The 60948-nt window shown below is 37.5% G+C and overlaps 2 long non-coding RNA genes across 2 annotated transcripts; both read left to right on the forward strand.

Moving 5' to 3' along the window:
* Positions 1 to 37642: 37642 nt before the first annotated feature.
* Positions 37643 to 39773, forward strand: LOC133821649 (uncharacterized). The gene is made up of 4 exons (XR_009887727.1): positions 37643 to 37775; positions 38811 to 38924; positions 39467 to 39629; positions 39709 to 39773. It is a non-coding gene; the product is annotated as an uncharacterized LOC133821649 (long non-coding RNA).
* Positions 39774 to 39825: 52 nt separating this feature from the next.
* On the forward strand, positions 39826 to 42969 carry LOC133821651 (uncharacterized). Its single transcript, XR_009887728.1, has 7 exons — positions 39826 to 39896; positions 40014 to 40155; positions 40724 to 41027; positions 41292 to 41379; positions 41479 to 41582; positions 42049 to 42405; positions 42832 to 42969. It is a non-coding gene; the product is annotated as an uncharacterized LOC133821651 (long non-coding RNA).
* Positions 42970 to 60948: the final 17979 nt, after the last annotated feature.

The raw sequence follows: 60948 nt of genomic DNA on the forward strand, positions 1-60948 counted from the left end.
TCTTTGTTGAAGGGTTCTCAAGGATTGCTACCCCACTAACGGAACTGAAACACAAGAACCAGAAGTTTACATGGTCAGATATATAGATGTGAGAACAACTTCCAAGGGTTGAAGCGACATTTGATTACCGCTTCAGTTTTGAGTCTTCCAACAGATTAGGAGAAGTTCATGGTTTACTACAATTCCTTGAGACAAGGGTTGGGATGTGTCCTTATGCAGGCACGAAAAGTAATTGCCTATGCATCACGGCATCTGAAGGATTATGAACAGCGGTACCATATGCATGATTTTGAGTTAGCAATGGTGGTCTTTGGATTAAAGGTATGGAGACATTACCTTTATGGGGAGAAGTGTGAGATATACACTGACCACAAGAGCTTGAAGTATTTATTCACACAGAAGGGTTTGAACATGAGACAGAGGCATTGGTTAGAATTGGTGAAGGATTATGATTGTGAAATCCTCTATCACCCAGGAAAGGCCAACGTGGTGGCAGATTCCTTAATCCGGAAAGGTCCGGGACAATTATACAGTGCGAGATAGATATCCAAGGAATTGGCAGAGGATATGACTAGAGCAGGGATAAAGTTAGTGGTGGGCCAATTAGCCAACATTACCTTGCAGTCTACTCTTTTAGAGAGGATAAAGGAAAGTCAGTTGAGTGATCCAAAGTTGATGAGGACTAGAGGGGACGTCCTAGCTGGAGTGGCTAAGGACGATACAGTATCAGATATGGGCTTACTGAGGTACAAGGCTTGGATTTTTGTTTCGATGGTGCTATTATCAGAAGGGAGATTATGGATGAATCTCATACTACCCCTTACTCTTTGCATCCAGGCACCATGAAGATGTATCAGGATTTGAAATTACTATATTGGTGGCCTGGGATGAAGAGAGTTATAACCCAATATGTGGCTAAGTGCCTGACATGTCAGTAGGTTAAAGCTTAGCATCAGAGACCAGCAGAAAATGCCTTTCTAATACTTGGATCGATATCCCGGAGTGGAAATGGGAGGATATCACAATTTATTTTTTGGTTGGGTTGCCCAGGACTGTGGGTCAACATGATTCGGTGTGGGTTATCGTGGATCGATACCCCAAATTAGCTCACTTTTTACTAATGAGGATAACTTATACAGTTGATCAGTATGTAGATCTCTATGTGAGAGAGATAGTGCGCCTGCATGGGGCTCGAAGTCGATTATGTCAGATCGGGACCCCACATTTACTTCCAAGCTCTAGGGAAGTCTACAAAAGGCTAAGAGTACATAAATGAAGTTTAGTACCGCTTATCATCCTCAGACAGATGGAAAATCTGAGAGGACGATACAAATATTGGAAGACATGCTTCAGGCATGCATTTTGGACTTTGAAGGGTTGTGGAGTAAGTATTTTCCTTTAATAGAGTTTTCCTACAATAACAACTATCAATCGACTATTGGAGTGGCTCCTTATGAGATATTGTATGGTAGGAAATGTAGATCTCCCATTCAGTGGGATGAGATGGGAGAAAGGAAATACTTAGGTCCTGAAGCAGTGCAGACAACCAATGAGGCTATTGGGAAGATTAGAGCTCGGATGCTTGCGTCTAAAAGTAGACAGAAAAGTTATTCAGATTTGAAGCGCAGGAACATGGAGTTCCAAGTGGGAGACTATATCTTCCTTAGAGTTTTGAAAGAGGTGAAGAGATTTTGAAAGAAGGGAAAGTTGAGCCCTAGATTTGTAGGACCTTTTGAGATCCTAAAGATGATTGGTTAGGTGGCCTTACCTCCAACATTGTCAGCCGTACACAATGTGTTCTATATTTCAATGCTTCAAAAATATGTATCATATGTGACCCATGTATTGAGTTACGAAGATTTGGAGTTGTAGGTAGATCTTTCCTATGAAGAATAACCACTCTAGATATGAGACAGAAAAGACAAGGTCTTGAAGAATAAAACCATACTTTTAATTAAGGTATTATGGAGGAACAACAACGTCGAGGAGGCGACCTGGGAAATAGAGTCCAATATGCGGGATCAGCATCTCGAGTTGTTTAGGTAAAATTTTGAGGACGAAATTCCAATATGGAGGGGATAATTGTAATGTCCCAATTTCCCTAATAAGGCTTAATGCCTTGATTAAGGGGCCAGGAAGGCAATAATTGAATTATTATGTGCATGTTTATGATTATATGAATTATGCGAGTTACATTATAATATGACTATGGTTGTATGTTATGGTGTATTAAGCATGCATGTGAGCCTGTTTCTTATTAGAATGACATTTTCGTAATTTTCCCCTGTTGAGGGCATAATTGTAAATGTATGTGTTTTATGATTGAGACAACATATTATGTGGGTATATTTGAGTTATTTGGCACGATGCGATCCTAGTGAGCAAGTTAGCGGTTTAGTCACGATGAGGTCAAATACCCGGCTCGGGGTGAGCCCAGTGGTATTTGTACATTATCAAGATTTATTAGGTAATGGGAAGTTATTTGGTGATTACTTGGGGATATTGAAATTAATTGGGAAATTATGGGTGTTAATTGAGATTGGCGGGAAATGGTGGCAAAAGACTAAATTGCCATTGAGGGCATTAGAAAGCAAGGAAATAAGTAGGGGCATTTCGGTCTTTTATGCCAAGGGAGTGACTTAGTCACTGGGATAGCTTCAAAAATAGGAAACCCAAACCCAGTTCCCTCTCTCTCACGTTTCTCTCTCTTTTCTTCCTTGGTTTGTTTAAAAATCTTTGAGTTTTGGAGGAGTTTGATTTGATTTGAAGACTTGAGACTAGGATTGGATTAGGAAAAGCTCAGGGATCGGATTACACAGTTGAGGTTATCGATTGTATCAAGAGAAAAGGGGTCGTGCTCAGGGTCGTGATATGTGTCTCGTTAAGGACATAAGGTGAGAAACTGCACCCAATACGTGATATATGTGATTAGGGCTTGGTTTGACTGTTGAACATGGTTATGACTATGCTTGGGCTATTTTATTAAACATGTTAATTGTGTTGTGCATACTTGATATATTTGATGTATGCCTATCTGTTTATGTAATTGGAAAAAAGGCTTTACTTATAAGTCAAGAATGACAATAACATGTTGAGCGCTGGTCGAAAGGCTTGACTTATAAGTCAAGGATGGCAATAGTGTGTTGAGCGCTAGTTGAAAGGCTTGACTTATTAGTCAATGATGACAATAGTGCATTGAGCGCTGGTCTAAAGGTTTGACTTATAAGTCAAGGATGGCAATAGAGCACTAAGCGCTGGCCGAAAGGATTGACTTATAAGTCAAGGGCAGTAATAGCATGCTGAGCATAGGAAAATATGGTCAGGCCTAATCAGGAGTGTGGTATATGCTTGACCGACCCTATGGTCGCTTGGAAATTAAAGGGCCAGGTACGTTTGGCCAGCTCTGGCTGGTTATATAGAGGATAGGGAAATGGGCCTCAGGGTGACTCTATAGTCCCATATCCTAGGGCAATGTGCCCCAGTGTGACTCTAACTCATCTATGGCAACGACCTTGATGTGACATTGTAGTCACTTATCTGAATAGAATGCATGCATGAGAAGGGTTATTACTATTAGGCATGCTAGTTATGATTCTATAATATGTTTATAACTGCCTATGAGAATGTCTAAGTTTTCTTGCTGAGGGTGTAGGTAAAGGGAAAGGGAAGCTGGATCAACCATGAGTTAGAGAGCTTCGATGGCGGTGTGTACATATGTGACTACTCGACCACCACGATGGGGGTTTCTCAGAGGAACTAGGGTCAAACCTTATTTTGCCGCTTTTGCCGGCTTGCTGTAACATTTTGAATAGTAAATAACATTTTTAAATGTTTATTTTGGGATTCCATGTATGAACGTAAATTTTGTTAATGAAATGATTATTCCTTTTGACCAAAAAATTTAAACCTAAGTCGTTATTCATGTTTAGTTACACGTTTATGGCCCAAGTGACTCGTTTAGAGAGTCTAGCACCATTTAAAATTCAGTGTAACGGTCTTGGCTATCCGGGGTGTTACATTTAACCATAAGCCAAACTATAAATTCTCCCATTCTTCCCAGAAAAGTTGTTTGTTCTATATGTTTTAATCCTTGCCATAATTCCCAATCATGTCCTTCCTACCAAGAGGCCTTTTTTGAGGAGGCCAATGCTCTTCATGCTTATGGGAAGCCAAATGATAGCCCATTTTCATCCACTTATTATCCAAATTGGAGAAACAATCCAAATTTTTCATGGCGACAAAACCAACCTCCAATGAATTAAGGGTGCCAATACAACACGCAAAACCAAACTCATGCCCCCACAAAGTCAACCATATACTCAACAAAGGAAACCTTCCTTAGAAGATACTTTACAACAATTTATGCAATCCACTCAACAGATCCTACAAAACCAGTCTCAGTCAATTACCAAACCCGAGACACAAGTAGGACCACTCGCTAATACTTTAGCTGATAGAGAAAAATGAACATTTCCAAGTCAACCTATCCCAAATCCTAAAGGTCAATATGAGATAGGAAAGTATAGTCATAATGGAGAAACCAAATCAAGTTCAACTCTTAGATCCGAAAAAAACATTGTCGAACCCGATTACATACCCAAGGTTGAAAAAGAAAAAGTAAAGAGTCAATTGTAACGTCCCAAAAATGCTAATAAGGCTTAGTACCTCGATTAGCGTGCCTGGAGGGCATAATTGGATATATGTGTGTGTGATTACTTGATTAAATGTGTGACTACGTGGCATGCATGATTTATATAATAATATGAATATAAGTGCATGTTTATGAGTATTAAATATGCACGTGGGCCCGTTCTTGTTAATAAGGGCATATTTGTAATTTTGGCCCGTTGAGGGCATAAATATGATTATATGTGTTAAATGATTAGAACCACGTTATTATGTGGATATATTTGCAGTGTTCGGCTCGAGGCGATCCTAGTGAGCGGGAAAAGGGGAAAATGACCATTTTGCCCTTATTTGAAATAAAGGGTTGAGTTAATATTATGGGCATTTTGGTCTTTTTGATTAAGGGATATAGTAGGATAAGCTTCAGGAATAATCAGACCATACTAAAACATCACTCAACACTCTCTCTCTCTTACATTCACGTTTTCTCTCTCCCTCTCTTGTGCCTTGAGAACTTTGGAGCTTTGGAAGAGAAGGCTTAGGGATTAAAGCTTGGGCTCTGGAGAATTAAAGCTAGGATTGGTTGAGGTGCAGCTTAGGGGCAGAGTCTTCATCAAGGTAAGGTTATAGCTGTGAATTAATGGTAGAACTTTGTTGCTAGTCTAGGTATTTGTAAGCTTTTAAGTTTCAAAGGGGTTTTGATGAATTCTGGGTTCTTAGGGGGATTTTGGTTAGAATTTTAGGAATTTGTGCTGCTCTGAGTAGACTATTAAGGTTTAGTGATTCAATTTCTAGTTTTGATGCATGTTATCTTGGGTTTTGATGAGTTAGGCTGAGGAAAAACGTACTGCAATATGCATGTTTTTTTACTCGAGTCACGGCCCTGTTCTTCACGTGTCGCGACTCGTGTGTACGAAGAGGCTGGGAGCCTCTGAAATTTTTGCCAGGCGCAGGTAGAGGCATGTCGCGACCCACATCCCCAGAAGAGAGCCTCGGGGCTCTCTGACTTGTGGCGCGCCGCGACTCTAGGGGGGCAGGCTGTAGCATTAATTGACAAAATTATCCAAGTTAATTTTTTAGGCTCGGGAATTCAAACCTAATTGCTCGAGAAGGATCCTACTACTCGGTTTAGTAGATTTCGAGGTCCCTGGGGCTAGTATAATATTTTGAGGCGATTAATTGGTTTAGGTTTTGATGGTTATCCATTATTACGCTTTGACTAGGTTATACCGCTAAGGCTCAGGGTTGAGGTTCGTGCTCGAGACCGCTTTACATCCCTCACTCAAGACTCGATGCAAGAAAATTGCACCCAAGTTGTGAATGGGGATGAGATCCCCTGTAAATGAACATATGTGAGATAATAAATGTTTTGTGATTGGAAATATCTGAATAGGTAGGTTAGCTCGTGCTGCTTCCCATTGCATTATTCGCAACCTGTATATCTGCTATGTTTAATGTGAAAATCCAGCCTAAAGGAGCCGGGGCTGATATTAAGCGCGCTGAACGCAGCTCGGCCTAAGTGAGTTGGGATCAGCTAAATAACTAAAGGGTTCGGCCTAAGAGCGCCAACACCTAACTAGTTGTATTAAGATTAAAGTATATGTTTGGATTAAACTACTTACTGTTTCCTAACTTATTGCTTATATTCTGCTATTGATTAAACTGGTTGACCTAAGTTTACTATGCACACTCTGTTATCATCTACGCTTGTTGAATTTAGTTTTATAGCTGAGCCTTGGCTCATGGGTCCTACATGGTGCAGGTAAAGGCAAGGGAAAGTTGGACCATCCATGAGTTGGAGAGCTCTGAGGGCAGTGTGTACATTGGAAGCTGCTTGACCGCCACGGCCGAGGGATTTACAGGGACTAGAGCCAAAAATTGTATTTTGCCGTTTAGGCTAGCTACAGTTGTATTGTAGAGTCCAAGAACTTTACTTACCTAATTTTTTAGTAGTATTATAGTATGTTTAGTGTTATCATTGTTACTTTGGATTTTTGGTTCAGACCGGGAGTTATTTGGACACTCATAGTAGTACTTATAGATTTTCTAAGTTTAACCTATAGTTTAAGAATATTAAGTATAACCTAAGGTTTGATTAATGTGTCTGATATTAAGGATTATATTATTATATTATAAGGTTTAGACATCAACCAATAGGATTTTAAGCACATGTTTTGAATGGTAATTAAGGATTAAGTATTTTTTAGGATTAAATTAAATAAGGGTAAAAGTTTGAATGTATAGGGTCAGTCAGCAGCTTTGAGCACGTTGAGGGCTTAGTCAAGGCTGTTTACTCCATTCAAACTCAGCTAAAAATGTGTAAATTCGTGTTTAAATATTCAGCGTATGCCGATATATCGCAGCTATAGGGGGCGATATGTCGCAGCACGTAGATACGGAAAACACGAATCGATGCACGGTCGCCTCGGGAACAAAGGTCCAGGCGATATATCGCCTATAGGGGGCGATATATCGCCTCCACCAGCATGAATTCAAATACATTTGAATTCTTTTCCCTTCAGCCATTCAAACTCCTTCAACAGTCCAGCATCTTCTGAACGAGTCTTCAGCCTCTGCTGAACGATTATTCAAATGATTTTCACTTAAAAAGCCATTATTTTTATTCAAGTCAAATCAAGATAATTTCATTCCCAAACTCTATAAATAGGACCTAGTACCCAGCCATTATTCACCATTTGCTCTAAGTTCAGAGGCTGCTAGTGTTAAGTGAGTGTGAGAGTGTAAACACTTGGTTTGGGGAAAAACTATAAGCTTAAACATCATAAGCTTATCAAACACTTTGGGAAGTAAGTGAGTGCTATAGTATTTCGGTGGATGTTAGACTGATCTTGCAATCTTTGAGGTAAACCCAAAACTCTAGTTCTTTTCTGTATTTTTATGTTATTTCCTTTCTCAAAACCTTCTACTCAGTCCCCTAACCTTATTCTTATTTTGGTTAGGGAATCCAAGCTTTTAAGCATATAAGTCGGTAAGTATGTTTTCTATGGTTTAGTCTTTCCATCTCTTTCATTTCATCTCCTTTCTTTAGACTTACTCTTTCTTATGGTTTTAGGAGTGTTCCAACAATCCCAACTCAGTCCATAATCTCGGTAACTTTGGTAAGGAAATAGGCTAGAATCAACATGTTATGTGATTATGTTATCTATATGTTTTATGTTATTAAAAGTGTTATGATATATGTGTATGTTTGTAGGCTTGGGCATATGACCCATATGACTAACAAGACCCCAAATGGGTTATGGGCATATGACCTACTTAGCTAGTAGGACCCCATTAACCCCATGGGCATATGCTTGTTTAGCCTATGGGACCCCAAGTAATAATGGCCATTATAATAAGTGTATGTTATATGTGTTATGTTAAGTCTTTATGTTTTCTTATGAAATTATGTATGTGACTTTGTGTTAGATTTTCCTTACTGGGCATTAGGCTCACTCCTTTCTGTTTATGTGCAGGAAAATAAGTTTAGAGGCGGAAAGATTCGTGACGCTTGGAGAATGTGTATCGATGATGAATGGAGTCAAGGGGCCGAGCGTTATTCGATTCGAGGATATAGTCTCCTTTTATGTTTTTATGGTTTTTATGTGTATTTTCCGCATTATTATGTAATGTCTTTTATTTTAAATCTTGTTTTGTTTTAAAGCCAATGGGATCCCAAAATCCTTCTTAGTATTCTGTTTATTTGTAAATAACTCTTATTTTCAAGTTACTCAATAAATTATGGTATTTTCGTAAAAATGTAAGTTTTATGTATAGTTTCGATAATGGTCCAATTAGTCTAGATTAGTGGGTCGTTACAGTTGGTATCAGAGAAAACGGTTCCTTCGCATGAAGTTCTCCTCGATACACATGCTCAAAGCTCCGAATCGGACCGCCAAGTAAGTGTTTAAGTGTTTAAGTTACAAGTTACTTTGTCTATGTGTATAGCTAACGACTTTAGTGTTTATGTTTCAGTTAAGAATGAATGGAGCTTTAAGCAATGAGGATATCCGAGCCATTAAGGCTTTAAAAAGAATAAGGGAGCCAAGAAACACCGTAGGAGCACTAGAAAAGATCACTCGAAGATTGATGTTGTTCCACAAAGAGATAGGTCACCTTCAAGATTCTAAGCAAATCATGATGAGAGCTGCAGAACAATATGTCCTAGTAATTAGGCTTTTAAAAGATTTTCCTTCAGCAATTTTAACTTTAGAAGAAATATGGGAGAATATAAATAATGATGATGACTTACAAGCAGCCCTAAGATATTATTCTCTCATACTTAAGTTCACCTATGATTTAGAGTTTCAATTCACTAATGAGCAACAACATAGGATCTTCTTGAATCTTCCCCGAGGAAATTTTGAGGCTCAAGACAATGATGATTATAAGGAGATAGATAATGATATGCTAGATGAAGGATCGGATGTAGAAGATCCCGATTTTTAGAATAGCTAGTTTTTCATTGTTTGTTTTGTTTATTTCTTTATTTTATGATTGTAATAAGTGAAAATATTTTTCCAAATTGATTTCTTGTTATTTTATCATCATGTATGAGTTTGATTTTATTTTTGCAATCATAATAAGTAATAAATAAAATGAATAATGACTAAGTTCAGTGAGGGTGGATACAAATCAATGAACCAAGTTTCCTTATTGAGAGTTAGGGGGGCCTTAGTAGTGGGAACGATTTTACTGATCCCAGCCCTCCCTCAATATGGTTAACTTTGGAACAAAGATAAGTGTCGAGCCTGAGAATTAAGTCATATAGGATGATTAGAAACACACTTAGAAAATAAAGATGACTTGTTTTTCTAAGTATAGAAACCCACTCTAATAATAAATAAAGACCTATATAATTTTTCATAAGAAGTCATAATAAATAGGTCCGAGATATGTTTGTTTTAGAATAAGTTTTTGCCTTAGAGCCTATTAGGGTAAGTTCTAACAAGTTCTCGATTGTTAGAACTTTTGGTGAAGATGTCGCTCCGAAGATCTGCACGCACCAACGGAAACGCCTCCAACGTTGTTCCAACGACCAATGATGCCCTCCAGTTCGCAGAAGAGGAATGCGTGCTACTACTAGCCACAACGCGCCGACACCGTCAGCTGACAACATCGCGGAAATCGCTAGACGGCGACAACAAGTCGAGGAACTCTTGCAGCAACAACGTCAACAGGCGCAGACTCAGCCTCAGCCTCCACCGCAACCGCAGCCACAGCTACAACAAATGGCCCTAGCACCCCAACAAGTTGGTCCATATGGGGGATGGCCAGTGACGAACTACGCGCCACATCCAGTACCGAATATGGAGTCAGTGTATGAAAGGTTCCACAAGCAGCACGCTCCAAACTTCGAAGGGACTATAGACCCCTTTGAGGCAGAAGAGTGGCTAAGGAATGTGGAGCCAATTCTTACGCACATGAACCTCAGTAATACGGACCGCATATCCTGCATCTCATCTTTACTCAAGAAAGATGCCAGGATATGGTGGGATTTGGTCCAGCAATCCCACGATGCTGCCACTATGACGTGGACCCGATTTGTGGAGCTCTTCCACAAGAAGTACTACAATTCAGCGGTACTTGCTATGAGAGTTGAGGAGTTCACCAATCTGAAGCAAGGGAATTTAACAGTGGCGGAATATGCTCGTCAGTTTGATCGCTTAGCCAAGTTCGCAGCAGAGTTATTTCCGACCGACTATCTAAGGGTGAACAAGTTTGTTAGAGGACTTCGCCCGAAGATCGAGATGGGGGTTAAGTTAGCAAACCCGGGAAACACTTCATATGCCGACGTTCTTGAGACGGCAATTGAAGTAGAAAGGTTGCAAGCCAACGTGAGCAAAGAAGAAGCCAGCAAGCCGGAACCTAGGCAGCAGAGCCAACCTCAGGCCAGTCGGAACAACAATCAGTCCAGCAACAGTCAGTCCAACAACAACAGTAACGGACAGAAGAGAAGGCATCCTGACAACAAGCAAGCCGACAACAATAAAAGGGCACGACCAAGTAATGGGGGAAATAGGTCGGGCTACGTGGAATACCCGCCATGTGCCAAATGTTAGAAGAAGCATCCTGGAGAATGCCGTGCCAACACCAAGGAGTGTTTCAACTGTGGTCAAGAAGGGCATCGTAAAAGAGACTGTCCTCAGCAAAAGCCGGAAGGAAAGAAGGACGAAAAGATGGTTCCTGCTCGGGTTTTTGCTTTAACCCAAGGAGAGGCGGATGCTAGCAACAAGGTGGTCACAGGTCAGGTTTCCATCCTCAATAAATTATGTCATGTATTATTTGATTCGGGAGCCACCCATTCGTATATTTCGTTAGGAATGATAGATAAACTAGACAAACCTAGTGAAAGATTTAGAACTAGGTTTGCAACCGAGTTGCCTTCAGGCAAAGTAGTTCTATCATCACGAATTATACGAGGCGTACCAATCAAGATTGAGGACAAGGAACTAGAAGGAGACCTGATAGAGCTGGTGATCAAAGACTTCGACGTCATACTAGGCATGGATTGGCTAGCACGGCATGGCGCAACGATCGACTGCAGACGCAAGAAGGTGACATTCGATACTCCTGACGGCCAGAAACTGTGCTTCATGGGACAAGCTTCAGGACTACGCACACCGTTAGTGTCATCTCTCAAAGCTCAGAGAATGATGGAGAAAGGATGCCAAGCATTCTTAGCCAACATCACGAATGTGGAGAAGGAGACATCACTCAAAGTTGGAGATGTTCGAGTCATACAAGAATTTCCAGAAGTATTTCCCGATGACTTGCCAGGATTGCCGCCAACTAGAGAAATAGACTTCACGATAGAATTAGTACCCGGCACCGAGCCTATCTCTAAGGCACCATACCGGATGGCACCTACGGAACTCAAGGAGTTAAAGACACAGCTACAAGAACTCCTAGACTTGGGTTTCATCAGGCCAAGCCATTCACCATGGGGAGCTCCGGTACTATTCGTGAAAAAGAAGGACGGAAGTATGCGCATGTGCATAGACTACCGTGAGCTGAATAAAGTAACGATTAAGAACAAATACCCGCTACCTCGGATTGATGATTTGTTTGATCAACTCCGAGGCGCGACTATATTCTCTAAGATCGATTTATGGTCCGGGTATCATCAGCTCAAGGTAAAGGGGGAAGATATTCCTAAGACAGCCTTTAGGACTCGTTATGGACATTACGAGTTCTTGGTTATGTCTTTTGGTCTTACTAACGCGCCAGCCGCGTTTATGGACTTAATGAATAGGGTCTTCAAGGACTACTTGGATAAATTCGTCGTTGTGTTCATCGACGACATTTTAATTTACTCCAAGGATGAAGTGGTGCACGAGGAACACTTGAGGATGATTTTGACGCGATTGAAGGAGCACCAACTCTACGCGAAGTTCAAGAAATGCGAGTTTTGGCTCTCACAAGTGGCGTTCCTCGGGCACATCATATCGAAAGACGGAGTTGCAGTAGATCCATCGAAGGTAGAGGCCGTGAAGGATTGGCCTAGACCAAAGAACGCGTCGGAAGTAAGAAGCTTCTTAGGGCTAGCAGGTTACTATAGAAAGTTTGTAGAGGGCTTTTCTAAAATAGCCACTCCACTCACCAACCTGACTCGGAAGCAACAAAAGTTTAACTGGAATGATAAGTGTGAGGAAAGCTTCCAGTTGCTTAAGGATAAGCTTTGCTCAACACCAGTACTTAGTGTCCCAACACCCAACGACAAGTTCGTTGTCTACTGTGATGCATCAAAGTTAGGATTGGGATGCGTACTGATGCAAAATGACAAGGTGATAGCCTACGCGTCACGTCAGTTAAAGGAGTATGAACAACGCTATCCAACTCACGATATGGAGTTGGCAGCGGTGGTCTTTGCGTTAAAAATCTGGCGCCATTATCTTTACGGAGAACGATGCGAGATTTATACGGACCACAAAAGTTTAAAATACTTCTTTACTCAGAAGGAGCTTAACATGAGGCAGCGCCGGTGGTTGGAATTAGTAAAGGATTACGACTGCGAAATCCTATACCACCCGGGGAAGGCAAACGTAGTTGCCGATGCACTTAGCCGAAAAAGTTATGGGAACTTAGCAGCCTTATCCGGAATAGAAAAGCCACTGCAACAGGAGCTTATCAGTGCCGGAATAGAAGTGGTTGTAGGCAAGTTGGCTAACTTGTCTATCCAATCGAATCTGCTAGAAGACATACGGAATGGTCAGAGACATGATGATTCACTAGCAACGCACATGGATGCAGTCAGAGAAGGCAAGACTACAGATTTCTCAATATCCAGTCAAGGTTTATTGAGATATAAGGATCGGGTATGCGTGCCAGACGATCAAAGTATTAAGAAGACGATCCTAGAAGAAGCGCACAACACCCCATACTCGGTTCATCCAGGGTCTACCAAGATGACTCATGACATCAAGGCAGTCTATTGGTGGCCAGGGATGAAGAAGGACATAGCGGAGTATGCATCTAAGTGTCTGGTATGCCAGCAAGTGAAGGCGGAGCATCAGCAGCCTGCAGGATTATTGCAACCGCTTAGCATACCGGAGTGGAAGTGGGACGATATAGCCATGGACTTTGTGACGGGTCTGCCAAAGACAAATAAGCAGCATGATTCTGCTTGGATAGTCATAGATAGACTAACCAAGTCGGCTCATTTTCTGCCTGTTAAGACTTCTTATACGGCAGACCAATATGCAGACATCTACATCCAAGAGATTGTACAATTGCATGGAATCCCCAAGACGATAGTATCAGATAGAGGATCAGTGTTTACGTCAAGATTTTGGAGAAGCTTACAGCAAGCCATGGGTACTAAGTTAAGTCTTAGTACAGCTTTCCATCCTCAGACAGATGGGCAGTCAGAGCGTACGATTCAGATTTTAGAGGATATGCTACGCGCATGTGTACTTGACTTCGGAGGATCGTGGAACAAGTACTTACCGCTGATCGAGATGGCACCTTATGAGTTGCTATATGGAAGAAGGTGCCGATCACCGTTGCACTGGGACGAGGTAGGAGAAAGGCAGCTTCTAGGGCCCGAAGCTGTTAGGCAAGCTCAAGAAGCAGTAACGCTTATTAGACAGCGTATGCTTGCTGCTCAAAGCCGACAGAAAAGCTATGCAGATACCAAGAGACGCGATGTGGAGTTCCAAGTTGGAGATAAAGTCTTCCTGAAGATATCTCCTATGAAGGGTGTCAAGCGGTTCGGGAAGAAAGGCAAGCTCAGTCCCCGATTCTTAGGTCCTTTTGAGATATTGGACAAAGTGGGACCAGTTGCGTATAGACTAGCCCTACCGCCAGCACTAGCCGATAGTCACAACGTCTTCCACATCTCGATGTTACGCAAGTATGTGTCAGACCCATCTCACGTCCTCAAGTACGACACCATAGTGCTCCAGAAGGACTTAAGTTACGAGGAACGACCGGTTAGCATCCTAGATAGGGGGATGAAGCAGTTACGGTCCAAGAGCTTTTCTATAGTTAAAGTCCTATGGAGCAATAGTTCTGAACGCGAGGCAACGTGGGAGTTGGAAGAGGACATGCAGAGCCGGTATCCGGAATTATTTGGTAAGTAAATTTCGAGGACGAAATTCTTTTTAGTAGGGGAGAATTGTAGAGTCCAAGAACTTTACTTACCTAATTGTTTAGTAGTATTATAGTATGTTTAGTGTTATCATTGTTACTTTGGATTTTTGGTTCAGACCGGGAGTTATTTGGACACTCATAGTAGTACTTATAGATTTTCTAAGTTTAACCTATAGTTTAAGAATATTAAGTATAACCTAAGGTTTGATTAATGTGTCTGATATTAAGGATTATATTATTATATTATAAGGTTTAGACATCAACCAATAGGATTTTAAGCACATGTTTTGAATGGTAATTAAGGATTAAGTATTTTTTAGGATTAAATTAAATAAGGGTAAAAGTTTGAATGTATAGGGTCAGTCAGCAGCTTTGAGCACGTTGAGGGCTTAGTCAAGGCTGTTTACTCCATTCAAACTCAGCTAAAAATGTGTAAATTCGTGTTTAAATATTCAGCGTATGCCGATATATCGCAGCTATAGGGGGCGATATGTCGCAGCACGTAGATACGGAAAACACGAATCGATGCACGGTCGCCTCGGGAACAAAGGTCCAGGCGATATATCGCCTATAGGGGGCGATATATCGCCTCCACCAGCATGAATTCAAATACATTTGAATTCTTTTCCCTTCAGCCATTCAAACTCCTTCAACAGTCCAGCATCTTCTGAACGAGTCTTCAGCCTCTGCTGAACGATTATTCAAATGATTTTCACTTAAAAAGCCATTATTTTTATTCAAGTCAAATCAAGATAATTTCATTCCCAAACTCTATAAATAGGACCTAGTACCCAGCCATTATTCACCATTTGCTCTAAGTTCAGAGGCTGCTAGTGTTAAGTGAGTGTGAGAGTGTAAACACTTGGTTTGGGGAAAAACTATAAGCTTAAACATCATAAGCTTATCAAACACTTTGGGAAGTAAGTGAGTGCTATAGTATTTCGGTGGATGTTAGACTGATCTTGCAATCTTTGAGGTAAACCCAAAACTCTAGTTCTTTTCTGTATTTTTATGTTATTTCCTTTCTCAAAACCTTCTACTCAGTCCCCTAACCTTATTCTTATTTTGGTTAGGGAATCCAAGCTTTTAAGCATATAAGTCGGTAAGTATGTTTTCTATGGTTTAGTCTTTCCATCTCTTTCATTTCATCTCCTTTCTTTAGACTTACTCTTTCTTATGGTTTTAGGAGTGTTCCAACAATCCCAACTCAGTCCATAATCTCGGTAACTTTGGTAAGGAAATAGGCTAGAATCAACATGTTATGTGATTATGTTATCTATATGTTTTATGTTATTAAAAGTGTTATGATATATGTGTATGTTTGTAGGCTTGGGCATATGACCCATATGACTAACAAGACCCCAAATGGGTTATGGGCATATGACCTACTTAGCTAGTAGGACCCCATTAACCCCATGGGCATATGCTTGTTTAGCCTATGGGACCCCAAGTAATAATGGCCATTATAATAAGTGTATGTTATATGTGTTATGTTAAGTCTTTATGTTTTCTTATGAAATTATGTATGTGACTTTGTGTTAGATTTTCCTTACTGGGCATTAGGCTCACTCCTTTCTGTTTATGTGCAGGAAAATAAGTTTAGAGGCGGAAAGATTCGTGACGCTTGGAGAATGTGTATCGATGATGAATGGAGTCAAGGGGCCGAGCGTTATTCGATTCGAGGATATAGTCTCCTTTTATGTTTTTATGGTTTTTATGTGTATTTTCCGCATTATTATGTAATGTCTTTTATTTTAAATCTTGTTTTGTTTTAAAGCCAATGGGATCCCAAAATCCTTCTTAGTATTCTGTTTATTTGTAAATAACTCTTATTTTCAAGTTACTCAATAAATTATGGTATTTTCGTAAAAATGTAAGTTTTATGTATAGTTTCGATAATGGTCCAATTAGTCTAGATTAGTGGGTCGTTACATGTATTTACTTTTGAGGGTTCTAACCACCTTGTAAACATTATTTTTGGGATCTCGTGTATCAAACTCTTATTTTAATGAAAGTCAACCATTTTATGATCAAATTCTTTTAACCATAATTTGTCAATTGACTTTAGAAACATGTTTATGTTCAAACGACTTGATTAGCAAGTCATTCACTATTTTAAATGCATAGTGTAGCAGTCTTGGTTACTCAGGGTGTTACATCAACCTTCTAGTTCCAATGCCAATGACTATTCAAAGGAGGATACTCCAATCCATCCTTTCATTCCCAAAGCCCCATTCCCACAAAGATTACTTCCAATTAAAAAAAGAGGCCAATATAATGACATCTTAGAAGTTTTTAAGCAAATTAGTATCAATATCCATTTCTTAGATTCCATTAAACAAATTCCCGCATACTCTAAATTTTTTAAGTATCTTTGTACTGTGAAAAGAAACACTAATGTTCCTAAAAAGATGTTTTTAACTAAACAAGCTAGTTCCATTATTCCATATAAGAGTCTTATTAAATATAAGGATCCTGAGTGTCCCACAATTTCATGCATTATTGGTGATCATTTTATTAACAAGGCTTTACTTGATTCGGGTGCTTGTGTGAATTTATTGCCTTATTCTGTTTATAAACAACTAGGTATTGGTGAACTAAAACCTACTTCTATAACTCTTCAATTAGCCGATCGTTATGTGAAAATTCCTAGAGGAATTATAGAAGATGTTTTGATAAAAGTTGATAAATTTTACTTTCCTGTTGACTTTATTGTTCTTGATACTTAACCTGTGGAAAATGTGCATGCTCAAATTTCTATCATTTTAGGTAGACCATTCTTAGCTACGTCTAATGCAATCATTAACTGTCGTAATGGTGTTTTGAAATTATCCTTTGGAAATATGACTGTTGAATTGAATGTATTTAATGTTGCTAAATCTGTTGATTGTGCGGAAGTGCAAGAAGTTAACATGATTGAGAATATTTTTTAAAAATATGGAAATGACTTGCTTGACTTTTGTGAAAAATATTTTTGTATGAGCATACATGTTGATGATTCTATAAATGATGTGAATTATTTGTTAGAGTCTATGCCCTTAAACGATACCATAACTGAACCTTTTTCACCCTTAGAGCATATTCAATCAATTTTCGAGTCTCCAAAATTAGACTTGAAACCTTTGCCAGAAAATTTAAAATATGCTTTTCTAGGAGAGCTTGAAACCTTGCCTATTATCATAGCATCCACCTTAGATAAAGAACGTGAAGATAAATTGTTAGATGTCCTTAGAAAACATAAAGAATCCATAAGTTGGACCATTGGAAACATTAAAGGAATTAGCTCATTCATATGTATGCATAGAATCCATCTAGAAGAGAATGCTAAAACCTCTCGAGAATGTCAAAAAAGGCTAAATCCAAATATGAAGGAAATAGTTAGAGAAGAGGTCATTAAATTATTAGATGTGGGTATCATTTACCCTATTTCTGATAGTCAATGGGTTAGTCCAGTCCAAGTTGTTCCTAAAAAGTCGAGGATCACTGTTGTTGAAAACGAAAAAAAAAAAGAATTAATCCCTACTCGAGTACAAGCAGGGTGGAGTGTGTGCATAGACTATAGAAAGCTAAATGATGTTACTGGAAAAGACCAATTTTTTTACCCTCTATTAATCAAATGCTTGAACGTTTAGCTGGTCATGCATGTTATTTCTTTCTTGATGAGTATTCAGGATATAACCAAATAACCATTGCCCTAGAAGATCAAGAAAAGACTACATTTACTTGCCTTTTTGGGACTTTTGCCTATCGTCGCATGCTTTTTTGGGTTATGCAATGCACCTGCGACTTTCCAAAGGTGTATGATTTCAATTTTTTCTAACATGGTTGAAAGATTCCTTGAAGTATTTATGGATGATTTTTCTGTGTTTGGATCTTCCTTTGGTGAATTTTTGCACCATCTTTCTCTTGTCTTGATTCGTTGTAAAGAGCAAAACCTTGTGCTCAAGTGGGAAAAATGTCATTTTATGGTTAAAAAATGAATTGTTTACTTAGATAAGACATTTACTTAGAAAAGAAAATTCTTTTGTCTTTGATAATGATTGTCATGTTGCCTTTGATAAATTGAAAAATCTTTTGACTACTACTCCCATTATTCGACTTCATGATTGGAAAATACCTTTTGAAATAATGTGTGATGCTTCAGATTATGCTATAGGTGTTGTCTTAGGACAAAGACTTGAAAAAATACCTCATGTAATTTACTATGCTAGTAAAACTTTAAATGATGCTCAATTAAATTATTCCACAACCGTGAAGGAATTGCTTGCTCTTGTTTTTGCATTGGAGGAATTTAGATTTTATTTGTTAGGATATAATATTATTGTCTATTATGAACATGCTGCATTAAAATATTTCTTATCGAAACAAATATGCTAAGTCTCGTTTGATCCGTTGGATCCTGCTTTTACAATAATTTGACTTAGAAATATGTGATAAAAAGGGCCTGAAAATGTTGTTGCTGATCACTTGTCTAGACAAGTTGTTGAAAATACTTATGAATGCACTCCTATCACTGAAACATTTCTTGATGAACAATTGATGCATGTGTTCTTCCTTGTCTTGGTATGCTGATATTGTTAATTATTTTGTCACTAAAGAAATACCATCTCATTGGTCTAAGCATGATAAATCTAAATTCTATTATGAGGTGAAATTTTTTATTTGTGATGATTCTTACTTGTTTAAATACTACCCTGATAAAAAATAAGAAGATGCATTCCATATTTTTACCAATCTGAAATCATATCTTTTTGTCATGATCATGTATGTGGAGGACATTTTAGTCGTAAAAAAAGAGCTGCTAAAGTTTTACAATGTGGTTTTTATTAGCCTACTATCTTTCGTGGTACATATATTTATTGTAAAGCTTGCAAACGTTGCCAAAAGTTAGGAAGTTTACCTAGAAGAAACATGGTGCCTTTGAATCCTATTCTTATCATTGACATATTTGATGTTTTTGGGAATTGATTTTATGGGACCATTTCCTAACTCTTTTGGTAATCTTTATATTCTTGTTGGAGTTGATTATGTGTCTAAATGGGTTGATGCTATTGCATGCCACATAAATGACGACGAAGTTGTGCTTCGGTTTTTGAAAGAAAATATATTTTTCAGGTTTGCTTCACCACGCGCTATCATTAGTGATAATGGTACAAACTTTTGTAATAAGTCATTTGAACATTTGATGAAATAATATGGCATTACACATAAAGTCTCAACACCATATCACCCACAAACTAGTAGTCAAGTTGAAGTGCCAAATAGGGAAGTTAAGCACATTTTAGAGAAAACTATTAATTCAACTAGGAAAGATTGGTCCTTAAGACTCATTGATGCATTATGGGCATATCGTACCACGTGCAAAACGCCCATTGGCATGTTACCCTACAGAATTGTGTATGGGAAGGCATGCTACTTACATGTTGAATTAGAACATAGAGCCTATTGGGCAATTAAGCAGTTAAATTTTTCTTTAGAAAAGGCATGTGAGAAAAGAAAGCTTCAATTGAATGAGCTAGATGAAAATAGGAATGATGCGTATGACTATTTAAAAAAGTATAAGGATTGTATGAAATTTTATCATGACAAAAATATTTTGAGAAAAGATTTTTCTCCATGTCAAAAAGTCATTTTATACAACTCTCGTTTGCATTTATTCCTGGGAAAGTTAAGCTCTAGGTGGTCCAGTCTTTCCGCATGGAGCTCTTGAAATTGAAAACTCTAAAAATGGTGATATTTTTAAAGTTAATGGATAAAAATTAAAACCATTTTTATAATTAAAAACCAATGAAGTGGGTGAAATCCTCCTTGAGGATCCTATTTACCAAGTTATTTGATTTCTTGTGATTACTCTTCGTAACTTGTATTTTATTTTGTATGTTTATTTTTGTGTGCTTGTTTTCGTCTTTACTTTCGTGTGTTTTACATTTTGTTAAATGTTTCCTTCTCTCTTGACAACGTACCACGATGAGATACAACCATTCTAAACTTTAACCTCTTGTAAATTTTAATTTATATTTATATTTTGACACATTGAGGACAATGCTTAAATTTAGTTTGGGGTAGTGAGTTTAATGGTTATTTACTATTCATTATGTTGAATTTGAGGGTAGAATTGTGTTAAGTTTGTTTTTTTTTTTTTGCTATTTTTTTTTTGTTTTGTTTTAAATTTTTGTGGTATCTTTTAATTCCAATGATGTGAACTTTGAGTATGATTGTAGTTCTCTTAAAAATATGAATATTTCTTTAGCTTTGTGTTCTAATTATTGAGTCAATTTTGCTTAAATTATATATATAGATAAATTTTTCATAATAGAACACTTCTAATTTTTATAAGTTTAACTGAAAAAAACTATTGTTAAAAAATATATTTTAGAAAGCAAGATTGACTATTTGATTAAATACATAAGCTTAATATATATTCAAAAGTTTGTGAGAGCTATTATCATTCTGCAATTTTTGAGGACATACTTAAGGTATCACCAATAAAAAAATTGTATGTTTTAATTTTCTTTTTCTTGAGGACTAGCAAAATTTTAAGTTTGAGGGTGTGATAACTCTACAAAATAAAGTTATTTGATCATATTTTATATGCTAATTGTTGCTTAGTTCTTAAGATTTTTAAGTAATTTATTAAGTTTTTATGTAATTTTGAATTTATTAGGTTTATTTTAATTTTATAGATTTTTGTGTATTTTTATAGTTATTTTGTTGTAAGATATTGTATAATTATTTGAATTATTGTTGTTTAGTTAGAGGTCAAAAAACTCACTTTTATTGATATTCAATGTTAACTTAAATTAAGTTTATTAATATTTTTCATGAAATTGTTATGATATATTTTATGAATGAAAATATTTTATTATAACTTAATTTATTGTTATTTTTGTAGGGTTTTTATTTTTAATTTTTGTGCTTGAAAATTAATAAAAAGAAAGAAGTTAAATCTAAAAAAGAATGAGAAAATTGGCATTTATGAACAGCCAAAAGAGAAGGTTTCCAAGCCCACAAGCGTCTGGCCCTTCTTGCCAACACCAGGCCTCATCCGAAGCTCCCCTCTTGCTCTATTGGGTCATGCCCCTGGGCCCGCCTGCCCTCTCCAGGCCCGCACTTGCCTTCCACCTGGGTCCGCTTGCCCTCACCAGTCCGACCTACCTCTAGCTGTAACCATTTCCCGCGAAGCCCAGGCCTCCCAGGCTTGCCTGCTCCCTTGAATGCCCAACCAGCTCCTAGTCCACTAGCCCAGCAATAGCCTAGCCACCTACCCCTTTTACTTGAGCCCATCAATGGTCTCCTTGTCCCCTTGTCCCACAATGTCCAAAAATGTCCATTTTTTACCCAACTTTTATACACAATTTACTACAAAATTAATCATTACATCCCAAAATTCACATTCACATTTTATTACACTAATTAGGCAATATAATCTTCATTTAAAATTTTATTTAATCAATTTAATTAATATAAAATTGATTATTTTAAACACTTTATTTTGGCTATAAATAAGTTGTTTTAAGAGCATTTTGGGGGTGCTCAATTTTTGGTGGACTATCATCTTTTCCACACTTCCTCTCTACCATTCTCTTCTCCATTTTAGTGTTTTTCAAGAGCATTTTCAAGTGTGTATCTCTTTTTTATTGTAATTTCTACCTTAGTTATGAGTTTCTAATCTTTTTAAGATTATTAAGGTGATGTGAAACAATATGTAACTAGATAATGTTTATTTTGTATGTTGATTTCCCATTTTGTGCAACAAAGTCTATGAATTTTCTTCTTCAAATATATTCTATCATCTTTAATATCTTGTAATTTTTTTTTTGGAACATATTTACAATTTGTTCTTCTTTTGTACAAAATCATAATATTCTTTGATTAAGGTGTGCCATTAGATTGAGCACATCTAAGCTTAGAACGAAAATATTGTATTTTTCCTTATAAGTAATGTTCTTTGGTTTTTGTTTGTTTCATTAGATTGATTCACACTAAATACTTTGAAATTATAATTTTAAAAGTGAAGATAAATCCTATATTTCTACAATAGCTTGTGATTAAATAATAAATCTAATTTGAAAAGAGGGATCGTTTGATTAATTTCTACTATAAAAAAAACTTGGGAATCATTATACTTATAAATATTATTAAACTTACATTTTGTGGATTACAATACCTTAATAATCTTTCTTTTACAACTTGTTTGCGAATCATACTTTGTTTATTTTTCTTGTCTTAAATATCTTTATTTTCTATCTTTTATTTTATTTTCTTGACATTAAATCTTATCAATCTTTGAAGCTAGGTTAGAATTTATTTAATTTTGGGTTTAAAATAGTTCCTTTTTATTTTTTTTTATTTTAGACAACTCTTTTGGGTTCAACATCCTTTCTTACACAAACTCTATACTATATATACGATTCGTGCCCTTGCGATTTACATATTTAAAACATACCAATTTTGGTTCCATCAGTAACTAATTTAAAGCGTGTATTAATTAAAAAAATAATTTAACTTAAAGTTTAGTTAAAAAAACTAAAAGTTTAGTAAATAATTAATAAATAGTAATTAATAATTGGTTGGTGTAAATTAGTAATTACTTATGAATTATTAATTAAATTAATAACACTTAAAACTTTATGATCTATGTGCCAATATCTTTATAATAAATGATTGTGGACCAAGATAGAAAAGAACATAACTAATATTGTCCCTGTATATGGGAGCTTATGGGCTAAGTTAATTTGGTCGTAGAAATTTATATCTCAATCAAAAATATGAAGATAGTGTTGATATATATGTTAAGAGATGTAAATTCCCCCATGAATTAACCGCTCTTAGCATATATGTCAGTAATATCTGCATATTTTTAATTTAGATATGGATTTCCATGACCAAATTAACTTAGCACATTTGTTCCCATATACGGGAACAAAATTACTTACATGCTTTTCTAATCACTGGTCTACAGTCATTAATGAAGGGATGTTGGAAGACAGATAATAAAGTTCTACTTTGAAACCAGTGCTTCGATAACTTTGCTTTAGAAATGTTCATATTGTTTTGTTATTTTCTTTCTAAGTTAGTTTTTCTTTTAATGTTATATTGTAATTTAATATGTGTATTTTTTATTGTGTAGACTAAGATGACCGAGCGCCGAGCATCGCAGAGTATGCTTGCTGCATCATCTACTATTTCCTGTGTCAGTGATCATGTCGACAGTGAGTTCTCGCCTGATATGGACATTGTCACTGTTGTCCTTGGGCCCCACTCGCGCTACAAGAAAGGTTTTGGGGCATTGCCTAGGCTGAAGGTGATTGACGAGAAAAAGGGCAGGTGTCAAGAGACCTTGATCAATGCTTTGTCGAAGCAGATAGACACTATGACTCCTGATTTTACTGTGGACTTACCAGAAGAGGATCATGACAATGATGATGACGATGGTGTAGCTGACAGGGGCGGGGATGAGGACACTAGTACCCATTTGTAGACATTTTTTTCTTTTTTTTATTTCTAGTTTATATTATTAGAAACAATGATTGTTTTAATTTAGTAGACTACTTTCTTTTTTTCCATGTTTAGCGTAGACAATTAACATTAATAGTTCTAATTTAATTTTAATTTAGTACAAATGAATTTTTATTTTATTTTTAAATAATTAATTAATTTAATATAAATTATATATTAAAATTAAAATTATTAAATAAAAAATAATTCAATATTTATAATTTGTTTTAATTTTAATAAAAAAAATATATCACTTTTTCCCGTGTAAAATTGCCCCAGCAAAATACTGAGTTGGTAAAAAGAACCAACATTTGTCGGTGTTATCCCCAAAATTTGAAAACGATGTCGTGGAAATAGAAGTGACAAATGGCAAGGAATGGCTAGGTAATCAGGTTTAGGACTGATCCAGTAGACCGGTGAAGATTTTTGACTGACCAGTCAAGTGTCATGACCGACCAGTCATGTGCTTGACCGACCAGTTAGGTGCTTGTCCGACCAGTCAGGTGCTTGTCCGACCAGTCAGGTGCTTGTCCGACCAGTCAGGTGCTTGTCCGACCGGTCAGGTGCTTGTCCGACCGGTCAGGTGCTTGTCCGACCGGTCAGGTGCTTGTCCGACCAGTCAAGTGTTTTGTCGACCAGTCACTTGTCTTGGCCGACCAGTCAGGTGCTTGTCCGACCGGTCAGGTGCTTGTCCGACCAGTCAGGTGCTTGTCCGACCAGTCAAGTGCTTGTCCGACCAGTCAAGTGTTTGGCCAACCAGACATGTGTTTGGCTGACCAGTCACTTGTCTTGGCCGACCAGTGAGGGTGTGGCCGACCGGTGAAGTGTTTTGGCCCTTCAGTTTTCCTTTTGGTTGTGATGTGGACCGGCTAAACAGAACAGTGCGATGCAAAAGATCCCAGTAACGGCTTCAGCTAGAATCGGTCATACCTGCACGGGAATCTCTCATATTATCCCAAAGAATCGCATATTGTTGTATTTTAGATGTTATTATTAATTAAAATATTGAAAGAATAACATAAAGATCCCGATTATGAGGGACTGCATTTGTACAATCCTGGGCTTATAAATACAAAGCTCATGGCATCAGAGAGGGGGTCAGATTCTAATTTTACTGAGAGAATATTTGTATCTTGAGAGAAATATTGTATTCTTTTCATCTACATTGAAGAAACTTAGTTGACTCAGGTTCATCTGATCTTGAGTGTAGATTCATAATCATAACTCTAAGTGGACTAGGCTATTACCAACACATTGGGGCTGAACCACTGTAAAAATTGTCTGTGTCGTATTTTTCTCTTGAAGGTTTTTTGTCGTTTTGACGTCTACACGTCGTTGGCCAAAAACGCGGTCAACATTTTGGTGCTTTCATTGAGAGCCTGAAGAGAAAAACAGACAATCACTGTAGCATTATGGCGCCTAAGAACACCAATGCGGCTTCTAAGAAGCCAGGTTCCTCTAAAGAGCCTATTAGAGCAGAAGGTCTTGGTCCTCAAGACCATGATACTGAGCCTAGAGTCTTGCTCGAGGACGTGACTCCAGAGGTTGAACAGCTCCAGGAATCCATGGGGGCTTTCCAGGAGGAAATGGCACAATTCAATGCCCGACAGGAGACATTCGCTGAAGAAATGGCTAGACAGAAGGCTGCATTTGAGCAGCAATGACGAGAGATGGATGCCAGGAGCGAAGAGATCAGGCAAAGGCAGGAGGAGGCCGATAGGCGACATCGCGAGGCTGCACTCGCTCTGGAGGTAGCTACGCAGCTGGCCCAAGCCAATCCCCAATCTGCAACAGGAGGAGCATCCACCCAAGGAGCAAGGACCACAGAAGCTGGTCGAAAAAACACTGACAGGCCAAATTCTCGAGGACCAAATAGAAGCGGTAGTAACCCACCTGGTCGGGAAGAAGATGGGATCCGATCGGGCACTACCTCAACCCAAAGGGGGAACTCCAGAACCTCCTCAAGGAGGCATTGATCAGAGACTTCCAGTTCCGGAAGTCACAAGTCAGGCAGTAAGAAAACTCCACCTGAGCAGGAGAAAAATAGAACTCTTCGAGGTAAAGAAACTTCACACTTCAAATACGGGCATGGTCGTGATGAAGCTAATAGTCATCACATTGACCAGCTAGGAGGAAAAGACCACCCAGTACAGACAGGAAGGTGCACCCCAACCAGCAGCGCAGTGGCAAGGAGCATGTCCCGCACAGCAAACCTTCTGAAAAAACTCGGAGAACAGTGTTCGATCGGTTAGGAAGGCATACCTCTCAGAAGGATTTAAGAGATGTCATTGCCGATAGAAGAAGGACCATCCTGGTCGAAGGGCGATATCTGAATCAATCTACCAGTCAAGTAAAAATACTTGATGATGGTGCGCCGGATAGGAGCGCCCGACCAGGTGGTCCCGAAATTGAGTCCCAAGCAGTGGCCCCAGGCATCCAAGCCCAGCTTGATGCGCTAACAGCAGCAGTTCAAGGTCTATCGAAATGACCTTCTGCAATCGATCCAATAGACCAAAAGAGTAGCAGCCCAGCCACCAGCGAAGTATAAAGCATTGGTACTGCAAGTTTATACAGAAAAGGTAGATCCGATAGGGCATGTGGGGAAATTCGAAGACCAAATGGAGCTGCTCGGAGTGAGTGATGACTATCGCTGCTGAGTTTTCCCCACAACATTATCCGACACCGCCCAAGAATGGTATTGGAAATTTAAGCCAAACTCCATTACTTCTTGGGAGAGTTTCAGGAAAGAGTTTTGTAGGTAGTTCAGCGCTGCTCGGACCCCTCCATTTTATGCCAATCACTTGGAAGATATTAAACAAGGGAAAGATGAATCTCTCAAGAACTACATACAGAGATTCATGAGAGAAGCCAACCGAGCAACTGCGGTTGAAGATGAGGGGAAGATGGTGGCCATTTCTTCTGGCATAATATATCGGAGTCCTTTATGGGACAGTATTCATCGCAACCCAATTTCGACGTTACAAAAATTTCTTGACCGGGCGGACAAATATATGAAATTGGATGACGCGATTGAGAAGGGAGAGAAGGGCCTGAACAATCCAAGCGGGTCAACTAATCCTCCCAAGAATGGTGGAAATGAACAAAGTGGTGGTAAGAAACGTGGAAATAACGGGTCTGACCGCCACAATGAAAAGAAGGCTAAGTAGAGACAAAACGATAAGCCAACTAAGTATGAACCTCAATTCACCAATTACACCACTCTTTCGGCCAGTCAAGAAGAGATATATCTCGCGAGTCATCAGGAGGTCCCCTACCGGAAACCCCCACCCATCAAGAAGGAGATGATTCAAAGAGATTTGAATAAGTTATGTCGTTTCCATGGAGACTATCGTCACGACAAGAATGAATGCAATCATCTCAAGGATGAGATAGAGTTTCTCCTCCGGTCGGGGAAATTGAAAAAATATCGAGCGGAAAAGACCCAAGGAGAGGGAAGTAACAATAATCCTGGGTTTAAGTGACAGCGGTCTCCACCTTTGCAACCCGAGCCTGTGGACTTCACTCTTGACACCATATGTGGAGGTCCACATCTGGCTGAGGATAGCAACAAAGCAAGGGAGAGATATGTTTGAACCCTTCGGCATGAGTTGGATACAGCATCGACGTCCGAGGTCATAACTGTAGAGGAGCGGCCTCCAAAGAACCCACGATACAAAAGTGAGTCCCTTACTTTCACTGAAGAAGATGCATGACACGTGAGATATCCTCATAATGACCCTTTCATCATGACAGTTCAAATAGCAAACATGAAGGTGAAGAGATGCCTGGTCGACACAGGGAGCTCTGTGAACGTCATCTACAAATCATCCTTTGAAAGGATGAAACTATCTATCAATGACTTGAAGTCATGCTCTCAAGTCATTTATGGATTTACTGGAGAAGGATTGTCACTGGCTGGAATGATCAAGTTACCAGTCACAAACAGGGATGCTCCCAAGCATGAGACAGTTATGACAGATTTTTTGATAGTCGACTGCCCATCCGCCTATAACGTGGCCATTGGTCGACCACTACTCACAACCTTGCATGCGGTAGTCTCTATATGGCACCTTTCTATAAAGTTCTCGACCAGTGCAGGCATAGGCTGCGTCCGAGGAGACCAGAGAGAAGTCAGAGAATGTTATAATGCCTTGGTGGCTAAAGCACGAAAGGGGGCTAAAGAAAACAACATGATTGCATGTTCAGAAAGAGAGGAGGTAGAGGAGATGGATGTCGACCAAAGCTTTAGAGTCATAGCCGATCAAGAAGGAATGTTTGAAGAGTTTTGCCAAGAAAGCACTCTTGGTTTAAGTGAACAACAAGCCCCATCTGGTGATGAAGTCACCAAATAGGGCGTTGCCCAAAGCGAGGTAATGGATGTTGATCCTCGCTTTGGGGATTATGATAGTGAGGTGGGGCCTACGGAAGAGTTAGAGGAGGTTCCAATAGATGAGAATGACCCGACCAGAGGGGTCAAGGTTGGAAAAAAGCTGAAGTTAGAAGTAAAAGCACAGCTGGTATAATTTTTGCGAAGGAATCAAGATGTCTTCACCTGGTCTCACAAGGATATGGTGGGTATCTCACCAACTGTGATCAGCCACGTGCTCAACGTGGATGAAAGTTATCTAGCAGTGCAGTAGAAGAGAAGGTTGCTTGACAAGGATCGAGAAAAAGCTCTCAAGGAGGAGGTGGGGTGGCTGAAGGAAAATGGGTTTATAAGGGAAGGATATTACCCTGCCTAGGTTTCAAACCCAGTATTAGTGCCCAAGTCCAATGGGAAGTGGAGGACTTATGTTGTAGAGTCTAAGAACTTTACTTAGCTAGTTAGATAGTAGTAGCAATAGTAATAGTAGTAGTATTTTTATGACTGTGGATTTTGGTTTAGACCGGGATTTAATTGGACACTCGTAGTAACACTTGTAGATTTTCTAAGTTTAACCTATAGTTTAAGAATATTAATTTTAACCTAAGGTTTGATTAATATGACTGATATTGATGGTGATATTTATTATATTATAAGGTTTAGATAGACCCAATAAGATAGTAACACTTGTCTTGTGTATGTTTAATGATAATTAAGTATCTTTTAGGAATAAGTTTATTAAGATCAATATTTGAATATTCTAGGGCCTGTCAGCAGCTTTGAAATCGTTAGAGGACTTAGTCAAGGCTGTTTACTCAATTCAAATTAGGCTGAAAATGTGCAATTTTGTGTTTAAATATTCAGCGTATGCCGATATATCGCAGCTATAAGGGGCGATATATCGCAATACGAGGATACGAAAAACACATAACTTTGCACGATCACCTCGACGAGCCTCGGGCATACTGGCCCAGGCGATATATCGGCTCCTTTGATGGATTTTTGAATGTTTTTGAAAACGTTCTCATTTTAATATTTAACCTCTTGATAAGTCCAACATCTTTCTGACCGAGTCTTCAGCCTCTGCTGAACGATAATTCAAATATTTTTCACTTAAAAAGCCATTATTTTATTCAAGTTAAATGAAGATCTTTTCATTCTTGAACTCTATAAATTGGACCTAGTACCCATCCATTTATTCATTCATCAAGCTAAGTTTAGAGGCTGCAAGCTACTAGGTTATTTTTGAGTGCTTAAACACTTGGGTTGGGGATTATAAGCTTACCAAACACTTGGGAAGTAAGGTTTATAGCACATTTCAGTTCAAGGTTTAGATTGGTCATAGAAGCATTCAAGATATTCCAAACTCTAGTTCGTTTTGGTATTGTTTTCCTTAAGTTCTTATAGTTTTCTACTCAACATCCTAACTTTATTCTTTATTCTTGGTTAGGAAATCTAAGATCTTGAACATAAGGTTCTTGGTAAGTATCTTTCGATGGAATAGTTCTTTCATTATTTTCATTCCTTTTCTTTAGTATACTCACCCTTTCATTGATTGTGTTTTAGGAGTGTCCCAAGGTCCCAAACCTGTTCACATATCCTGGTATTTTTGGTAAGGAAAATAGGATAGGATATTATATATGCTATATGTGTTATCTTATAATTTATGTGTTATGTTAACTTATGATTTATGTGTTATGATATGTATGTTGTAGACTTGGTCATATGACTTGTATAACTAACAAGCCCCAATAAATTTATGAGCATATGACTTGCTTAGCTAGCAAGCCCCACAAATCTAATGGGCATATGACTTGTTTAGTTTACGATCCCCAAGTAATAATGGCCATTATAGTATATGTGACATATGTTTATGATATGTTTTAGTATATGTTGATATGAATTTTATGTATATGATTTATGTGTTAGATTTTTTTGCTGGGCATTAGGCTCATTCCTTTATGTTTATATGTGCAGGAAAATAGCTTTGGTGGCGGGAAAGGTTATTGGAAGCTTTGGGGATGTGTATTGAGGCAGGATGGAATCGATGGACCGAGCGTTCGATTTGAGGATGAAGTCTCTTTAATTATGGTTTTCTATGTATTTTTCCGCAATTGGTTGTAATAAGTTTTAATTAAGTTTCCGTTGTGTCAAAGTTATGTTTTGTTTCAAACAATGGGATCCCAATGTCCTACTTATGAATTTTATATAGTTTTAAAACTTTACTTTATAGTTTTGAATAAAGATATGTTATTTCAAATGTATGTTTTCGTAAGGTTAGTATTGAAGTTAGTAATGGTCCAAAGTCTAGAGTAGTTGTGTCATTACATGTGTGGACTTTACTGACCTGAACAAAGCATGTCCACAAGACTGTTTTCCTTTGCCAAGAATAGACCAGTTGGTGGACGCAACCTCTGGTCATGAAACTTTGTCCTTTATGGACGCTTACTCAGGGTATAACCAGATTAGTATGCATCCTCCCGATGAGGAGCATACCAGTTTCCAAACAGACATAGGGCTGTGCTATTATAAGGTCATGCCATTCAGCTTGAAGAATGCGGGAGCCACATACCAGCGTTTAGTGAATGGCATGTTCCGTGACTTAATCGGCAAGAACATGGAGGTGTACGTAGATGATATGCTGGTGAAGTCAAAGGAAGCTGAAGGACATGTACGAGATTTGGATGAATGCTTTGCAGTATTGAGAAATATAGCATGAAGTTGAACCCCCTTAAATGCTTGTTTGGAGTAAGTTCGGGAAAATTTCTTGGGTTCATTGTTAACTCACGAGGAATAGAAGAAAATCCAGAGAAGATAAAGGCACTCACAGAAATGAAGTCTCCAGCTAGAATTAAGGATGTGCAAAGCTTGACTGGGCGGATTGCTGCACTAAGCAGGTTCATCTCTAAATAAATAGACAAATGTGTCCCATTTTTTAACTTACTTAGAGGAAGCAAGAAGTTTGAATGGACGGAAGAATGTGAGCAAGCTTTTCAAGCCATAAAGGAACACTTGGCTCAACCTCATGTTCTTTCGAAGCCAGTTGATGGGGAAGACCTCTTTGTTTACCTAGCAGTCATAGAGCATGCTGTTAGTGCTGCTTTAGTGCGAGAAGAAGATAAAGTGCAGTGTCCGGTGTACTACGTTAGCAAGCGACTGATAGGAGCAGAGTTCAGGTATCCCGTGATCGAGAAGTTGGCCTATTGCTTGGTACTTGCATCCTGCAAATTGCGACCGTATTTCCAGGCACATCCCATTAAAGTGCTTACCGACCAGCCCTTACGTTAAGTCTTACAGAAGCCAGAGTCATCTGGTCGTCTACTTAAATGGGCTGTTAAATTGGGCCAATTCAAAATCAAATTCCAACTGAGGTCTGCTATTAAGGGACAGACTTTGGCGGATTTTATTGCTGAATGTACTGGGATTGCTGATATTCCCGACCAGTAAGAGTGTGTGACTGGGCAGAGAGAGGATCTTCCTGCTTGGCAAATTTTTGTTGATGGGTCATCGAACGAACATCATTCGGGAGCAGGAATTATATTAGTCATGCCGGAGAAGCACCGAATTCATTGCGCATTAAGATTCGGATTTAACGCTTCTAATAATGAGGCGGAATATGAAGCCCTCCTAGCAGGCTTGCGCTTGGCTAGAGATGTTCGTGCCTGGTCGGTTGAAGTAAACAGTGATTCCCAATTGGTTGTCTACCAAGTCTTAGGGGAATATCAAGCTAGGGGCCTACGCATGATGGCGTACTTGAATAAGACCAAGGAACTGCTAGCACAATTCAAAGAGTATACTATTAAGCTGGTACCAAGGGAGCAGAACTGTAACGCAGACGCTCTAGCGAAATTAGCTAGTGCAAAAGATGTTGAAACTTTGAATATAGTACCAGTGGAATACTTGGCAGAGCTGAGCATTAATGAACAAGAAGCAATGCCCATCACAATAGTTGACACTTGGATGACACCCATCATTACTTACCTTGAGCAAGGAACCTCCCAGATAATCATAATGAAGCTAAGAAAGTTATGAGGCAAGCTGCTAGGTATATCATGATGGATGGGGTGTTGTATAGAAGAGGGTACTCTTTGCCACTGCTAAGATGCATAGCACCCGACCAGTCAAAAAACTTATTGACCGAAGTGCACCAGGGGTTCTACGGAGATCATGCTGGGGGGTAGAGTTTATCTAAAAAGATTTTGCGGCAAGGATTTTTCTGGCAAAAGATGAATGAAGATTCCATGGAGTATGTGAAGATGTGTGATAAATGCTAGAGATTTTCTAAAGTACCCAGGGCACCTCCGAATGTCTTGAAGCAAATGCAGAGCCCATGGCCTTTTGCGGTATGGGGCATTGATCAGATCGGGAAACTACCCAAAGGGAAAGGAGGAGTACAGTTTGCAGTAGTTGATGTGGATTATTTCACCAAGTTGACCAAAGCCGAACCACTAGCAACGATCACCTCAAAGAAAGTATTAGATTTTGTGGCTAAGAATATAATATGTCGCTATGGTCTGCCCAAGAAGATAGTCTTTCACAACGACACTCAGTTCGATAGTGACTTATTTACTGATTTCTGCACTAGGCATGGCATTACGAAAAGTTTCTCCTCGGTAGTGCATTCGCAAGCCAATGGGCAAGTTGAAACCGTGAATAAGACTTTTAAGGATACTCTAAAAAAGCGTCTAGAGCGAGCTAAGGGTGCTTGGGCGGAAGAATTACCAGAGCTCCTTTGGTCATACAGGACTACTGCCCGGACAGCAACTGGTCATACCCCTTTTACCTTGGCATATGGGTATGAGGCCATGTTACCTGTTGAAGTAGACTCACCATCTCATCGGAGAACCATGTATGACCAGGAGGAGAATCACCAGTTATTAGCTGAATCCTTGGATTTTCTTGAGGAGAGATGAGAAAAAGCAAACTTGAGAGTTGTTGCCCATCAGCAAAAGGTGGCCCGCTATTTTAATTCCAAAGTTAGAGATCGGAAGTTTCAGGTCGGAGATTTGGTCCTCAGAAAGGTGTTCATCAGAGACCCAGCAGCTGGAGTACTAGGACCAAACTGGGAGGGATCGTATCAGATTGAGCAAGTTTTACCACCCGGCACTTACAAACTTTCTCGATTAAATGGAGAGCTGATAAGGAACTATTGGAATGGCGAGCACTTAAGGAAATATTATCAATAAATACTGCTTATAGAGTAGTAGCTTTCTCTCAAGTGTTTAACTTGTTATTTAAGTTTGTTTGTGAACTAGCTATTTGTTAACCAGTCATGTTATTTTTGAACAATTTTATTTTGTTTGAGACTCGTAATTAAACACGCTTTGTCCTTTTTTTTACGAGTAATAAAAGAGATTACGCGCAGCGTGGTTGAATCTTGCTACAACTTTTGTATATTTGTTGATTATTCTTACTTTGGCAGTGTTCAACTGTCATTACATCTTAAAACAAAAAAGGTTTTCTGGAGGAAATACCGGGCAGTGTTCAACTGGTTGGTATCCATCAGATGAATGACCAACGTTTAAATAGCTGCATGTTTTTGCAGTGTTTGACTGCTGAAATATCCTCTTTATATTCAATGTGTTTCACGAGTAATAATTGCTCGGAAAAATTCGATCAACTAGCAAGTGATCAAGGATTTCAACCCTCAATCACTTGGGGGGCACATAGGGTATACCGGTATACAATTCAACACAAGCAATAAGAACACGAGCAAAGATATTTGTTTTCAGGCTGACTTGTAAATCTTTGAAGTCAAAAGAGTTGTTAAGCTAACTTGTTTTACAAAGCTTAAGTAACTTGGAATTTTTCAAAATTTTAAGTTAAGAACAACTATTCGTGTGTAAACAAAACGCTATGCTCATAAAATGTTAGAGCAATAAGAATGTGAGAAAGTATGCTTAGTAGCAACCACTACAACAAAAACCAATTTCCATAACACAAAAATTTAACACTTTTAAAAAGTATTATAATATATATAAGTGTATATGTATATAGGCAGGACTTATTGCAATTTGGCGCCTAATTTTCCCCAGCCCCCCAAAATTTTTCACATGGTACCAATTTACCAAAAAAAAAAAGAAAAAAAAACCCATTTTCACACGGTCCCAGTCGGTCCCCGATTCCCCTCTCTCTCTCTCTTGTTTCTCTGTGTTTACCCCCTCACTCTCTCTCACTTTGCTTCTCGACCAATCTGCCCAGGACGAGGACGATTAAGCCTGCCCAGGTACGTTTTCCTCTCTTCATGTAAATGTGTATGAATACCCATTTTTAAGTTCGACATTTTCAGTTCTTCTCTGCACAAGCTTTGTTTTTCAAGTGGGTTTTTGACATTTTCAAGTTCTAGCCAAGATGTATGCAACACTACACTCGTTGCAGCAAACAAAGCTAAGTAACCCATTTTTCTCTCTCTTTGTCACTCTTTTTTGAGCTTTGATAGAGTTATCTGAAGCTTGAACTCTCTTTCTAGCCAAAGATAAAGAAAACCCACAAGGGTAAGGCTAAAAGGGAAGCGGTGACTAAGACTTTGGGGGTTCCAATGCCCTCAGTTCAGCCCTGCCCTTGCTTTTTCTTGTTCTACTTGATTCTCCTTCTGGGTTCATTAAGTGTTGGTTTGGCTGGTGATATGATGAGGCACTTGTTCCAGCAGGAAATCCTTTCCTTCTAGTAAATGTTGAACCAGGTAAAAAGTAAATAGTATGCCTCTTTTCTCATTTTTCTTTTTGGCTATGTAAGGTTTAGTTATGATTGTTAAACTGATTTATGAAGGTAGGCTGTCAATCTCATTGTAACTTTGTCTTGAACAGGAAAAACATACCGTCTATGGGTGCATAATGTCGGTATCTCAACTAATTTTGACAGGAAGTCGCCACAGTAGTTAGTTGTGTGAGCGAAAAGCAATAATTTGATTTAAAGTTTCGATTTTGAATTTTTCTTGCAAACGTTTCATCTGGGTATCAGTATAATTTTGATTTTAGTCACCATAATTGCTTAATATGGTTTTTTTTCTAGGTTACTGATCTCTTATGTAATTGAAGTTAATTTTATTGCCTCTGAACTTATATTTATGTGAATTTCCATTTATTAATGCAGCATTTTGATTCATATCTTGTTAATGAATTTTCATAATTTAATCCGATAAAAATCAATTTTTTAGCTGAAGTATATATTGCTTTTATTCATATTGTTTCTGATAGTTTTTAGTAAATTCTCTTACATGGTTAAATTGTGTCTACTGACTGCATAGTCAATGCATTACTTCATAAGACCACTCAAGATAGTTTTATATGTAGTTAAGGAGTCTAATTAGTTAGCATCAGGATTAGGACTCCTAGTGAGACTAATTAGGCTCTTGGGCTTTCATTAAAATTTTCAACCTTTATTTTTAATACTTGTGCTCTGTAACTGTAAATTTTCTATATATAGGGAGCTTTGGAAGACAAACTATCCACAGTAGAGAGCCAGCAAAAACCTTAGACACAGTATTAAGATGGTAAGCTAAAGCTTTACTACATAATCATGAGGTGGTTATCCTAACTTTTCTATTGAATATGATGGTTGATTTAGTCACCATATTTCAGCACAGGAAGATGAGAATCTACAATAATATCTATTACTGATGTATTATTTTTGTCCTATTATATTTTACAATTCTCTACCAAGAATTGGTTTCAAACTACCATGTTATCTGATTTATGGGGCAGTGGATTAGGGTTGGACTTTAGGGAGGGCACCTATATATGACGTTAATATGTAACTTGCTTCATTGACTTTGCAATATTTTGACGGATATGGGTATCATGGAACCTCATTTTAGCAGACATATCGATGTTACCCTTCATCCTTTATCGATAAGGTTAGTTTTGCTCCTCACTTGGTTCAGACTTCTTCTAGAATGTTTCACTGATAGATGTTCTATTTTTATATTTCAACAACCTCCTGCATTATTCAGTGTTTAGAGTCTATTGTAGCTGTGATTTATGTGGTGTTTAGAATAGCCTACCAAAACCTTCATTAAAGTAAGGTGTTGTGGATACAAAGGATCTAGAACATTACCTTCTAAGTTTTGTGAAAGTTATAGATGATTAGCCTGTAATTTGCTGAAAAAAAGAGAGGATAGTATACTTGTTTTCCATTAAAGAAAAATGACAATTAAGTATTTTGATTTAATTTACCCATCTCTAAATCTTGTGCATTCTTGGTGCAATCCTTGACGCGTTATGTTAGTCAGTTTGTAATTTGGGTATTTGTGTTTGTTTCTATAATAAAGAATAGTTCATCCTCTTTTCTGATTCAAATTCTTCTAATCTATTTTGCAGCCACAACTTGAGGTTACCACTTTATATAATAAAAAGTAAGTGTTCTATGTTACCACTTTATGGTTATATGCTTTTGTTATTGTGCCTTCCTGATATATGGTTTCTGTTGCATTGTTCAGTTATAATGCCTCCCTCAGCCCTTAACCGTCTTAGTTAGTGTTTTTAGATCGTTCAATTTTTTTAAAGCTACCATTTGAATCAAATTCAAGTTGTTAACATTAAAACAATTCTGCAGCATCTCTACATATAGATTATCCGATGTTGTTTGAGCTTCAGAATGACCCTGCAGAGAGGGTCTCTCACTATGGGGTGTTAGAGTTCATAGCAGAGGAAGACACGATCTATATGCCTTATTGGGTAGGGGATTGATTATTTCTGTGTTGTATTGACCTGTATAAATTTATCTGGTCCATTTTGTCTAGCCCTCATACATTGATGATTTTTTCTTATTAGAATTTTGCTGTCCAAATTAGATGATGGAAAATATGCTCTTACAAGAGGGAGACTCTATGCGTGTGAAGAATGTAACTCTTCCGAAGGGGACATATGTTAAATTACAACCCGATACTAAGGACTTTTTGGACATTTCAAACCCAAAAGCTACGTGAGTCACTGATCTTTATGTAATTTAAGTTTGTTGTGGCTGTTTTAGTGTTTCTCAACTAACCTATTTAAAATTTCACTTTCCCATTTTATTCAAAATTTCATGGCATTTCCTTGCACATTTATCTGTATCATGTGCGCATTCATAATCATGGAGTTGTATCAATTTATATATATTTTGAGTTCTTTCTTCTTTGAATTAAATTTGACCATGGATTTTATGTTCTTATTTGTAGATGTGTGATTGTAACTTATCAGGGATTCTTTTTTTGGTCATAATGAAAATGAACTACCACTTGCTATAATCTTCCATGCTACTGGGACTAATCTGCCATACATATAAAAATACCAGATTTTTCAATAGCAAAATGAAAATTAAGGAATTTAGAAGTCCATAAAACTATCAATTTGAATGTGTAGGCAGGCAAAAGATGTTGTAAAAGCTCTGAAAAGAAGGTTACAACATAAGAACTCAAAAGTTCAACTACTCCCTTTGACAGTAAACTTAGCTTGAACTTCTAAATTCCTTAATTTTCATTTTTCTATTGAAAAATCTTGTATTTTTATATGTATAAATATGTATATATATTTATATGTGTATATTCTACCAGAAACCCCTTTTTTTGTGGTCAATCTTTTCTAACTGGTTTGTTGAATTAATTCGAGTTTTGTAGCTATTAGAAACAATGGTAAAGAACTGTGGGGATTACGTTCACTTCCAAATTGCCGAGAGGAATGTATTAGGGGAGATGATCAAAATTTTGAAGAAGAAGGTAAGTTTTAAAATGTTTAAATACACCATTTCGCAATGGGATTAGCACTATGTAACAGTGCTCAATTGATGTTGTGGGTTCCACTTAATATCAAATTTTACTATGTGGCAATGCTGATGGCGTACCACATGGGTAGTGCTCTGCCGCCATTGGTGAGATATACAGTAACATCTGATTATTGAGACAATATTATTATTTTATAGAAGTAAATATTCAATTAGGTTTAAATTGCATAATTATTATGTTTGTTAAAGGTGCCTTTATTTAAAGTGCAATACCAATAAAATGGATATTTGGAAGACTTTTTGGTGTTCCATTTGGCCATTCCTCACTGAGTTGGGTCGTTCAAGGAAATTGGCAATTTATTGAAGCATAGGCTCAAGTTTCATTTATGAGTGTGCTTTGTTTGTGGTAATGAAGTACCAGCACCACTCTATTCTCACCCTCTTTTATATTCCTTCTTATTGCTTGACATGTGAAATCTTACTACCATAAGATGAAAATTAATATTAAGACATTAACTTTTTATTGCTCTTGTCACGTAATGAGAGGAGTGTAAATTGTAGAAGATAGTGAGAAAAAGAGCATTGTTCTCATTGCTCTATGTTCATGTGGAATCTTATTACAAAAAATTATAATTTAGTATTAGGATACTAACTTTTTTTTCTACGTGCTAAGAAATGAGAGAGAGAGAGAAAGAGAGAGATTAGGAAGAAGAGTATTGCTAGCAGTCTCACTCCCATATATATATATATACAGTTACAATGTACATCCTTATCATACTGGTTTTGTATAGTTCATCAGCAATTCTCATTCTCCACATATTTAAGTTGTCCGAATTGTTAAGGGTATTATTTTTGCCAAACAAAGTTGGATAGGAGTTTATTTCCCCGTCTTTTTGTTTAGTAACTGTTTTCCAAACTTTTATTGGTGGAATTGTGTTCTCTTCTAGTTCTCTATGCATCTAAATTATTTTCTTTGATTAAGAATTTGTATGGATTGTAACTTTTGAAACACGCGGATTGAAACTTTCAGGCAGATATGCAAGTGAGGGAGAAAATCTTGGTCTTGCTTGACTCTTGGCAAGAAGCTTTTGGTGGGCCTGGAGGAAAGCATTCTCAATATTATTGGGCATATGATTAATTAAGGGTATGCATTTAGCTCCATCTTTTAGATGCTATGTGCTCTTCCTCCCTGTGGCGCTAAATCTAGAAGAGTTCTTTTTTCCTTTTCAATTGTTCTCACCTTTTTAGGTTTGATATAGAAATTTGGTATTATGAGGTTTGATTTGCATCAATCACCTTTTCAAATAAAAATTCATCACATCCTTTATAGGGCTGATGGATCCTATGTTTTTTTTTCTTTCTGGAACACAGTATCAAGTGGTTAAACATGTTGTAGCTGCCATTTCAATATTTGGACCCTTAAATTTATTTGTTTTTTAAAAAAGGAAATTACTTGAAGAGCTAGTCATAGCTATTTTTATACTTTTCCTGACTGTGTTAGGGAATCACTAGTTGGAAATGATAATGATCACTGTTCTTAGTATCCCACTGTTTCATTACGGATATAAATTTGTTAACGTCCTATTATATTAAATTTTTTGAAATAGGTCTCTCTCTCTCTCTCTCTCTCTCTCTCTCAAATCAGATGGATTGTTATCCAATAACAGTGAATTGAATGAATGACAGCGTTCTGGAGTAGAATTTCCCAAGCGTTCATTAGACGTCGTCCCTATTTTTACACCCCTGCTTCACATCAGACCATGGGTTGTCCTCAACCTGGATATGGAATGCCTAGCAATGCTTCAAGAAGGCTTGATGAAACTATGGCTACAGAAATTGAGAGTTTGAGGTGACAATTTTAATGCAGTTCATGATCTAGATATTAGGTTTTGAAAATTTTTTGTCTTTTGATTTATTTTTTCATAAAGCTTGTCAAGCATGGAGGCTATGCAAAATGTTCTAGAACTCCTAAGTGACATGCTACAGGTAGTAAATCCTAGTGATTATACGACATGAGCAATGAATTTTTTTCATCTCTATGATCTGTGATAGTTGAGCTTGTTAATAGGTGCCGCACCAACCAGAAAAAGCTGATGCAGATGCTCACTTCAACTGGGTTTGTTTCATCTATACAGTCAGGATATTTAATTAAGAATAATTTGCTCATTGTATTTTATATTACTGTTTTCCTGGTGTGCCCTTTTATGTTGTGCATCTTTACAAGGATTGATAGTCATGCCAGGTTGATCTAGTGAAGGATGGGGGACATACATATTTCATCAGGTTTCTTGATAGCCAGGAAGCATATCCAGAACAGCGTGCAATGGCTGCATTTGTTTTGCCTGTAATTGTGGATGGTCACAGACGGGGTCAAGGTTCTTCCATAGTTAAAAAATTATATAGTTTGGATAATTAATGCTATGAAATGTCCTTTTTTACCCTCGAGATGGCAGAGCAGACATTTTCTTGTTTTCAATTTTTTGTGTGGATGGTAGTGTGCCAATGGAGCTGTCCACTGCCACACCATGATTTTATCTGTGACTGCTGACACTGACACTGACATTTCATTACAACCACAAGTCACTTGTTGTAATTTTGTACTGTTATGGTCCATCTCCATGGCTGCCAGATTATTGTTTAGCCGTATCCATACATAGATATATATACATAATTTTAGACCTTATGTTATAAGCTACTGCATTCATACATATATATTTGGATATAATTGTAGATTTTCTATCTGTTATAAGCTACTGAATCCATACATATTCAAGTTCTGGCTACTATACATCTCATTACCATGATTTGAAATTTGTGTACCACAAGCATATTGGCAGCTTGTTCATACTCTTGAGGCTGCTCAAACAAACCTGCTCCTCCCGGGGCAGTATTGTAATTTGTTAACTGAGCTAATGATGTTTGATTTCTTTTCCATCCTAGAAGCTCTAGGGAGATTTTCCTTTGGTCACAACAATCATCTCAAGTCAATTGTTGCAGCATATTGGAAGCATACTGGGTCTCCTTTGAGTTCCCTGCCTTCTTTGGCTCATAGAAGAAGTCCAAGTAGTGTTGTTCCATCTTAGATTGGTCCAATATCGAGAGTTGGCACTGACATCTCGTCTCTTGTTCGAGATGGAAGGGTCTGCACTAGCAGCCCTCTTGCTACTTCTAGATTGGCTTGATCCTTTGGGATCGACTCCTTTTGGATTGGCCCGATCGTCGTCATGGCTTGATATGAATGGAGGAGGTATTTTTTTCTGCCAATTATATGCCAGGACAATCTTATTTTTTGGAATACATGTTTCTTGTTATATTTGCATAATTACTTATTAAATGAATTGTTATGAACAGGCCATGCATTAAATAAGCTTTTAATGGTCTTGCTTGCTATTTGTTAGAAGGAGCATTTTTGCTTCTACCTAGGTTGTAATACAGATGATGACTGCCATCTTTTTATTTATACAACTTGCTTTATCAATAGAAAAATAATATTAAATCTATACTTATTCAGGGCTGAGGCAACTAAAGATGATAGATTTGGAGCTTTAAGTAGGTCACAGTATGGTATTGTTGACCTTGCAGCTGCTTTATTCTATCGGGTAGTTATTTCTCTTCATGTTATAAAAGTTGTGATTTGTGTCAGATTTCCTATGATAAAGATTCAGGTAAGAGGTATCTAATGTGATTTTGCTTCTTAGGCTTATGTTAACAGAGATAAGCCATCATCATCTGAGAAGCGGGTGGAGAGAGAGCATGCTGATGCACGTTTAAGAGAAGAGCTCAAAAAAGGAAAGTGGCTATGGTAAATCATAAACTGATTGATTTGGAAATATCAAGTTTCCTTTTTTGTAATTGTTATTACTTTTTATAAAGAAAATGCAACAATTCTCCCCTTCCTTAATTTAGGAGTCTAATAGTTTATGAGTTGTGTGATGTGAACATTGTAAAATATATTAAGGGAAACTAAATATATAAATAACCACCCTGGTTACTGGTTTTAGATGAGCTGTAACAAATTCTTGTGTATTGAGCTTTGCTCTTGTGGAGAGTCCCAGCCTCTTGAATGCTTGGAAAACCTGTATCCAATTTTTAGTTCATCAATAACACTCACCGAGGATTTTCACGCCATGTTACCTATTTTGTAGCTCTAATTCCTATCAATATGCGGACACCAATGCTTTTTATCTCTCAAATTATCTTAGCATTTGCAATACTTCATTTGCAAGAATACTTTTAGGTTTTAATTCATTATGTATGCAATCATGCAGGTTGATGCTGCTCTTATACTCCTTGGTAACATGATTTCAAGGGTGAGTATGAAAATTTATTCTCTTATTTGGATTTCGAGAAGGATACCTTATCACCTTTTTTTTTTTTTTTAAATTATTATTTCCTTATATATTCAATAAGGTTTTGTTTCTTATAAACATACATATAAATACACATAAATGCTCCATCAATTTTCACCTTGTCAGCATGCCTCTAGGGGTTCATCTATGTGAACATGAATGTGTCTATTGTTGACTAATGTTCTTATGAAATTTCTTTTTCCAAGATCTTATAAATATGTTAGTTGTACCCCAAGATGTCTGGGACCTCAGGTTATTCAAACAAATTCCATCAATGTAAGTGTGTTCTTTGTTATTTAGTTCCATTAATAAAGAAATTGTAGTTTGGAGTTTTGATTGTTTAATGGTAGTTTATGCTGGTCATTCTGATTTACATTTTGGTTAATGTAGAGGATGAGCTGGAAAAACTTCTTTGCTTATCTGGGTCCTAGATTTCTTGTCTCTATTGCATATAGTCTAGTAAAGCATGCCACCCTGTATGCACCAGTTTTTTCTGGCTGCATACTTGATATTTCTTTCTATATGTAATGAATTAGATGCTAATTTTTTTTTAGCAACAATTATCTGGTGGGTTATAGTAGCAATATCAATTTTTAACTTCGGAATGTTTGATTAAAAAAGGTATTTTAAACATTGTTGGAACTACAAAAAGAAATTCTGAAATTGATCCAGAATAATTCATTAAGATATTTCTGTTGGCAGCCTACACAAGAAGGATCTTGGAAGCATGAAGCATATTTGTTGTTTCCAGTTCATTTGGATGGAACATTGTTGGACAATGCTAACACTATGAAAGCTAAAATGGAGTTATTCTCAACCACCGATGTTCTTCATATATTTCGACAGGTAGATAGATATGTTTCTTTAGACTTTTTAAATTGAGTTATGTTATCACATGTGTTTCAGTTCCTCGTCTATATGATACAATGATGTGTACTTATAGTAAAATAGTTGAGCCTGAAATTCTGTTTAACAGCTTTGTGCAGTGTGACGCCCCACGTCACTATGGTTGCTTTCTGGAATGACGGTTGGCCTTACAAACCAACACGAGTCTTTCCAGCGTGCTTTTTCCTCACTCGCATGCTTCCTGGGAAAACTTCCCAGGAGGTCACCCATCCCTAGATTACCCTAGGTCAAGCACGCTTAACTTTGGAGTTCTCAAGTGATGGGTTACTGAAAAGAAGATGCAACTTATTTTCGATCGTCCATCACTTGAGAACTCCAAAGTTAAGCGTGCTTGACCTGGGGTAATCTAGGGATGGGTGACCTCCTGGGAAGTTTTCCCAGGAAGCGTGCGAGTGAGGACAAAGCACGCTGGAAAGACTCGTGTTGGTTTGTAGGGCCAGTCGTCATTCCAGAAAGCAACCATAGTGACGTGGGACATCACAAATGGTATCAGAGCCTTGACCCAGCCGGAAGTGTGGCCGACAGGGACGTCAGGCCCGTAAGGGGGGGTGATTGTGACAGTCAGAATCCCGTATTCGTAAGGGGAAAGACCGGGTAAGCTGTGCAATCCCACACCGCCCGGGGAAGGTCAAGTGTGATGATTCTAAGACTGTGTAGGTATTGGACTACACAGTTGAAGAAGGCTTAAATGGATTGATGGGTACTACCTATATAAACAAGATGCATCTTCTTTTCGGTAGCCCATCACTTGAGAACTCCATAGTTAAGCGTGCTTGACCTGGGGTAATCTAGGGATGGGTGACCTCCTGGGAAGTTTTCCCAGGAAACGTGCGAGTGAGGACAAAGCACGCTGGAAAGACTCGTGTTGGTTTGTAGGGTCAGTCATCATTCCAGAAAGCAGCCATAGTGACGTGGGGCATCACATGCAAGACTCGAGCACATGCATAATTTAGATCCACCATATGCTCATAATGATGTCAAGCCTGGTAATGTCCTCATAACTCATGGGAAAGGACAACCACCACTAGCCATATTGATGGATTTTGGCAGTGCTCGGCCTGCAAGGAGGCAGATTCAATCTCGTTCTGAGGCACTACAATTGCAGGTGTTTTTTTTGTTCCCCCAATCGAACACACCCACACACATGCAATGCATCAGTTACAATGGCATTCATCCAATGCTTTGGCATTTGTATGAGGTCCGAGTTTATTTTTTCATAGTCTTAAGAGATAAAAAAATATTGAATTTTTTTAATTAATGGCATATTTGTGAAGACTTGACATGTGTTCATGTTTTGAGGTTTTCTATCAAGTTATTGCATTTTTAGTTACTGTTTGGATAGCCTCATTTAAAAAACTTATCAAATTACAAAATGTTTGAATTTTTAATTTGTACAATTTAAAAGTTCCTATTGTTAGAATATGCCAAAGTAATGGAGGAATGGACATAGATTTCATCTTTCATTAAATATTTTGTACTTGTATTGATGGTGGACTCATTGCTTGCTATGTAGAAATGGGCATCTGAGCATTGTCCAGCACCTTTTCGAGCTCCTGAGTTGTGGGATTGTCCAAGTAATGCAGATATCGATGAGAGAGCTGATATTTGGTCATTAGGATGCACTTTATATGCAATAATGTGATAATGTTTTTTACCATGTGATTTAAGATTTATTGGTTTAAGTTTTCGGGTCTTTGTCTCCTGAGAGCTATAATATAATTTGATGACAGTGTTGAATGTTTTAAACTAATTTGTGGATTGTTAATACAATGTTGAATGCTTTTTACTTTTTGTTATTTGAAAATCAAGTTCATTTGATGATGCTAGTATATATTAGAAAGCTAATTTTAATTATATAAATAAAAAATAAAAATATAATAGAATAAATTAGTGTTATATAAATGAATATATAATGAGAATTTAAACTTATCTAAATAGTAAAATAATACGAAAAATGTGTTATAATATCTATTTACAATTACACTTTTTATAAGTAAAGAATTTTGTTATGCAAACTTCATTATATAACACAAAAAATGTGTTATACTAAAGTGTAGTATAACACAAAAAATGTGTTATGCTAAAGTGTAGTATAACACAAATTTATAAGTACTGAAATACGTTATATAATCGACTATAAATAATATAATTAAACACTTATCTATTTATTGAAATAACAAAGAAAGTGTGTTATCGTTGATAGTATAATAGGACATCTGTATAACAATGATAAAGTGTTATGTAAAGTACCCTGACCTACGATAACATAGTCGATCTTAACACATCAGAAAGTGTTATGGTATGTTTTGATAGCACATTTTTGGTGTTATTAAAAGCATTTTTTTTCTTGTAGTGAACTTATGAAATGTTTAGAATTTCTAAGTTAGAAAACTAAGTACTCATATGAAAGTATCAGGCATCTGCGTAATAAAACTTTTAAATGACTCAAGTCTAAAAAAGTGAAGTGTTCATGCCAATAGCTCGGCCATACGAGCAAAGTACAATAGCAAAATATAAAATAAATGTCTACTAGTCAGGTAAGGAGTCATCTGGGCGGATAGAGGCTCACTAGTCGGCTATGGGGCTCCCTAGTCGGGTTGTCACTCAGGTTGATCAACACCTTCCTCAGCATCAGTGGCTTCTTCCAGTCGGAACGATAGCGTGGGAGAAAAAGGTGTGGTACCAGCAGGATTAGCTGCCTCCTCAGCAGCCTTTGCCTCACATTTGGCAAGCTCTTCTATTTTGGCCTCATCTGTGAGAAAGTCGAGGTTGAGGGGTTTGTTCAACTTCCACACCTGGTAGAAGCAATTGAAACAAATCTCCTCGTAGTGAGCGAGATCGGCTTCCTTTTCTCGCTTTAGCTCCTCGTTCTCGCGAGTCAGTTTCTCCACCTGATCAGTCAACGTCTTGCTAATTTGAAGTTGCTTCTGGTTTTCATCAGCCAGCTCCCGAAGAGATCCATCCTGCTCGGCAATGGTTTTCTCCATATGCTCAACCTTGGATCTGAGATCCTTTTCAGAAGAAGTTAAAGTTTCTACTTTGGTTTGGGCGTCCACCAGCTGATCATTCAAGACCTTGATTAATTCCTTGTAGTCCACTGTGGCTGATCGTAATAAGCGACTGCAGTGGAAAACTGAAAGTTACTACAAGTAGAAAGCAAATAATAACAAACTTGGATGTCTTATGATAAAATACTTACATTCATCAGTTGGGCCAGCCCCCTTTGCAGAACAACTTCAACACTGAGCCGAGGCAGAGATTCAAAGCTCTGAATGGTTGAAGCATCATGAAGAGTTTGCTCAAACAACTCCTTCCCAATGTTGCCAGCGATGCGAAGGGGTTCACTTAAGACAGTCGAGCGAGTGGGGGTTAAGCTCGCAGAGGGAGAAATCGATGAGGGAGTCAGCTGCAGGATCATGATGACCTGCTCGGGTTGTCTTCCCTTGCTGGTCGAGGTTGTCCTTGGGTCTTTGTTTGGAGGAGTTAAGCCACTTCCCTCCCCAGGTTTCCTCTTTTGGGTAAGGGTAGTGTTGAATTGTTTGAACATCTCTGAATCTGCAAAAGAGTAAACAAAAGATTTGTTAGGAAAAAGTGGAGCAATATGTAGATAAATACTTTACTACTACCAGAAAACTCTATAAACCCCGTATAACCAAGTTATTTAAAACCAAACATCATACTATGACTACTAGACCTGAGTTTAGGATTTGATCAAGGAAGTCATCCTCTTCATCAGATGATGAGCTGAAGTCCCAATGAAGCTAAATGGTCTTTCCTTTCACAGGCTGTGTGGGAATGACACGCCTGCGTTGATCCTCTGGCAGGGGTTCCATAATGATAAGGTCACCTGGTCTATGAGAGTAGGGAGACAGTTCGGGAGAGAACTGATCGGTCACTACCTCAGTGTCAGTGTTGTACTGATCAGTTGCACTCGCTTCCTCGGTAGTACTTTCTACTAGGATGTTTTGGTTACTTGGTAACAGCCCCACCATCTGAAGATTATCCACGTTAACCAACTCTTTTACATTCTTCTCCTCGGAGGACATGTTAGCCAATTCTTCTGCTCGGGAACACATTTCCTTGGTAGGCAAGGGCTGGTGAAATGGACCCGCATGTGTAAAAGCTAAGTTGTTGGCTTTGATATCAGAAGTCAGAAAATACTCTGTATAGTATTTTCCAGGATTTGATTTATGAGTGATGCCATGGAGGTATTTGATCCCTTTATGCCTATGGAATAGGTGGAAAAAACATGTATTCTTGTGGCTTAGGTTGGTCCTGAAGTCGAAGAGATAGTGCACTTCATGAGGAGTGGGTGGATCCCAACCTTGCAGGAAGTAAAGAATGTATAAAGCGGACAATGCCTGAATCCCATTGGGAGCAATCTGGAAAGGAGAGACATTGAAGTAATCCACTACTGACCGAAAGAAAGGATGCAGCGGAATGGTAGCTCCTGCGAATACGTGGTACCTAGACCAGGCACAGTAAGGTCCACCAGGCTTGTTGGCTCTCTGATGAGGGCGTGGACATATCACGTTAACCCCTTTCAGGCCCGAGGCTTGAATGTGTTTGTCGAACATGCAGGGGTTAAGTTTGGAGGGTTTGGCTGTAAACCAAGAGGGTGTTTCTTCTCCTTCTTTTCTTGGTTTTTGAACGGCTAATTGTTGGATCTTGGTGGTAAATTTCTAAATGATTTTTCTCCGAGGCTTGCTGGGATTTTGTGTCTGGCGGGGCAGTCTTGAAGAAGCCGCAGTTTGGACTTCACTACATTCCACTACCTTATGTGTGGCTCTGTGAGCCACCTGGGGGTCTTGGTCCTGAGGAAGTCTATTGGATTTCTTCACCCCTCATTTCTGAATGTTCATCATGTTGATTGAGAAACTGTTCTTCGTAGAGGAAATATAAGGCTGATCGGGGAAGGATCTTTTTGAGACGGCGAAGGCAATCTTCGGGGGTGCGACTGCTAGGAGACTTCGATGAAGAGTCGCTGCTTTAAGGAGTATCACTTGATTGTAGAATGGAAGTGTCAGAATTTCTATGGTTGTCACCTCCCCTATAGTCAAAGCGATTCATCTACAAAAAGTAAAAATGGGGAGGTGATCAACCAAACAAGTATAAATTAATCAGTTCAACAGGAAAATATTTATTTTTCTACCCAGAAAATATTTATCTAAGCAGTAAAAATATAGCATGCATGAGGGAAAAAGAAACTTTGATGTCTAAAAATTCTTGGGGACATTCATGAGGCCAAGCGGTGTACATGACGGAGCGGTCGATGCATGCACCCGAGCGACAGGCGCGCATGCACCCAAGCGGATTGAAGGATGACCGAGTGGCTGGGTAGGTGAGCCTCCATGGTGTCCGATCGGGAGCGTGCCATCTGGGCAGGCGTGTGCGCACCCGAGGAGCGCAGCAGTTGCACATGACCAAGTGGCTGGGCAGGCGTGCGTGGTGTCCGAGTGGAGGCGTCTGTGTCCGATCGGCCAGCGCGCGCATCTGGTGACCGAGCCGAAGTGTGCACCCGAAGAGCGCAGCAGGTGCGCATGGCCGAGCGGCTGGGCAGGCATGCATCTCTGGTGTCTGATCGGTTCAGTTGGTTCCGAGGGGAAATTGCGAGATGCGTGTTCGAGTGGTGTATCATTCGCTCGACTAGGCGTATGGGTCTGTTGTCCGATCAGGTGGTGTGTAGTGCCCGAGCGGCTGGGCTGTGCCATCCGATCGACTAGGAGCACATCCACAGTCGCATGTTTTCTGAGCAGTGGAGCACTATTCCGAGCCTAAGACGCACCCGATCGGTGGATGTTGATCCGAGCGGATGGGAGGACATACGCTCGGGTGATAGGCGTGTCCGAGCAGCCACGGGCATCTCCGAATGATTGTCTCCTCGGGCAGGAGGAAGCGTGACCGATCGGTCATGGGTGTATTCCCTAATAGGCTATTTTTGAGAAAGCTTAAACACTTTTTCTCATCCAAAATACACTACAACAAGATCAAAATGGGGGATTTGAAGGGTTTCAAAAGTTCTAGGGATCCTATCTGTCATCAAATACCCAAGGACCCAAATATGCAATTTGGGATAGAAAGTTAATTTTTCTTCAAATTTTCAAGAAATTGAAGACAAAATTGATCTACCCATAGCCTATATAACATCAAAACAGCCACAATACACATTATATATCAAAGATTCATGCACAAATTCAAGGGAGTATTTCCTATGGGGGTTTCGGCACATATGGGTTTTAACAAACTTTTATGTGAAATTTTAAAGCTTAAAAGGCTTAAAAATAAAGATGAGGAAGAAGGACTTACCCAAATATATCTTGAAGAGGATTTTGATTTCTTGAAGAACCCTTGGATTTGCTTGAAGAAATTGGAGCTTTTTCTTGAAATCCTTGAAGCTTTTCGGCCAAGAGGAGAGTTTTTGGGGGTACACGGCCAAGAGAAAAAAAAAAGATGAGGGAGATGGGAAGCTTTTTGGTCTTCTTTTTGCTTATGAGATTATGAGCACTTATGGGCCTATTTAAAGGGAAAAAGTGGAAATTGTCACTTATTCTTAGACTCTTGGAATTCCCTTGGGTATATTTTCTCCCCATGATTGGGAGCAGTTAATTACAGTGATCGTGGTCTGCCATGGCGTCGTGGTTTGTTGCATAGGCGGGAAAATGTACAGTTATATTTTTTATTATTGTGCCGTCAGCAGTGGAGAAATTTTTTTATTATGTGAGAATATCATATAATAAACTTGGGGGGCAAATGTTATCCCCAAAATTTGAAAATGATGATGTGGCAATAGAAGTGACAAATGGGAAGGAATGGTTGGGTAATCAAGCTTAGGAGTGATCCGGTAGACCGGTGAAGATTTTGACTGACCAGTCAAGTGTCATGACCGACCAGTCAGGTGCTTGTCCGACCGGTCAGGTGCTTGTTCGACCGGTCAGGTGCTTGTTTGACCGGTCAAGTGTTTGGGCGACCAGACATGTGTTTGCCCGACCAGTCACTTGTCTTGGCCGACCAGTCAGGTGCTTGTTCGACCAGTCAGGTGCTTGTCCGACCGGTCAGGTGCTTGTCCGACCATTCAAGTGTTTGGCCGACCAGACATGTGTTTGGCCGACCAGTCACTTGTCTTGGCCGACCAGTGAGGGTGTGGCCGACCGGTGAAGTGTTTTGGCCCTTCAGTTTTCCTTCTGGGTGTGATGTGGACCGGCTAAACAGAACAGTGCGACGCAAAAGATCTCAGTAACGGCTTCAGCTAGAATCGGTCATACCTGCGCGGGAATCTCTCATATTATCCCAAAGAATCGCATATTGTTGTATTTTAGATGTTATTATTAATTAAAATATTGAAAGAATAACAGAAAGATCCCGATTATGAGAGACTGCATTTGTACGATCCTAGGCTTATTAATACAAAGCTCATGGCATCAGAGAGGGGGTCGGATTCTAATTTTACTGAGAGAATATTTGTATCTTGAGAGAAATATTGTATTCTTTTCATTTGCACTGAAGAAACTCAGTTGACTCGGGTTCATCTGATCTTGAGTGTAGATTCATAATCATAACTCTAAGTGGACTAGGCTATTACCAACACATTGGGGCTGAACCACTATAAAAAAAATTTGTGTCGTATTTTTGTCTTGAAGGTTTTTTGTCGTTTTGACGTCTACCCGTCGTTGGCCAAAAATGCGGTCAACAGTCGGCGCATTCATAATAAAATTGCGTTGGCAAAAAAGGTGACAATTACCGATGTTTTTTTACACCGCCAAAAAGGTAGACTTTTGGCAGCGTGATGTTTTGCGACAAAAGTGTTTTCCACTATTCTGCGGAAACATTTTTTCTCGGTGTGCCCTTTTTTTGCTAGGGCGGTTTATTGTGCGCTAGCAAAAGTCCTATTACCGACAAAGCTTTGTCATCACCCTTTGTCGATGCAAAAATGCGCCAGCAAAAGCTTTGTTTTTTTGTATCGACTACATTATTAAAATGCGTTAAAGTTATAATGAGGGTATAATTTATTACTATAACTAATAATTAGATTCATCAACATTATTACATGCATAAATCGGAAGGTTACTTTACATCATTTTATATGCCTCAAACTTTATTATATATAGAAAATGGACTTCTTTTTAGTTTGATATGTTAAAATATTTATTTATATGGTATATAAAATCAATTATTTTACAACTAATCGATTTAAATTCATTTAATATACCAAAGTTAATATTTTATTTATTGACAAATATTCTAATTAATGGTCAACATTATTTGTTACCCAATTTTATTGTTACCCGATTTTGTATATCCCAATTGATTGAGAGAATATTTCAATTTGTGGCTAAGATTTTGATGGAATGTCTCACTCTATAGATATAGAGTATCGGTCCCCAAGCTCACGGTTCATATTTTTCTGTCTTTCAGTAACTCCATCTAAAAGTGTTAGTGAGAGCTTGGAAGCCCGTGTACTCGTTCTAATTTCTCTTCTTTTCTTTTGTAGATCTAAAGTTTATAGATCGAGATTATCAATAGCAATGGCTGGAGGTACAATATTCTTTCCTATTAATTTTATGTAACAATCTATTTATTCCGCATTAAGATTGTTATGCATCTAGATTAATTTGTAATCTAACATTTGGTATCAAGAGCCAGGTTTATCTCTGCCTTGTTATTTTTTAATGCATATATACATATATATATTTTTACGATTTATATATGCATGTCTTTATATGTACATATATATATATACATATATTGTCGAATGGTTGAATTTTTTTTTATTATTAATGAAATTTTGTTTCTCAATTTTAGTTGCATTAGAAATTCTTTATAAATGTTTCTAATGATTTCTTATGTGAGAAACTAGTCTAAAAATTATAAATGCAAAATTTTTAAATTCCCACACGTTCAAAGCCGATAATTTATAAGTTTTTTGGCTTTATGATTCAAATATATTTTTAATCTAAATATCATTAAAAACTCTTTAGTTTATCTTTTCTAATGATTTTATGCAGTAAAATCGAGTTTCAAACCTATGACAGTCGTTCAAACCTTAAAGAACCCGGTTATGGCTGAAAATTCTTTTTGAATTTAAAATCGGGTTTTTAGTTATTTTTATGCAAACAAATGCTATGAATCTCTTTATCTATGATTTTCTAATTGATCTGGGCTTTAAATTATCGAAAACCAACGTCGAAATGAGTTTATTTGGTCGGGTTTTGGAACTGGGTCGAAGGACCCACGTGCAGGAGAACCGGGTCAAAATGACCCAACTGTAGGTTGAAGACGGGGGAAACGACACCTGAAGCGAAACAAACGACCTGGCGTTCGATAGGTGAAACGACAACAAACAAGGGAAAACGACATGTTGTTTCCCCCAGGCAGAATTTTAAAAAAAAAATTGAAGAAAAATTTATAAAAATTCTGAAAATTTCCTTTTCTAATTTAATTTTAGAATTTTATTATTTTCTTCATTTTAATGCTTATTTAGACAATAAATTTCATTTTAAAATTTTTTTGCCAATCTAATTAAAACATATAATTTTGGTAATTTATATGTTATTTAGAAATTAATTAAAATGTCCAAATATTTGATTTTGGTGTATTTATTGTATATATTTCCTTTATTTATGCAATATTAAATAATTGTGCTATTTTAATAATGTAATTACATTTTATTTCACAATTAAGTTTGTGAAATTATTTTATTAATCCATCAAATCAATAAATGATTTTATTGTCTTATTTAGCATGGATTTTTCTGCCATTAAGTGTCTATATGGAGTTATTGTATTTATTTCCTACATATAAATAATTATGCTAATTTGTATGATTATTTTGTTATTATTCATGCAAAATTTATTTTTAGTATAATTATATTTAAGGTTATATGTATGACTTTATGATTTTAAATACGTTATATATTCCATATTGTGCTAGATATATTTAGATTATATTCAAACATTAAGATTGATTGAATAATATTTAGCACATTGATATTCATAAAATATTCACATTAATATTCATAAAATATTTAGGGTGAATAAAATTATGAATAATACATAAACAATTTTGTGGTTGACATAAGAACGCATGAAACTGAGACAAATGCTCAATCTAGAATGGTTTTTAATGATCTTCGGACGACCACACTAGGAGCACTATTCTTTGTGATTTCCTATTATATTATAACGAAATTGTTCTTAGGTCTTCATAGAGCCTAAAACATAATGTCTAGGGAACCATATACTTTTAAATAATTAGGGAGTAGCCACAACATCTTTAATTATATAAAATTATATATCAATATGAAAGGATCATATAATGGACATAAATTGTGATTGATTATATTGATGTAATAATTTTACCCCACAGTGATTATATTATAATTATATAATTAATTGGGATAATATATTAAATTAACTTTCTTAATTTACCCACATGAGTTATGATAATTAATTTAATAGTTTTATCATAAAGTTTAATTTAGATAGAGATATCAAACCTTAATTTATCCCAAATAATTTATTTGAATAATGTATTATAATGTACATCAAATTTTATTAAATTAAAAAATTTAGCCCACAGACAATTTTTTTTAATAAAATTTCTTCTTTCAACATGTTATACATTGGTAAAACATGACTCCATTAAGCCTCAATCTTTAGAAATCTAAGTTTGTAATCCTATTCATGCAGTTCTTCATCCTCCTCTAGTTTCATTGAAATCCTTACCGAAATTCCTGAGCTTATGGGTGATAATTTCAAAATCTAGAAGGAACGAGTTGTTCTTCACTTAGGCTGTGTCGACATGGACTACGCAATAAGGAAGGACAAACCTGCTGCAATCACTGCGACTAGCACTACTGCTGAGATCGCACTATATGAAAAATGGGAGCGATCCAATCGCCTCGGCATCATGTTGATTGTGTTCAAGATCCCTATGGGAATGCGTGGATCAGTGGAGCAACCTGAGAAAGTCAAAGACTTGATCAAAATGATTGATGAACAGTTCGACACTTCGGAAAAACCACTTTACAAAAACCTTATACACCAGTTCTCATCAACAAAGCTCGTTGGTGTCAAAGGAGTTAGAGAACATATCTCAAAGATGAGGGACATTTCTGCTCAACTGAAGAAGCTCGATGTAGTCATTTCTGATACCTTCCTGGTTCACTACACCCTTAACAATCTTCCACCTCAATAGGGGCCTTTCAAAATTTCCTACAACACGCATAAGGACAAATGGAGTATCAATGAACTAATAACCATGTGTGCTCAAGAAGAAGAAAGGCTCCTACAAGAGCAAGGTGAGAGTGCTCACATAGCCACCCAAGGAAAGAAATGAAAACCATCCAAGAAGGACAAGGGGAAAAATAAAGTGCCTCCCCAAGGCGAGATAAAGAAGGATTCCATCAAGTGTTTTTTCTGCAAAAAGAAGAGACATGCGAAAAAGGAATGCACCAAGTTCAAGAAATGGATGGACGACAAAGGTATTCCAATTTTCTTAGTATGTTATGAATTCAATATGGATAATGTTAATATTAACACATGTTGGATTGATTATGAATCAACAATTCACATTTCAAATTCCTTGCAGGGTTTACAAAACCTAAGGAAACCAGTGGGAAGTGAGTAAAGCATCTTATCCGGAAACATGATGGGCTCACATGTGGAGGCTATTGGAACGTGTCATTTAATTTTAAGTAGCAATTTTATTTTAAAGTTAGAAAAGACCTTTTATGTACCAAGTTTCTCTAGAAACTTGATTTCAGTTTCAAGACTTATACCTTTTAAATTTTCCTTTACATTTTCAGACAAATCTTTTAATTTATATAATAAATTTGAATGTGTTGGAAATGGTATTTTGTTTTATGGTCTTTACTGCCTTAATTTACAAAAAAATACCGCTTATAATATTGTGCATGTTCACTCTTGCAATAAAAGATGTGTTATGAATGAGAATTCCTCTACATTATGGTACCACAGATTGGGACATATCCCCATTGATAGAATTAAAAGAATAGTGAAAGATGGGGTACTCAATACCTTAGATTTTCCTGATTTTGATACTTGTGTGGATTGCATTAAGGGAAAGCATACCTCCAAGTCTAAGAAAATTGGTGCCCATAGGAGTTCCAAACTATTAGAAATCATACATACTGATATATATAGTCCTGACATGGACTCATATGGTCAGAAATACTTCATCTCCTTCATAGATGATTACTCACACTACATGTGTATCTACTTACTTCATAACAAAAGTGAAGCGATAGATGTCTTTAAGATATTTAAAGCTGAAGTAGAGAAACAATGAAAAAAGAAAATTAAGATAGTGAGATTAGATAGAGGTGGAGAATATTATGGTAGAAACACTGAAGATGGACAAGCACCTAGCCCTTTTGCAAAGTTTCTTCAAGAAAATGGGATTTTTTCCCAATATACCATGCCTGGTACACTCAAGAAAAATGGTGTTGCAAAAAGGAGAAATCGAACATTGATGGATATGGTGCGGAATATGCTTAGTAGGAACCCTAATCTTCCTAAATCCTTATGGGCTGAAGCTCTAAAAACATCCATGTACATATTAAACCGAGTTCCAACCATGGCAGTCTCAAAAACTCCTTTTGAATTATGGAAAGGTTGGAAACCGAGTTTGCAACATGTACGCATTTGGGGATTCTCATCTAAAGTTAGGATATACTATCCACAAGAGAAGAACTGGACCCAAGGACCATAAGGGGATACTTTATTGGATACGCTAAAAGGTCTAAAGGTTACAAGTTTTATTGATCATCTCATAGTACTAGGATTGTTGAATCAAGGAATGAAAAATTTCTTGAAAATGCCTTGATTAGTGGGAGTGATCAATCAAAGGACTTAGGTTATGAGAAACATCCTTCAGAACCCTCCACCTCAAGAGCAAGATTGATTGTGGTTGATAATACCCCTAGAGTCCAAATGGATGTTGAACCTGTTAGGAGTGTGTCCTAAAAGCATGTAAAGACATTTGTTTTTTCTGTGAATAAATAAATACAATGGTTTATTATTATTGTCATATTTAGATTGTTAAATTATTGTTTGAATAATTTTGTAAATATCATAAAAATTTAAACCGAGTATCATAATGATACAAATAATCTAGATTCGGATTATTGATGTGGAAAGACATCTCGGTAAAGGTGCTTTATATAATATGATTATATATGACATGGACCGATGCGAATTAAAGTCTTTATCCAAAAACCATTTAACAATAAAGACTTTTAATTCATATCATAACTGATGATCATTTATAGATCAACCTAAATCCTGAGTGTTCATGAACTCCTGTTCATATTTATTAAATCTTTTGATTCACTCGTTAAGGTCTCTTCAAAGAATGAGGCTAATGACTTTTGTTTTGGAGATTTAATATCATGGATGGCTGGGAACATGTATCAACAATACGGAATCTAATCTTTCCTAACGGATCGTATATTAGTTCCCTTAAGGGTTAATTCTGGAACTGAATGATTTTGAGCTCAAATCTATAATTAGATTATAGATTAATTATTCACTAATGAATTAATGGTACTTAAGGAATAAGAAGTAAATTAGAAAGGTTAAATGGTAATTCTTCCATTCTAATTTATGAACTAATTAATTAGAGGGTTGAACTATTGTAAGATGGTTATATCAATGGACGACTTCAGAAAAAGATTTCTGTAAAAGTATATCTATAACATAAAGAGTGCAGTTCTGAATTTATAGTGGAGTAATATCATAATTAATAAATTAACTATTATAATTAAAGAGTTTAATTATTTAGTTTCAATTTATTGGAGCTTAATGTTATAGGTCCATGGTCCCCAGAATGGCTCAAACAATCACTGTCAAAGGCAAATACAAAAATAGGCAAAAATGACTTATGTGATAAGTAAAATATTTTTCTATGTATCAAACATAATTATTGTTTAATTATGTGTAATTACTTAATTAAGACTTAATTAATTATTTGATTTAACAAAAATATAATTAATTTTGAATTAATTTATTTTTTGGGATTTTTGGTATTTAAATAATAATAAAATTGGGAAAAATCACATGCCTGCACATGCATGTGGTACACGTGTGGCACAGTGCACATGCAATGTGCTACACGCATAAGAGATAGACTTGGTCTCTTGATTCCACAATTTTAGTTATTTAAATATTAAATAAATAATGAGATATTTTGATTCGATTTAAATATTATTATTTAAACAAAAATCTTATAACTGATCAGTTATTTTGAATTTGTTTAAAATAACAAATATTTTAATATATTGGATATTATTAAATATTGGATATCAGTTTTCACAGAACGTAAGTTTTCATGGATAGAAAAATATCTAGGATTCTCTCAGAGAAAAAGATCAGTGACAAAAACAAAGGTCATTGTTCTTCACAAAACCTAGGTCCAAACTTTATCAGATCTCATGTGTTGAGAATATCTGATAAATAGTTATTGCCTATTATTTGTATAGCGAGCCCACACTAGTTCTTTGGGTGACTGAGAACATTTTGGAAGATCTTGGTCTGAAATCTCAAGGATTCAGCCATACGAAAAGATAGCAGCAAGGAAGGACCTGAGGTAATGTTTCTATTCTTGTCCTTGATTCAATATATATATGAGTGTGAAGAAGTAGATCTAGAAATCTTATGGGATTAATCTGACAATTTGATTTTTGTTCTGCTGCGTATAATCTCTGATTTGATCAATAAAAACCAACAGAACCACCACAACCAATTGTTGAAGATCCACAAGTCAATGATGAAGTTCAAATGGATCAAGTTGTTTAGGAGTTGCCTATAATTGTTGAACAACATGCTGAACCACCCACTCCCCAAAAGCTTGCTGGTGTAACCTTAAGAAGATCCACTAGGACAATAAAATCAGTGATACCTAGTGACTACGTTGTGTATTTGCAAGAATCTGACTACAATATTGGAGTTGAAAATGATCCAGAAATGTTTTCACAAGCTATGAATAGAAAAGAATCAGAACTGTGGTACAATTCCATGAATGAATAAATGAATTCTATGAAGAGTAATGAAGTCTAGGATCTTGTTCAGTTTCCTAATGGAGTGAGGGCTATTGGGTGTAAATGGGTCTTCAAAACAAATAAAGACCCATTAAACAACATTGAGAGACACAAAGCGAGACTCATTTCTAAGGGATTCACTTAAAAAGAAGGAATTGACTACACAGAGACCTTTTCTCTGGTATCAAAGAAAGATTTCCTCAGAGTTATCATGGCATTAGTTGGTCATTTCGATTTATAGATGTAGCAGACGAATGTGAAAATGACTTTCTTGAATGGTGACCTAGAGGAGGAGGTATACATGAAACAACCAGAAGGATTCTCCTATAGTGATGGTGAGCATTTGGCGTGCAAGCTTAAGAAGTCCATCTATGGTTTAAAACAAGTGTCCTGCCAATGGTATTTAAAATTCCATGATGTCATATCATCTTTTGGATTTGAAGAGAATGTCATGGATCAATGTATATACTAGAAGGTCAGTGGGAGTAAGATTTATTTTCTTGTTGTATATGTGGACGATATCCTTCTTGCAACAAATAATAAGGGCATGCTACATGAGGTGAAGCAATTTCTCTCAAAGAACTTTAAGATGAAGGATATGGGTGAGGCGTCTTATGTCATTGGCATTAAGATCCATCGAGATAGATACAAGGGTAACTTAGGTCTATCTCAAGAAGCCTACATTAACACAGTTTTGGAGAGATTTCGGATGAAAGATTGTTCACCAAGTGTTGCTCCTATTATTAAGGGTGATAAATTAAATTTAAGCCAGTGTCAAAAGAATGATTTTGAAAAGGAAGAAATGAAGAATATCCCATATGCTTCTTGTAATGCCTTGAAATCCCTAATGTGGTTTAATGGTTGGATTAGCAGGCTGGGAGGGCCATAATTGATTTATTATTCCATTAAACTATTATATGCATGTGTTTTGTGAATTATATTATAATATGATGTTAAATGCATGCATGTGGGTCCACATTTCATGACAGGGGTATTTTGGTAATTTGGCCCGTTGAGGGCGTAATTGTATATTTGTATGCATGTCGGTGATATATTTTTGAGGCCACATTATAATGTGGATTTGTTCGAGCTATTTGGCATGAGACGATCTTTGAATATTAAGTAGCGGTTTAGTCATAACGGGATTAAGTTCGAGGCTCGGGGTGAGTCTCGGGGTGATTTAATGATTAGAGTGTTGCCAGGAATTAAAGGGTAACAGGATATGAATTATTGGTATTTGAGAATATCGAGAATAGCAGGAATTGGAGGGTGTTAATTATGATTAATGAAATAGGTTGGAAAGGACAATTTTACCCTTGGGAGTCCTTAGAAACTTTTAAATGACCTAGGGGCAAAATAGTCATTTCACCCCTAAGATATATATCAGCTTTGAAGGCTGTAGAAGTTTACCCAAAACCAGAGTGTTGTTCTTGCTCCTCACGTTCATCATCTTCCCTTTTTCTCTTTCGGAGTTTTTGAGCCCAAATTGAATAATCAAGCTAGGAAATCAAAGCTTGGAGGTTATAAACTTAGTTCATCCATTGAATAGAACTCAAAACCAACTTGAAGTAAAAAATCATCCATGAACTTTAAGCTTTGCTCTATTTTTCTTATAGTTTTAATCTTATGGATTTTGATGTAAATAGTTGGGAATTAGTGGAGGTTTTTAAGTAAGATTGCTTGGGTTTTGATGAGGGTGTGATGTAGATGAAGTTTAGGGGTTGAATTGGATGTTTTGGTAAGGTTTGGGATTGGTTTGGAAGGTTGGTTTCAAGGGAAATCGCAAGGAGGGAAAACCAGAAATTTCTCTAGTCTGAAGCTGGCGCCCCAGCGCCAATCCTAGCGCCCCAATGCTATGCAGGGCAGAGGCTAGAGCCTCTCTGCCTTGGGTCAGCACCCCAGGGCCATTTGGCAGTGCCCCAACGCTAGGCCAATTCCAGCAAATCTCATTTTTAGAGCTCGGGATGGTTTTTAAGGCTTGGGGGTTGGTTCCTTTACCCCATTTGAGTAGATTGAGAGTTCCGAGAGTGTGGGATTGATCCCGGGAGTGTGGTTTTAGATTGTGAACCATTTATTGATTTACTTTATTAATGGATTCCAGTTGGTTATGACTAGGTGAACGCTAAGGAACTAAAAGGTCGATCGTTCTCAAGGGTCATTTTATGTTTTAAATAAAATATATCCTTTCCTTTTTTACTGGTTTTCCACCTTAACCTGTCAATAACACCTAGAAGCACGTTTTTAACCAAAGAACTTGGGTAGGGAGTTAAATTCACGGTTCATCGTTCACCGTAACGGTCTTGGGGTAACCAGGGCGTTACAACTTGGTATCAGAGCGTGCCAAGGTTTAGGGTTCCTGTAGACTGGTTAGGCATTTACACTCATCACTGAAGTCAAGCTCAACTCATGGTTTGGTAACTATTTATGTGGTTATATGTTTAACTGCTTAAATATATTATAAATGCTTTACCTGCTTACATGAGACACTATGTTAAACATGTGCCCTGAATAATGCATCTTCAGCAACCGGGTGCTAAATAGTATTGGTATTGCTGGAACATACTCATTAGTATTGTTCATTTTGAACTATTATCTTATACATATTAAGTGTTAAATGTTATAATCATGTATCTATTTGTATATTTGTACGATTGTGGAATCTGCTTGTTCTTGGACCGTAAGGCAAGAGGTTTAGTTATCACTACCTGACTGGCTGTATTGACTATTGTTTCACCAAGGTTTAAGTTGATAAGAATGAATCCAGGGCAGACAAACATGTATGCTGGCCAGAGTGATCAAGGCCAGAATAATAATAATTAGGTTCAAGAGAACGACCAGGGACAGATTCCACAGCCAGC

This window comes from Humulus lupulus, chromosome 3 (assembly GCF_963169125.1).
Source record: "Humulus lupulus chromosome 3, drHumLupu1.1, whole genome shotgun sequence".
Taxonomy (NCBI): Eukaryota; Viridiplantae; Streptophyta; class Magnoliopsida; order Rosales; family Cannabaceae; genus Humulus; species Humulus lupulus.